Source organism: Solanum tuberosum, unplaced genomic scaffold (genome assembly GCF_000226075.1).
Source record: "Solanum tuberosum cultivar DM 1-3 516 R44 unplaced genomic scaffold, SolTub_3.0 scf00039, whole genome shotgun sequence".
NCBI classification, from domain to species: Eukaryota; Viridiplantae; Streptophyta; class Magnoliopsida; order Solanales; family Solanaceae; genus Solanum; species Solanum tuberosum.
Window position 1 is genome coordinate 628223 of NW_006238968.1, and position 66707 is coordinate 694929.

The 66707-nt window shown below is 29.9% G+C and overlaps 9 protein-coding genes and 1 long non-coding RNA gene across 10 annotated transcripts in view; 6 read left to right on the forward strand and 4 right to left on the reverse strand.

Moving 5' to 3' along the window:
- Positions 1-867, forward strand: part of LOC102601228 (G-type lectin S-receptor-like serine/threonine-protein kinase SD1-29) — a 7728-nt gene extending 6861 nt beyond the window's left edge. Inside the window, exons 13-15 of the mRNA XM_015306886.1 lie at positions 1-75; positions 178-328; positions 399-867. The exon at positions 1-75 is cut by the window's left edge and continues 163 nt beyond it. Coding sequence (XP_015162372.1) covers positions 1-75; positions 178-328; positions 399-701 — 529 coding nt within the window. The 3' untranslated portion in view covers positions 702-867. The remainder of the gene's footprint in view (positions 76-177; positions 329-398) is intronic.
- Positions 868-2295: 1428 nt separating this feature from the next.
- LOC102584239 (putative disease resistance RPP13-like protein 1) lies at positions 2296-6734 on the forward strand. The gene has a single exon (XM_015306932.1). It carries the CDS (start codon positions 2374-2376, stop codon positions 6538-6540), a length of 4167 nt encoding a protein of 1388 aa, XP_015162418.1. The 5' UTR covers positions 2296-2373; the 3' UTR covers positions 6541-6734.
- Positions 6735-13459: 6725 nt separating this feature from the next.
- On the forward strand, positions 13460-14298 carry LOC102601566 (receptor-like serine/threonine-protein kinase SD1-8). Its single transcript, XM_006343343.2, has one exon. The coding sequence runs from the start codon at positions 13501-13503 to the stop codon at positions 14296-14298; it is 798 nt and encodes a 265-aa protein (XP_006343405.1). The 5' UTR covers positions 13460-13500.
- A 219-nt stretch (positions 14299-14517) lies between these two features.
- LOC102601900 (receptor-like serine/threonine-protein kinase SD1-8) lies at positions 14518-22418 on the forward strand. Its single transcript, XM_015306933.1, has 8 exons — positions 14518-15331; positions 15693-16227; positions 19185-19361; positions 19708-19898; positions 20631-20841; positions 20919-21156; positions 21248-21398; positions 21645-22418. The coding sequence occupies exons 1-8, from the start codon at positions 14558-14560 to the stop codon at positions 21951-21953; spliced, it is 2586 nt and encodes an 861-aa protein (XP_015162419.1). The 5' UTR covers positions 14518-14557; the 3' UTR covers positions 21954-22418.
- A 1930-nt stretch (positions 22419-24348) lies between these two features.
- Positions 24349-29106, forward strand: LOC107059867 (G-type lectin S-receptor-like serine/threonine-protein kinase At1g11410). Its single transcript, XM_015306934.1, has 7 exons — positions 24349-25656; positions 26101-26229; positions 26334-26533; positions 26615-26825; positions 26917-27154; positions 27444-27591; positions 28620-29106. The coding sequence occupies exons 1-7, from the start codon at positions 24390-24392 to the stop codon at positions 28926-28928; spliced, it is 2502 nt and encodes an 833-aa protein (XP_015162420.1). The 5' UTR covers positions 24349-24389; the 3' UTR covers positions 28929-29106.
- Positions 29107-30024: 918 nt separating this feature from the next.
- On the reverse strand, positions 30025-33460 carry LOC102602236 (transcription factor bHLH112-like). Its single transcript, XM_006343345.2, has 7 exons — positions 33301-33460; positions 32403-32670; positions 32011-32127; positions 31415-31480; positions 30697-30762; positions 30554-30604; positions 30025-30344 (listed from the first exon to the last, which is right to left on the reverse strand). Exons 1-7 carry the CDS (start codon positions 33429-33431, stop codon positions 30204-30206), a joined length of 840 nt encoding a protein of 279 aa, XP_006343407.2. The 5' UTR covers positions 33432-33460; the 3' UTR covers positions 30025-30203.
- Positions 33461-41135: 7675 nt separating this feature from the next.
- LOC102584900 (pentatricopeptide repeat-containing protein At1g55890, mitochondrial-like) lies at positions 41136-44474 on the forward strand. Its single transcript, XM_006343214.2, has 2 exons — positions 41136-42375; positions 44361-44474. The coding sequence occupies exon 1, from the start codon at positions 41193-41195 to the stop codon at positions 42330-42332; it is 1140 nt and encodes a 379-aa protein (XP_006343276.1). The 5' UTR covers positions 41136-41192; the 3' UTR covers positions 42333-42375; positions 44361-44474.
- Positions 42927-46826, reverse strand: LOC102584577 (anthocyanidin reductase). Its single transcript, XM_006343213.2, has 6 exons — positions 46683-46826; positions 46185-46351; positions 45453-45653; positions 44350-44509; positions 43594-43807; positions 42927-43312 (listed from the first exon to the last, which is right to left on the reverse strand). Exons 1-6 carry the CDS (start codon positions 46810-46812, stop codon positions 43168-43170), a joined length of 1017 nt encoding a protein of 338 aa, XP_006343275.1. The 5' UTR covers positions 46813-46826; the 3' UTR covers positions 42927-43167.
- Positions 46827-57789: 10963 nt separating this feature from the next.
- LOC102585219 (ribonuclease 3-like) lies at positions 57790-58771 on the reverse strand. Its single transcript, XM_006343215.2, has 2 exons — positions 58493-58771; positions 57790-58265 (listed from the first exon to the last, which is right to left on the reverse strand). Exons 1-2 carry the CDS (start codon positions 58733-58735, stop codon positions 57795-57797), a joined length of 714 nt encoding a protein of 237 aa, XP_006343277.1. The 5' UTR covers positions 58736-58771; the 3' UTR covers positions 57790-57794.
- A 5957-nt stretch (positions 58772-64728) lies between these two features.
- On the reverse strand, positions 64729-65259 carry LOC107059861 (uncharacterized). Its single transcript, XR_001472982.1, has 2 exons — positions 65214-65259; positions 64729-65062 (listed from the first exon to the last, which is right to left on the reverse strand). It is a non-coding gene; the product is annotated as an uncharacterized lncRNA (long non-coding RNA).
- Between the last annotated feature and the right edge of the window lie 1448 nt (positions 65260-66707).

Consider the following 66707-nt stretch of genomic DNA (forward strand, 5'->3'; position numbering starts at 1 on the left):
TTCAGATTTTGGATTGGCTAGAACTTTTCAAGTAACTCAAGAGCTAGCAAACACTAACCGGATAGCAGGAACATTGTAAGTACCTCTACTCATTCTAACAAAATATTTTCAAAGTTCCTGCATTTTCTTTCGTCAAACAAGTTCATCATAATAGAAAATACCAACACGTTCTTGCAGCGGTTATATGTCACCAGAGTATGCAATGGGAGGACTATTTTCTGAGAAATCTGATGTCTACAGCTTTGGAGTATTGATACTAGAGATTGTCAGTGGAAAGAAAAACAACGGATTTTATGACCATGAAAATCATCTGAACCTTCTCAGTTATGTAAGTGCAAAATCAGCAGGATCTCTTGCCACTAGTTATTCACACAAACTTATAGTATAAATGATTTCAGGCATGGAAGCTACAGACCGAAAGCAAAGAATTAGACTTAATGGATAAATCAATTTCGGACTCAGATGCCTCTGCAACAGTGCTGAGATGCATACATATTGGCCTTCTTTGTGTCCAGGATCATGCTGTTGATAGGCCATCAATGCCGTCTGTTGTTCTTATGCTAAGTAGTGAGACAGATCTGCCTCTATCTAAGCAACCTACATTTATATTTCAAAGATGGTTGAATTCTGATACTCAATCGCAAATCAGTAAAGCTCAGTCTGTTAATGATATTACTGTCTCTGTGGCCGAAGGCCGATAATCAATTTAATGTTGCTGATCATGTGAAAACTGATGCAATAACTTTACTTACCGAATCTGTATAATAATGTGTACAGATAATAAAGCTGATTCTTAGTGTCTGAATATGTAGTTAGCTCATTCTCTTTATGGAATATATGAAACGACATTTTTTATGGTGCTTGATGAACCTCTTGTTTGGATTTGTTGTAACTCATTCTTTGTCTTGTTTGGTTTGATAATGAATTTCTGATGATTTTTGTCAGAAAATGAACCTTACAAAGTTACCATGTTTTGAATACCTAATCATTTTTCCAGAAGACTTTGGTCTTATTTGTTAAAAATGCCATAAAACAAGCATCAGACTCATTCATCATCTTTGTTAGAGTGAGTTTATAGTCCCACATTGGTTGGAGAATGGATTGACGGTCTGCCTATATGAATTTGGGCAATCTTAGCTTTAGGGGTTGAGTTCGGCCCAGGTATCATCTGAGGGGAGCCGAGCTAAAATGGGGTCGAATCGAGCTCTGCCCAGACCTACAAGTGCATAATTGAAGGAAAACTGGAGAAACATTGTTATTGCAATGTGAAAATATACAGTACTTACCAGGGGAGGGAGGATAGTTAATATTCCTTTGTCCCAATTTATGTGTCATCCTTTTTTTTTTTATCTGTCCCAAAAATAATGTCATACTTCCTTATTTAGAAACAATTTTACTTTAAAATTCCTATGACTTCGTTTTCGATCACATGTTTTACTACTCCCTCCGTCCCATATTATATGTCTCCCCTTTCTAAAAATAGCTGGACCACAATATATGTCATTTTATAAAATTTATGCATAAATTACCATTTTTTGCCCATTATACCCTTGATAGATTAATTAATTAATCTTGAAAATGTATTTGCTTTGACTAACCTAGGAAATCTACAAGTAATTAATTTTATTGGGAGAGTACTTCATTCATTAATTAACTACTTATTCTATATAATCTGATTTTAAAAAAAAATAACAACAAATAAATTAAAAATAAAAGATGAAAAAAATAATCTTGAAAGTTGAAGCTTCAACAAATTTTATCAAGGAAGATGACATTTCAAAAAGTTCAAAGGAAAATTTAAATCAATTTGAAGTAATGAAATTTGAATATTTTATGATGTCATGTTTGTTTTAAGAATTTATATATAAAAATATAAAAAAACATTTTACACAAAATATATAGGAAAATTGAGGTGGGAAAAACTTGATTTTTAATTTTTTTGGATCAATTGGTGAAAAATTTTGGCTCCAAAAATAAACTCTAAAATTTATATAGTCATCCAAATGCATTTATATTTTTGAAATCTAACATTTCATCATTTATTACAAAGTTATCATAAGTAAACATTAAATAAAAGCATAAAAGTAAAATTATCTTATTTCTTAATGCAAATACAAATAAAAAATGTGACATATAATATGGGACGAAGAAAGTAGTTTCTTTCTAAAACTCCGAACCAGTGACACATAAATGTTGGCAGCTAGTATGTCTCTTTCACTTAGTCCAGTGTAAAGTTGACTCACCAACTACTAATAAAAGTCTTTGCTGGATAACAAAGTTCATTCAATACCCTTTCTGAACACTAGCAGTTTCAAAATTTTCTCTTTACACAGTGTTTTAGCTTTCTCTAATTTCAATCTGATAAAGGTAACCATGGTTTGGTGGGAGGCAGTGTTATCTCCAGCTCTGCAGGTTCTTTTTGACAAATTAGCTTCAGGGGATATATTAAACATACTTAAAGTATGGAATGTTAATGAATTGTTACTTGACAAACTTAAGATTTCTTACTTCATCAATACAGCTGTTCTTGATGATGCAGAAGAGAAACAGTACCTCAATCCAGCAGTCGAAACTTGGATCGATATGCTCAGAGATGCTGTCTTTGAAGCTGAGGATACTCTTGATGAACTAGCTACTGAAGCCTTGAGATGCAAACTAGAGACAGATTCTCAGAAATTTTCTCAGCAGGTGCGTAATAGTTGGAACTTTATCAGTATGAAATCAAGAATAGAAGAGCTTATAACTAGACTAGAATATATTGCAAAACAAAAAGATGTTCTTGGTTTAGAAAGTAACAAAAAGTGTTGTTATGGAAAGATGTACAGAGGTACTCCAAGTACTCCTTTGTTACTTGGATCACATGTTTATGGAAGGTATACTGAAAAAGAGGAACTAATCGAGTTATTGGTTTCAGATTGTGATGATACAAATAGAGTTGCTCCATTTTGTGTTATTCCTCTTATTGGTATGGGAGGGATTGGGAAGACTACTCTTGCTCAGATTGTCTATAATGACAAGAGAATTTGTGAGGAGTTTGACGTAAAAGCGTGGGCTTGGGTGTCTGATGATTTCAGTGTAACAAGTATAACCAAGTCACTGCTTGAATCTGCTACTGCAAAACCCTTCGACACGAATAGTTTGGAAATTATTCAGAATGGTCTGAAGAATATGTTCAGCAAAAAGAGAATTTTGATTGTTTTGGATGATGTATGGAGTGAGAGCTGTGATGACTGGAATGAGCTTTTAATCCCTTTCTTCGAGGGAGATAAAAGAAGTAAAATAATCGTGACAACACGAAATGAAGGAGTTGCATCAATCACTGGAATGCTTGCACCTTACCGTTTGCAGGAAATGTCACATGATGATTGTTGGTCTTTGTTCTTGCATCATGCTTTTGGTGTTCGAGGCATGGACATGAATCCGAGACTGAAAGAAATTGGAGAAGAGATCGTGAAGAGGTGTAAAGGCTTGCCTTTAGCTATCAAGACTCTAGGAGGTATGTTGTCTTTGAAATTGGACATTACTTATTGGACTGAAGTCTTGAATAGCAATTTATGGGATTTGCCTTCCAAGAAATATTCTGTTCTACCATCTTTAAGATTGAGCTACCATCATCTTCCGCCAAATTTAAGGAGATGCTTTGCATACTGTTCAATATTCCCGAAAGGGTATGAGTTCAACAAGAAAGATCTAGTCTTGCTGTGGATGGCAGAAGGGTTCGTGCAGCCAATGGCGCAGATAACTATGGAGGAAGTGGGAAATGGAAATTTTACTGAACTGCAATCTAGGTGTTTTTTCCAAGAATCCTCGCAAAATAGATCTCTCTTTGTGATGCATGATCTAGTACATGATTTGGCACTTAGTGTTTCCAGGAGAACATGTATTCAGCTGGAGGAAAATTGGAAATGCAGATTTTATGAGAATTGCGAGAAGGCTCGCTATTTCTCATGCATTCGTAGTAAATACGATGTCTTCAGAAAATTTGAAATGCTTAGTGAAATGAAGCGTTTACGCACATTCTTACCTTTAGCATCATCAGAAGGAGCTGAATTTTGCTATTTAACAAAGAAGGTACTGTCTGATATTTTGCCTAAGCTAAGCTGCCTTCGGGTGTTATCTCTGAGCTATTATTGTGTCACTGAGATTCCGGAATCCATTGGATTCTTGAAACATCTTCGCTTCCTCAATTTTTCCTACACAGAAATTAAATACCTTCCTCAGTCAATCAGTGATCTTTACAATCTACAAACGTTGCTACTATGCAACTGTTATTATCTCATTGAGTTGCCTGCTGACATGGGGAAACTGCTCAATCTTCGCTACCTTGATGTTAGCGGAAGTGGTTTACAAAAGATCTCGCTTGGTCTGGACAAATTGGTGTGCCTCAGGACATTACCAGAGTTTGTTGTGGGTAGTAATGTTTCTAGTAATAGGACATTACCAGAGTTCACAGTAGATACTAATACCGGTGGTACATTCGATCAAAAAAGTAAAGGTTCTGGTATAGGTGCATTGGGTAACTTGTTGCACCTTGAGGGTTCACTTTCAATACTGAATTTGGAAAATGTGGATAACATTTGGGATGCGCACGGAGCTAGTTTGATCACTAAGAAGCACCTTCGCGAGTTATTGCTTCAATGGAGTGATAGTTTTGAGGACCCAGAGAAGGCTAGAATGGAAACTGATGTTCTTGAGCTGTTAAGACCCCATCAAAATATAGAGAAGGTTACCATCAAGGGATATAGTGGTACAAAACTCCCTACTTGGACAGCGAATCCTTCATTCCACAAGCTGGTTTCTTTGAGTTTAATCAATTGCAAAGGCTGTCGATTCCTACCATCACTTGGTCAGCTTCCTTCACTCAAAAATCTCATGGTTAAAGGACTAAGTAAGATAAAAAGCATCGGTGATGAGTTTTTCGGCTATACTTCAACCATATTGACCCCTTTTGCATCTTTAGAGACTCTATCCTTTACGGATATGTTGGAATGGGAAGATTGGTTACTTGGTTATGATGGAGATAGAAAAGCATTCTGTAATCTCTTGGAGCTTCACTTGGAGGAGTGTCCTAAACTGCGGGGAGAATTACCTGACGTCCTTCCTTGCCTAGTAAAGCTTGTGATTTGTGAGTGTAAGCAGTTGGATTCTTCTCTTCCGCGACTTCCACAGCTAAATGAGTTGGAACTAAGGAGTTGTCATGTTAGGTTGATTAGCAGCATGCATGAGGTGACAAAACTCACTTCATTACAACTGTCTAATCTTTCAAATGAATATGTACCTGAATGTTTCCTAGCATCTCTTCGGCATCTGGTAATTAGGCATTGTGACTTACTGGTGTCCCTTTTCGAGGAAGGGCAGAATCTGCCTCGCAGATTGGAGTATGTAGAACTGGAGAACTGTCATAATCTGCAGAAGTTACCATCGTTACTTCATACTTTAACATCCCTTGAAGTAGTTATAATCACAAATTGTCCAAGGCTGGAATCTTTTGCAAGGAAGATATTTCCTTCTAACTTAAAAGCCCTTGCCATTCAAGGATGCAGTTTGGAGTCTTTACCTGAAGCTATGATGAACAGTATCTCATCTCTCAAGTATTTGTCCATCAACGGGTGTTTAATGCTAGCTTCTTTTCCAAGAGGTAGTGAGTTGCTTCCAACCACATGTCAGCAGCTGAAAATCGAGAAATGCCCGAATCTGGAGTTTCTGCCTGAAGGGATGATGCACATCAGCAATACCTCTCTCCAAGTATTGGAGATTTTCGATTGTTCTTCTATATCATCGTTCCCGGGAGGCCAACTGCCAGACACTTTGAAAACACTCACAGTTTGGAACTGCTTCAATCTCGAGGCATTACCTGATATCAGAACCTCAACAATGCTTCTTGAATCTTTACGAGTTGGGAATTGTACAAGTCTGAAGCACTTACCTCATGGCTTGAACAAGCTGTTGAATCTTAGTTATTTTGAAGTTGATGGTTGCCATGGTATCAAATGCTTTCCTCTAGAAGGCCTTCCACAAAACCTTACAAAAGTACTAATCATCGACTGTGAGAATCTGACATTCCTTCCAAAGTGGATGCAGAATCTTACATCTCTTCAAGAACTTCAGCTATCGAATTGTCCACTAATCACATCTTTCACGGAGGGTGGTTTTCCCACTAGCCTTGTGTCTTTGGATGTCAAAGATTGTAAGAATCTTATGCCAATGTCTGAATGGGGATTGCACAGGCTTGCCTCTCTTAGAAGGCTGACAATTCATGGGATCAGTTCAAATCTTTCTTATTTTCCTCAATGGTTGCTTCCATCAACTCTAGAAACACTCAATATAGTTCAGTTATCCAATCTTGAATCTCTTTCTCCCTGGCTGCAAAATCTCACTTCACTCGAAAATCTCAAGGTCAAAGATTGTCGAAAGCTTCTTTCGTTACCAAAGGAAGACATGCCACCAATGCTTTCCTATCTTGAGATAAGTGAATGTCCCTTGAGTGAACAAAAGTGTGACTTGTCCAAGATTGATCATATCCCTTGCACTGTGATGTAGGATACAAGATGGATTCTGATATTTGGTTCCGTTTTATCTAGTTCACTTATACTAGATCTTATGGAGCCTGCTCATGTACAACATGATTCAGACCTGATTATAGAAAAGATTCTCTTTAAGTGAACCAACCTATCCTCTGTATAGGGCTCGAAAATTCAGTTTTTTGTTTACTGAAATCAAAGTTCAGCTTGAGTTCTTTCCTTATTTTTGTGTTCAGTTTTGGTGTATACTGGAGGGGGATCCAGAGTATGGTATGTGGGTTCACGGAAAATTAATAGCTTTAGTCTAGATCCTATATATATATGGTATGAAATTTACTAAATATTTGACTGTGAGCCGAATTATTATTGTATATTTACTTGAGGTCATTCCAGATATTCATAAACTTCAAATTTTGGAATTGCCGCTGGCTATACTAGTCTTTCTCTAAGCTCAATATTGAGTTAAATCACATAAATAGAAGATATCTTGAGTTGCATTTTGTGTTTATCATCCATCTCATCATGAACACACCATCGCCCTCTCCCTCATCATCATCGCCATGATGACTTTAAATTGTTTTCAATGTGGCTATCTTTGCAGGCATTTTCTGTCTGGATTGCAACTCATTTACAGAAACTAGTATCTGGACACGTGCTTTGCATGTGTATCCCATGACTTCAAACGTTTTGAAACAAATTCAATTTGTTATCTGCTTGTTTTCATGTTACACTTTTGAAACAAATTCCAGGCATGACATCTTTTGACTCAGAATAAGACACTAGATTTAATGTATAAAGCACTTTCGCGCTCATTTTCCCCTGCAATGGTGATGAGATGCATACATATTGGCCTGCTTTGTGTCCAGGACCACGCGGTGTATAGGCCATCAATGTCAGATGTTGTTCTTATGCTTAGCAGATGTTACTGTTTCGATAGCAGAAGGGAGATAACTGAAGCAGAAGCGCGATATATATCTGAAGTCTCAAAATACTATGAGTAGTAATTATGTAATGAGTTTCAAGCTTGTGTAAGCTAATCTATTCATCTAATAAGCTTCATAATACGCAGATAAACACCTTAACTTGGTCTCAACTAGCGACTAATTAACGCTCTAACTTTGAGAATGCATATCCTAGACACCTCAACTCGTTCACATTGTGTTTCATGGATATCTGACACTGACGTGACAAATAAATTTTGGAGGTGTCTTAGATGAACATTTTGTAAGTTGATTTGTCTTTGCTGTATCTATTAATAATGTGATTCAGTGTGAAAGAATTAATACCTGTATTGTTCAAAAAATGACTTTTGATTGACATGATACTAAATAGATTTTTAGACAGCAGAGATTTAGTTGAAGTCAAAAGAAATTGACAAGGACATTAGTCACTTTACAATTAATCTTCTTGAATTAAATGTTCATGTGTATCTCACTTCAATTTTCAAGAAAGTCTATGAGGTAGGTACCCTTTTACTCATTCCGTTTCAATTTGTTTGTCATATTTTAATTTTGCACGAATTTTGAATCTTGTGGTCTTAAACATGTTATATGGAAAATTTAAAATTAAGAGTATGTTGTCAAAAAACAAAAGAGACATTCTTTTTTAAACAGACTAAATAGAAAAGTAAGACAAACAAAATGAAAAAGAGGGAATAGTTATTATGTTTTCTACCATGAAACCCTATAGCTAGCTGTGTAGGCAGGGTTGGAGCTAGAAGGGTGGAAGGGGGTTCGGAGGAAATCTTTCGTCATAAAATATACATTGTATATAAAAGATAGAAGACTAGATATACATTTTAACTTTTGTCGTGAACTGATAGTTGAACACTTCAACTTGATACGAATATGTCTGATGAATACCTTAACTTTGAAAATGCACGTCTAGTTAAAAACTGGGCTGACTTTTGAAAAACAAGGCCACACAAACCTCACCAAATCAATGGATAATGAGTTGATGACCTCACTAAAAGAAAACAATTTTTGATAAATTAAGTGAAATAATTCATACCAAATATGAGAGTCTAAAATGTGGACTTGGTTCTTGGAATCAAACTCCTAAAAAAGAAACACTACCCCTTAAAATGAAAATATTTTGTGTTTCTAAAAAAAAAATCTAATTGGACAAACATATTCATGATTTGAAGTTTATGAATTCTGATCACGGTCTCAAGTTAATATAAAATAATAAATTAGGTTCATAATAACCTTTTTTCATAGATTTACTAATTTTCTTAATTTATATATACAAAGTCTTAAACAAAACTATTAAATTTGCGTGAACTTCTTTAAAAGGTGTTTGAGGTATGTACCTATACAACGTAGTTCTATTGGTTCATTTTATTAAAGTTATTGTAGGTAAAAAAGAAGAAAATAATTTTATAATTTTAATTATAAAAATATTTATCTAAACTACCCTTTGATAATTCACTAGCCAAAAGTGAGAGTAAATTCAATAAAATTAAAATAATTAACAAATGACTTTTTTTTCATTAATAAAACATCAAATATGTCAAACAAATTCAGTTGATCAAAAAACACTGCAGATATAATATCTAATTGTGAAATATTATTGTCAAAAGTAGCAACGTCTGCTCACACTAATTTAATTTTCGACTCTTTTTATAATATAGTCTATGCTCAATATATATTATATTTAAATAAATAGTCAATGATAAACATATTTTTGTCCCCTCCACTTTAAGCTAAACTTATGTCAAACAACTACTCTCAACCCTACCTCGATTTATTTGATATTTTTTATTTTTTAAAATTTAAATTATGTAAATTTTAACTGATATTTTATATTATATTTTTTTTATAAAAAAAACATAAGTTATAATTTTTGAATGTTTAAATTCAAATTTAAAATATTTAGTTGATTGTATTCAATTTAATTAACTTCAAAATTAGTTAAATTAACCTTTGGTTAAAGTGTTAGAAATAGTAATGGGGATTAGATCATAGGATTGAGAAGAAAAAGAGGAAAAGAAAATGCAGAATATATATGCTACTAACTATCTTCTCAGAATATGTTCATTTTTAAACTTCTCGTTCAATGATACGTTGGGTTTTTCTATCTTTATTTTCTAGAATATTGCTTTAATCTCGTTAAAAATAGAGTTGGCTAGCTATCGTTATATCTTTTATAGCCTCTGTAGAGTCCCAACGTAATATATAACAAACACATGAAATTCACTCATTTAATTTTGAAATTTCATTAATGGCATAGAGAAAAGTCCCAAAATAGTCCCTCATCTTTGGATTAAGACTCAAAACCATCCTTGAGTTTTTACATGGAGCATTAATATGTTTGCAATATTGGTGCACTTTTGTTCCTTCTCCAAAATTTTATCTATTTTTTAACATTGATTTTATCTATAATTTATGTATGGAATGTTCAATCGTTATTTTATATATTTAGTAGAAATAATAACTCCGTGTGGGAGAATGTGAGAAGAAAAACACCTTATTTTGTTTAGTAGAAATCGTATTGCAGGTAAAGTCGAGAGGTTCATCACAACGATTTCACGTGCAATAGTACATTTTTTTCTTTTCTTACAACGTCATATGTTAAAATGTTTTTAGCTTAGCTGCAGTAATATTTCTCCTGAACAGAACAATGTGTTCTTCTTCTCACCTCCTCTCACATAGAATTATTATTTCTACTAAATATATAAAAAGACGATTGGGCATTCCTTACATAAAATTGTGGACAAAATTAACTTTAAAAAATATGCAAAAGTTTAGGGGAGGACCAAAAGTGCACCAATATTACAAACATGAGGGACTATTAGTGCTCCATGTGAAAACTCAAGGATTACTTTGAGTCTTAACCCAAAGATGAGGGACTATTTTGGGCCTTTGCTCGAATAAATACAAGATAGTTTGTTTTAAGTGTAAGAATATTGGTGGTCCAAATGTTATAATCAGAGACGAACATATAATACTAGATATGGATATCAATGTATTTCGATGATTCTATATCTATATCAAAAAATATATTAGATATATACAAATTTTTAATTACATGACACTCAATGACTAAACTGACTCATAAGTTCGATTACAAATTTAGAATCATAAACTTCAAATTCCGGCTCATTCTTGGCACACATATAATACCACTATGACACGCTTGGAAAGAGAGTAATCGAATTGCATATGGTCTAATATCAAAGCAAAAAAAAAAAAAAAAAAAAAAAAAATAAATAAAAAAAAAAAAAAAAAAAAAAAAAACAGATCAATGAAGAAGACCAAGTCATGTTTGGCCCACAAGATTATTTTTTTTAAAAAATAAATTGTTTGGTTACCAAAACCATTAATTTTCTTCATAAATTAAAATAATTCCAAGAAATTTAAAAGAATAGAGATTATTTTCTGTTTCCATATCTAACGATACCAAACCAATAATTTATAGGCATAAATAAGCTACAAATTTTTGAATATTAAATTTATTTTAGTTTATCTTATTAAAATATCTCCATTTTTTAAATTTAAAATGTTCAATATATTCATCCTCCAACCACTATTAAGATATAAGAATTAGCATCAGATAAATTATATAGCTAAATATCAAAATTTCTCGCATACTAATTTTATTTAGTGACGGATTCACGATGAAATATCTAAAAATTTGTTAACTGAATTATTTAGCTGACAAATTTTCGATGAACTTCATAGCTCTACATATATACTTGTGTATACATGTGAACTATAATTCTCTTGGATTAATTTCTGGAAAAAATTTAATATATATGTAAAATTACTAATTATTACTCCAATGTATATTCTGCACACACAAAAAAACAATTCAAATGGTTTAGTTTATTAAAATGATTTATTTAGTAGCAAATTTAATATCATTTTGAAGCCTGCAAGGTCATGGATTTGGACCAAATTTCACCAATATTTTAAAAATGAGAAAAAGGAGAATTAATGTGAAAACTAGCACAGCCTGACACGGCATAGGAAATAAAAAATTATTTAGTGTCGAATATTCAAATTTGAGTTCGACTAATTTGACACAAACAAGAAAGTGATTCATTTCAAAAAAATAAAAAGTGAATTAATTTAATAATTAATCAAAATAAATATATAGCTTTTAATATTTTGTAAAAAAATTAACTATAGCAATATTGATAAAAGAAAATACTGCGTAAAATTAATTGAGTGACTTTTCTTCTATAAAATAAAACTGATTGATTTTTTAATATAATTATCATTAATTAAGTTATCAAGAACAAGCCACTAAAATGATGGTTTTAGGCTCCCAATGTTTTTATTTTATTCTGTGTGTGTATTCAACTTGAATGTTTTTTTACGAGAAAAATACTTTTTGGTAAGATTCTTTTCTTTATTCTAAGACTTTTAATTTAAAAATTAATAAATTATAAAATAAAATTTTAAAAAATATATTAAATAATCCGTGAAGGACGTGGGAATTATTTTTTCTATATTATATTTATATATATGCTTACTCTCGTTGACCTTTAAGTTTTAATTAGTTTGTTCATAAACTTTTGGACTACATGATTTATTTATTTTTCCCATGCACTAAATTACTTTCTTGTTTTTTCAATTTCTCATTTGGGTTCATATTTATTTTGGGGTTTAATTAATTTAGTCATTTAAATTCGTTTTGAGAAGTTTATTTTGAAGGTAAAGCTCTTCATATCAAAGAACTTTATATATATGACTCGAACTTAAAATATTTAATTAAGGATAAATGAATCTTTATTTATATCTACACGTTAATAGTTTCATCTCCTTTTTTTCGTTTTAGAAAATTAATGTATATAATTTAGATAGTATATGATTATAGTGTTGTTAAATATCAACTCTTCTTTCGAGATACCAGTAAGGGTGATCAAGTTGATTGAGCAGATGATCTTTCAAATTGAGAGTTTTAGATTCAAATCATTTTACATGCATGCTTTTTCAATCAAGGTCGTTCGGAGAGCTACCTTATATGCACACCTGAATAATAGCGAATACAGATTTTCTTCTAAAATAAATAAATAAATAAATATCAATTCTTTCTTAACTGATTTGATCTAACTTGGCCTACCCACTATAAATTGCAATGAGCCAATTTGACTTTGAAAAGTGGGGTCTAATATAAACCCCTCTCCTCCAAGTGGAGTTTAATTAAGTTAATCATAGATATATATTGCCTAAAATGTTTTTAAAGAAAATATATTTTAATAAACTAATTGTTATAATGATTTTGCACACAATGATTCATAAGCACCTTTATAATTTTAAAGATTATACTAACATCAATCGGCAAATTAAAATAAGTGATGTGGTCAGAATTATAATTTATAAGGGTTAGTTAATTGATATCTAATGCAAATTTGGACATTTATTTCTAACCATTTTTTGAGATAAAATTTGAATTTTTTTGACTTTATAACAAAGTGGACGAGTCACATTTTAAAAAAAATATATACATCTAGACACCTCAAATTTGGCCTCTGCTGAAAAGTTAACACTCCAATTTTGAATATGCACATCTAGATACTTTAAATTTGGTCTCAACTGACAAGTAAATCCTCCAATTTTGAATATACATATTTAGACACTTCAACTCGTTTTCATTATGTCAGCTGAACACTTCAACTTACAAAATAATCATCTAAACACCTCGAAAATTCACGTGTCTTGTCACCGCACCTAATGTCCACAAGACACAGTAAAAATAAGTTGAAGTGTTTAACCATCCATTAAAACCAAATTAAAATATCTAAATATATATGTATTACGCCTAATTAAAATAACGATATATATATATATATATATATATATATATATAAGAATCAAAACGTGGAGGCTTGTGGATTAGGTGTCAAAAAAAATAAATACTTATCTCCCTTTCCATTTTCCTAACAAACAATTTTTTTAAAAAATAAATCTTTATAGACAACAAGAAGTACTACTACATAAGCTAACAAATACCCCATTTTTTGAAGTCAACAATGACAAACATTAACACCAAAAAACACATTTTTCATCTATGTTCTTGCTTCTACTTTCTTCTAATTTCACAAATCCTCGCAATAGCAGCAACAACAACAGATAATACGATAACGATTACAAATCCCCTTACGATATCGAAAACTTTAGTCTCTCAACAAAAAAAATTCGAATTAGGATTTTTCACTCCTGGTGGTCCGAATTCAGACAAATGGTACGTCGGAATATGGTACAAAGAAATCAAAGAAACGACGATAGTTTGGGTTGCGAACAGAGAAAACCCCGTCACCAATTCATCGTCTCCCCCTGTGTTAAAAATAACACAAGATGGACGTCTTGTTATTGATAATAGAGATGGAAATTATACGTTGTCATTAAATTCCGCGAATAATAATACTACATTTATCGCTAAGTTATTGGATTCAGGTAATTTCGTCGTTCTAACAGAGAAAGACGAAATTATGGTGTGGCAGAGTTTTGATTATCCAACGGATACTCTGTTACCCGGGATGAAACTTGGGTGGGACTCGAAAACGGGGTTTAATCGGAATATAACGTCATGGAAATCGCCATTTGATCCTTCTCCGGGTAATTATACGTTTAAACTTGATGTTAATGGTTTGCCTGAAGCTTATTTGACAAACAGAGATACAATTTTCTATAGAAGTGGACCTTGGAATGGTGTTGGATTTAGTGGTGTACCAGAAATGAAGCCAACAGATATTATAGTTTTCGAGTTTCAGATGAATAAGGATGAAGTTTACTACACTTTTGAGGTATGTTCGTCTCTTCACGTATGAGTCTGATTCTTTTTTAGTAATGACAGGTAGCGTTATGTTGAGTCTCATGCTAGTGGTGGGATCGAGGCAATCTTCACTTCATGAACAAGTGTCGAAAGAATCAAAACGTGGAGGCTTGTGGATTAGGTGTCAAAAAAAATAAATACTTATCTCCCTTTCCATTTTCCTAACAAACAATTTTTTTAAAAAATAAATCTTTATAGACAACAAGAAGTACTACTACATAAGCTAACAAATACCCCATTTTTTGAAGTCAACAATGACAAACATTAACACCAAAAAACACATTTTTCATCTATGTTCTTGCTTCTACTTTCTTCTAATTTCACAAATCCTCGCAATAGCAGCAACAACAACAGATAATACGATAACGATTACAAATCCCCTTACGATATCGAAAACTTTAGTCTCTCAACAAAAAAAATTCGAATTAGGATTTTTCACTCCTGGTGGTCCGAATTCAGACAAATGGTACGTCGGAATATGGTACAAAGAAATCAAAGAAACGACGATAGTTTGGGTTGCGAACAGAGAAAACCCCGTCACCAATTCATCGTCTCCCCCTGTGTTAAAAATAACACAAGATGGACGTCTTGTTATTGATAATAGAGATGGAAATTATACGTTGTCATTAAATTCCGCGAATAATAATACTACATTTATCGCTAAGTTATTGGATTCAGGTAATTTCGTCGTTCTAACAGAGAAAGACGAAATTATGGTGTGGCAGAGTTTTGATTATCCAACGGATACTCTGTTACCCGGGATGAAACTTGGGTGGGACTCGAAAACGGGGTTTAATCGGAATATAACGTCATGGAAATCGCCATTTGATCCTTCTCCGGGTAATTATACGTTTAAACTTGATGTTAATGGTTTGCCTGAAGCTTATTTGACAAACAGAGATACAATTTTCTATAGAAGTGGACCTTGGAATGGTGTTGGATTTAGTGGTGTACCAGAAATGAAGCCAACAGATATTATAGTTTTCGAGTTTCAGATGAATAAGGATGAAGTTTACTACACTTTTGAGGTATGTTCGTCTCTTCACGTATGAGTCTGATTCTTTTTTAGTAATGACAGGTAGCGTTATGTTGAGTCTCATGCTAGTGGTGGGATCGAGGCAATCTTCACTTCATGAACAAGTGTCTATTTCTTATCATGGTATCAGAGTTAGACTTGTCTGTTCAATTCTTCGTTTATATGATGTTAGTGGGGTTAGGGGACTCTTTTGTCTTCTTATACGGTCTTGAGTAATCTTCACCTTATGAGGTAGTTTTTGGGGTTGAGTTATGTCTAACGTCTATTTTTTACATGACAGATTTATCTATGCTCTGATACCATGTTAATTTTGTAAAAACGTGTTTTTACTTACTTAATTATGTTTTTGTTAGGTGCTTGACAAGAAAATATGTTCGAGATTGTTAGTGAAGCATAACGGTTTTTTAGAGAGGTATACTTGGATTCCGACTAGTAACATTTGGAACAAATTCTGGTACGCCCCGAAGGACCAATGTGATTTATACGAAGAGTGTGGTGTTTCGGGAATTTGTAACGCGAATTTATCGCCGGTATGCAAATGTCTAGTAGGGTACAAGCCTAAAAATCAAGTGGCATGGGATTTAAGAGATGGATCAGATGGATGTATTAGATATCATGATTTGGATTGTGAAACTGATGTTTTTAACATATTGAAGAACATGAAATTGCCACAAAGTTCAAGTTCATTTGTTGATACTAAGATGAATTTGGAAGAATGTGAAAAAATGTGTAGGTACAACTGTTCATGCACGGCGTACACCACCGCAAACGTTACGGGTTCGGGTTCGGGTTGTGTCATTTGGACAAAGGAATTAGTCGATATGCGCCAATATTCGGCAGCAGAAGGTGGACAATTTCTCTACGTTAGAGCTGCTTCTTCTGACGCAGGTACATTTTTCATTTCAATCTGATGTTCGATATCTGTTTGAATTGTTATAGAAAATACGTTTTTTGTGGTAAAATAGTACTCCATTTCAAAATAATGAAAAGGTAATTTAATTTGCTTCTATAAAACTTGAATCTGAAACCTGTGGTTATTATGAAAAGAGTGCTTAATATCCTAGCGCTATTCTTAATTTAGTAGGAGAGAGTTGAGTCGAACTCAATTTAATGGAGTGGTTGAATGTTGGTAGAGATATATATGAAATTTTAATGTATTTGTTGGGTTGAATAATAATAATAATAATTGGTCTCATTTCATGAAGTTTGAACTACATATTTTTAAATGATAAAAAAATGGTCGTCTAGGCAATTTTTTACCCCTTTATTTTAGAAATTTGAAGTAATATCATGGATTGGACACGTGGAGATTCGCCACGTCACACTAGGTTGTTAGCACGCCCTTGTTGAGATTTTACAAAACTCTGAAACGATTGTGTAGATGATGAAGTTCAATATTTTATTTTAGGATATTCTGGAACAATTTTGTAGGTGATAAAGTTCGATATTTCTTTTTTAGGAGATTCTAGAACGATTGTATAGATAATGGAGTTCGGTATTTCATTTTTAGGAGATTCTAAAATGATTGTGTAGATGATAGAGTTCGATATTTCGTAATGAAAAAAAAATGCTTGTTTAAAATATCTTGTTAGTATATATTTAATGAGAGTAATTAATAGAAAAGTAGTTGGTGCTATACTTTGAAAAAACAAGAGGTTAGTACATATTATCATTACAATAAGCAAATTATAATTAATTAAAGTCCATTGACTCTTGACAAAGACTTGAAAACAGCCAACTATATATTCGAATATATATTATCTTGCATTATATTTTATTTGATATTGAGAGAGACAAAACATATTCTTTGTGGTAGGCACGTTTTAATTTTCACTTAATTTTCCTTTTTCTTTTTTTGAATTATTATGCATTGAAAAATTAAAGAAAAAAATGTAAACCAAAACATATGAAAAATACCCTCAAAAGTCCTAAATTAGTTAATTATATGGTTTATCTACTATTAGGTGTTTGAATTTTTTTTTCCTTTTTGATAAGATTGGGATGGTTAATTAGTTAGAAAATAATGCACCTACATCTCAAGCTTCTAGAATTAATTATTTTCCATTCAAAAGAAAATTCTACTAATAATACAAAGTTTTTATTCTCCCTTTGGTAAGTTAACTAAAACTGAGTTTCCTTTTTCTTTGTTATCTTATTCTTTCCTATGTATAAGCATGAGATCATATTTCAACTAGAATTTAAGTTAAGTTATATATACAAATAATATGGAAAAAAAATGCTAATAGTAACAGACATATGAATTAAAGGATAAATAAAAACACTCGATAATACACTAATAAAAAAGGTGAGTATAAAAGGTACATTTCTAACTTTATTAATTAGTTTGATGTGCACTTACAGCCTTACATGTTCACGTAAACTTAGTAGTTTTTATCCAGATTCTATAAATATATATATTAATAAATTCACTAAATATTTAGAGGGTCAGTAACCGATTTACATGAATTCAGTAGCTTTTATCCAAACCATCGTTTTCCTTCGGGTGAAGCTATAATAAGTCTGTAGGCAGGTTCGATAGAACTTAGTAGCTTTGACCTATAGTCTATATTTTTGCTTAAAAATCCACTAATCATGTATAAATTATTTATCAATAACTCAGCAAGCTATTTTTTCTAGAATTTATAATTCATAAACTTAAAATTTTAGCTCAGATTCTTATTATAAATATTCATAAACTTCAAATCTTGGATCCGATTCGTTATAAGTTAATGCTTACCTAAAAAAAGAAGGTGAGAAACGGGTTTAAAATTAAAACTTGGTCATAAAATGAACAAAGCGTGTGTAACCTTTTTAAATTTTGTATTTTGTATTGCTAACGCAAATTGTTGCGTGACATAATGAAAAATACATTAATTTTTTGCTGCTTTTATTGTTATATTTTCATGAGGATATCATATCTTTTTTTAATTATTATTTATTTTTTAAAATTTTGACAATAAATGGAAAAACTAAAATTAGTGGACAATTGGTCCTAAAAAGTTAGGTGTAAGTTCACACAAAAGATTCTTTTTGAAATGGATGAGAAGAAATCATTTTTTTGAACCCACTTTATATTCCAAAAATAGTCACTTGGCCGATTATTTTGACTTTGATTAATTTCAAATTTACATATAGTATGAGTTCTACTTTTAATTTTATTTTAACTTTGATTAATTTCAAATTTACATATAGTATGAGTTTTACTTTTAATTTTTCATAACGTTTACTTTCATATTATAAACATAAAAAATAAATACTTTTTGACAAGGACAGTCTTTGGGTCATTTGAATGGTGTACAAGTTACATTAAAATTATAATATTTAAAAATAACTAATGTATAATATTATTTAGTATATATGTATTTGACTTTACATTGGATAAATTAGTATCAACACTTATTTTCAATTTTAACCTTAGATTTTCTAAAGGACCTTGGAAGAAGAGTCTCAAGAAAGGGCATTTTGGTCATTTTTCGTATTTTATCTAGAGATTATTATCTGCATTAAAGGTTGTATAAAAATAATATCACAATTACGGTGTAACGACTAACCCCAAAATCAAACTTTCAATCACACGGAATAATATAATCTCACATTTCATCTCGGGATTGTTATCTATTATTCCAAATATCAAACGACTATAGGAATTACTAAGTTATGTAATGTGCACTAATGTTTTTGGATTCATGACAAAGGAAACTTGACCTTCCGTTCATTTGTATTTTTCGAGCAATTCACACCTAGTTCAAGTTACTCAATCGCGATAAAAAATAATTTTGTGACTTTACTGTTAAAAAAAAATACAACCTTTGATGGAAGACTCATTTTTATGTGTTAATTTTCAGCAAAAAGTGGAAATGTTGGATCTGAAGATGGTTCTGGCAAAACAAAAAGAATTGCTATGGCTACTGGAATTACAGCTGGTGTTGTTCTTGTTCTAATTGGAGTTGTAAGCATTTGCATTTTATCAAAGAGAAAAAAATTATTGGAAGGTCCAATAAGAAACAAAGCAGAACAAAGAGGTATGTTATTATAAGCCTATAATTTCGATTTCAGTATGGTATTCGATATTTACTTAAGGCATAATACATAAAGAATGCACATCTATAGACACCACGACTCCTTTACTGTGTCTTATGGACACCTGACGTTGTTGTGACACATAAATTTTGGAGATGTCTAGATGATCATTTTGTAAGTTGGAATGTACGTTCACTAGACATGATGGTGACGAGTTGAGGTGTCTAACTATACATTACTCAAAATTAGAGGGTTCAGTTGTCAGTTGAGGTCAAGTTAAGGTGTCTATCTATATATTATACAGTAACCATCTCATAATTCATATTTCTTACACTATTTTTGAACCAGGCTCTATTGAAAGAAGTCAAGATCTTCTAGTGAACACAGGCATTATTCCAAGTAAAAGAGAAATTTCTAGTGAAACAGTCGCGGACGAGTTTGAATTGCCATTATTTGATCTCAGTACCTTAGCTATGGCTACTGAAGATTTTTCTGATGCAAACAAGCTAGGCCAGGGCGGTTTTGGTTGTGTTTACAAGGTAAAGCTCATCTTGACGTTAAAAAAGCAAAAACTTATGTTGCTCGGATTGGTCAAAAATGTCATCATATCCATGTCAGATCCTCCAAAAATACATTACTTTGGAAGATGTAACACGGGTGTAGTGACATTTTTCGAGGATCATAGCAATACATCAAAAGTAGTACTTTTTTTCATTTACAAGTTAAAGCTGATCATATATCAGTAAAAAGAATATATGCTGCTCAGACAGGACAAAAATGTCGTTGCATGCACTCGTGTCAGATCCTCCAAAAATGCATCACTTTGGAGGATTGATCTAACAAGGGTGCAATGACATTTTTTGAGTATCTGAGCAATAATGAAAAACTAGTCCTTTTTTTTTTGCATTTACAATGTAAAACTCAACTAGATGTGAAAAAAACCTATGTTGTTCGGATTCTACAAAAATGTCATTGCACCCCTGATCTGACACGGGTGTTACAACATTTTTCAAGGATATGAGCAACATATGAAAAACTAGTTTTTGCCTTTACAAGGTAGACGTGAAAACAACCTATGTTGTTCGTATCCTACAAAAATATCATTACACCCTTGTCGGATCTCCAAGAAAATGCTTCATTTTTGGAGGATCTGACATGAGTGCAGTGACATTTTTCAAGATTCGAGCAACATTGGGAAAGACGGACTCTGTTTTATTGGAAAATGTGAAGACATTCAACAAAAGAACATCTTCTTTTTTTTTTATTATCAGGGAATAATAGATGAAGGTCAAGAAATAGCAGTGAAAAGGCTGTCAAAGAATTCAGGCCAAGGAGTAGAGGAATTCAAGAATGAGCTAAGATTAATTGCTAGACTTCAACACAGAAACCTCGTTCGCCTTCTTGGATGTTGCGTTGAGATGGAAGAGAAAATGTTGATATACGAATACATGGAAAATAAAAGCTTGGATTCAATCTTATTCAGTAAGTCGTTCTTATGATCAGTAACTATGTTTATGTGTGCTATTGGACTTCAAAATTAACAAATATACGCGTCTCAGATAAGCAGAAAAGCTCGCTGCTAGATTGGCAAAGACGATTCAACATTATCTGTGGGATTGCTCGGGGGCTTCTGTATCTTCATCAAGATTCAAGATTTCGGATTATCCACCGAGACCTCAAAGCAAGCAACATTCTCCTTGACAAGGAAATGATCCCGAAAATATCAGATTTTGGCATGGCACGGATTTTTGGAGGCGATGAGACCGAAGGAAATACAAAGAGAGTTGTTGGAACCTAGTAAGTAGAATCACATTATTCCTTATAAATCATTCATAAAAAACACTTCGAAAAGTGTTGGTAAATCGACGTTTTTTCTCTCTTAATGTAGCGGTTACATGTCTCCTGAATACGCGATGGATGGTCTATTCTCTGTTAAATCAGACGTTTTCAGCTTCGGAGTTTTAGTGTTGGAAATAGTAACAGGGAAGAAGAACAGAGGATTTTATTTTCAGAACAATGAAAGAAACCTTCTTGGCCATGTAAGTACACCAAAATTATCACAACTTAGTCATCATTTCTAACTAAGTCGGAACAGAATTTTGAGTTTATGCGTTCTGAATTCTAAAAAAATATAGCTAATTAGTAGGTTCTCGATAAATTATTTATGCATGTTAAGTAGATTTCATAACATAACTACAAGGTTTTTACTAAAGTTGCTACTGAGTTCTGTCGAACCTGTAACTTTCTCTCTAGTTCCGCCCCTAAATGTATAATCCGCTCTGCAGGCGTGGAAACTATGGAGAGAAGGAGGAGCCTCAGAACTACTCGATTCATCAGTTGGTGAATCATTTTCTCCGTGTGAAGTAATCAGATGCATACAGGTCGGGTTATTGTGTGTTCAGGAACAAGCAGAAGATAGACCGAACATGGCAACCGTTGTATTGATGTTAGGAAGTGAAACCGCAACAATGCCTCAGCCTAAACACCCTGGTTTTTGCCTCGGAAGGAGACCTGTTGATGAACACTCGGAAACTATTTACGAAGAAACTTTCACTGTGAATCAAGTTACGATTACCATGCTTGATCCCCGGTAGAGTTAAACGTTCAGACAGATCATAGGCTTGCCCGCTTCTACGTGACAGAATAGAAATAAAGGCAAATTCCACTGATGGGAGTGTGAACATAGAGATTTCACGACGAATGAATGCAATACATGGATGATGGATCCCTGCTGGCAAAAATGTATAGATAGTACATTAGTGTTTTTTCTCCACCCGACCATATCAGGAGGATCAATAGTGTTTTAACTTACCCTCCTATAGTACATTAGTACTACGAGTGGTTAGCAATTTTCTCTTTGTACACTTACCTTGATTTTTTTTACAAAAATAATGTTTTTTTTTGGGTAGTTAATTATAGAAATAGTCTTCTTTCTCATTTTATGAAATTGTGAAGTTCCAATATAGATAAGTCTTTTTTTTTTTAAAAAAAATGATCTTTTGCTATGTACATAATATAAACCTTGTTATATGAATAAAAAGATTGAAATGTTCCTTTAATATTTCTTGATCATAGATTTCAAAATTACATGTATATATAATGTCAACTTTTAACTACTTTTATGATTCAAATTATTGATATTGTTGAGTACTTTTTTGTTGCATACTGAATATGTATTATAACATTAGTAATTTAATACTTGCACTTTTTTTTAAGAATCTTGGCGATTTTTAAAGTAATATATGATTGAAGAGACATTAATTCGGAAGAAGAAAAACAAGAAGTTTAAAATAAAATAGAATACTGCAGCAAAGTGAGAGGTAAAACAAAACACAATAAATTTTAACTAAGGAAGACTCGATGAAGTCGCCCTACTCTATTTGTTATCCCGTAATTTTCTAGTGTTTACTTCTTTATATTTTAAAAGCCTTTGATGAAAAAAATCCTCCCTCCGCCACGAATAAATAGGACCCATTTGGCCATAGATTTTCCAAGTAATATTTGGAGAAAAATTTGCCAAATAGTGTTTGTCCATACAATTTGTCATTATTTGGCAAATATCCCAAATTCCCAAATACTTAGTTTTTCTATTATTTGGGTCAAATCTCATTATTTGGGATCTTTTAAAAATTGAAATTTTACACCAAACTTTTATCTTTTACAAAAACACCCTCTATAGTAGTTGTTTGCATTGTATTCCATAGTGTTTTACGTGAACACCAAAATAGTGATGAAATATTCAATGAATAAGAAAGTGATGATATGGTTGTTGATGAAAATGATGAACAATCGGCTCAAAGTAACAAAGTCATGTGCTTTGTTTACTTCACGATGTATGAAATGATGCTTGTTGCACTCACTCCAAACTACCACATTGCTCTAGTGTCATGGACACTACTTGTTATTTGTTGCAACGAAGATCCAATTGACTTGTAATACAAACTTATGGTTAGTTTTGATAGTTTTTAAAACTTATGGGTATAAATTCCAAACTATCACATTGCTCCAATGTCACGGACACTACTTGTTATTTGTTGCAACGAAGATCTAATTGACTTGTAATACAAACTTATGGTTAGTTTTGATAGTTTTAAAAACTTATGGGTGTAAATCATATTTTTCTAAAAAAGTGAAATATGTTTCCCAAATACTATGGCCAAACACATGGTGAAATTTCACTCAAATAATATTTGCCAAGAATATTTGGAAATCTATCGCCAAACTCTAGCTAAATTTTACATACACCATTATCAGCCCCATTAATATTGATTGTGATGTACTTCAAACTTGCCTCTCCATTTGATAACACGAACATTGATTTTCATCCACATTAGTTTGCTTGGGTAAAGAATGGACAAACAAACAAGGCTGAACTTTCTACTTCATAAAGATATGACACCTGAGTCTAACTCTTCAAAAACTAGCTCATGAGGGAAGGTTTGTCCAAATCCATATGAGGAAACCAATTTTTCAATTCTCTATCGGTATGGGACTTCTTAACACTCACCGCACGCCCACGCCTGAGGAGGAACACTTATTTTTTGGTCGTTGACAAGTAACAACAAAGAAAATATTATCTCTCAAATATTTATATATAACACAGAGTCATTTTTCTTCATTCTTACGTCTCGATCAACCAAATACACATTGAAAGCTTTAGCACCCCACGAGTCTCCTACGTTTAACAATTAATTACATACATAGAAAACAGACATAAGGTACAAAAAAACACTTAATTCACTATGTTGGGGTAGTTGTGCTTCATTAATTACAACAAACTTTTTTTTTACCTTTGTAGTACTACTTCAACTAGCTAGCTCAAAAGGTTATAATCATGAATTTCATGTAAACTCTATTTTTAAAAAGAAAATATATACTAAAGCTAGTTGCTGATTCAAGATTTGAATTCTACGAGTCTGAGTACGAGATTATCCATACTTTTTTAGTGGATTTTTTATTCATATATATATATATAGTATTCAAGCTAAAGCTATTGGGGTTCGATCCAACCATTACTTGTTTTAAACATCATGTTGAAGACAAAATTGTTTATGATAGTTTTACTAGTATTCATCTTATTTTATGTCCAATTTTGTACTTCCAATGATACAATTTCCTTTAACAAATCTCTAAAAGATGGAGATTTGTTAGTTTCTTCTGGAAAATTATTTGCTCTTGGTTTCTTCAGCCCTGGAAATTATTCCAACAATCGATACGTCGGAATTTGGTACTATAACATCCCTGAACTAACTGTCGTTTGGGTCGCTAATAGAGAGAACCCTGTAAATGGCACGTACGGGGTTCTCTCTATCGACCCAACAGGTAGTCTTGTAATACTAAATCGAAATACCAAAATATTCGCCTGGAAAACCAATATTTCCTCTGCTCAGCTATTGGATTCAGGGAATTTCGTGTTTTTTCGTGACATGAAAAAGGAAGTTATTGTATGGCAAAGCTTTGATCATCCTACAAATACTATACTTCCTGATATGAAATTTGGTATTGACAAGAAAACCGGTTTGAACCGGTCTCTAACGTCGTGGAAATCGATGAATGATCCTGGTTCAGGGGAGTATGTATACAAGATTGAGATAAATGGAATAGTACCTCAAGTTTTCCTGTATAAAAATTCTAACAGGATATGGCGAACCGGACCCTGGACCGGTCTAGGTTGGAGTGGTGTACCTGGAATGAGGCCTGGATTTATATTTAACAGCAAATATGTTGACAATGAAAGTGAAGTCTCTGTGCTATTCACTATGAAGGATCCTGTTATCTCGAGATTAGTACTGAACGAATCGGGGGTGATGAGTATATTGAACTGGCAAGAAGGCGCGAAGAAATGGGTACAATTTTGGTCCGCGCCTGAGGACTCGTGTGATGACTATGTACATTGTGGAAAATTTAGTAATTGCAACTTGTACAACTTGGGTGAATTTGAATGCAAGTGTCTTATTGGGTACGAGCCATGGGAAAACCGGTCATGGTACTTGAGAGACGGTTCACAAGGGTGTTTGAGGAAGGAGGACGAGAACGTGTGCAGAAATGGCGAGGGGTTTGCTAAATTGAGTAATGTGAAGGTCCCAGACACTTACAACGCGCGATTGAATAGGAGTATCGGGTTGCAGGAATGTGAGAAATTGTGTTTGAATAATTGTTCTTGCTCTGCTTATGCAAGTGCTAATGTTAGTATTGGGGGAATTGGATGCATCACTTGGTATGGTGAGTTGATAGACACAAGAGAATTTACAGATGGAGGACAAGATTTGTATATCAGAGTATCTGCATCTACTTTGGGTAAAATTTATATTGAGTTAATAGCGTGTGATCATCTTGTCTAAGAAGTACTTAACCGGTTAGAAAGATTAATACTTTTATTTACTTAATTATGTTCTTGTATCTCCCTGAGCCGAGGGTCTATCAAAAACAATCTTACTACCCTCACAAGGTAGAGATAAGGTCCACGTACACTCTGCCCCTTAGATCCCACCTGTGGGATTATACGGGGTGCTTTTTCTTTTGTTGTTGTTGTAATACGTCCTTTTGTGTGTGGGAATGACTATTGTCTGCTCTGGTACTAAGTTGAATTGTTTTAACATTTTGTTTAAGAGCTTAAGTACATAATAGTGTAAGTTTGCTCTAACAGGTTAAGTTTTTAGATAAGATGGTCACACACGTCAACCAGTTGTTAATGTTTTACGGTATTGTGTTACAAAAAGTTTTACATTTTTGTTCTTTCAGCTCAATTCTCGAAGAACAACAATGGTTATCACATGAAAAGAACCATAGCAATTGTGACAATCTGCATTGGTGCAATACTCATCGCGCTCTCGTTTGCTTGTTGTTTGGTAATAAGGAAAAGGAGAAGAGGTAAAGGGTACCCCTTAATTTCTTCGTGTGTTTACTACTTTATTGAATCCCCTTAGTGAAATCTTGGCTCCGCGACTTACAATAGTGAGTTACTTCATGTACAGATAAGGAGGACCAATTCACCAGTTTGAACACTTTGACAAGGAATTTAGCATCCTATGAGAACTCTTCAAGAGGTAATGAGATGGATGGAAGTGAACACGTCGATGTGTTAATCTTCGATCTAAGCACTATCATTTCTTCCACTGATGATTTCTCTGATGCTAACAAACTCGGAGAAGGAGGCTTTGGTAGCGTTTACAAGGTACCTCCCGATATTTTACCAATTTCTTACTCATTTGTTGAGCCAATTTTACTTGACAACAAGCTTACATTTTGATTTCAGGGCCAGCTAAACAATGGGCAAGAGATAGCGGTCAAAAGACTTTCGAAAAATTCAGGGCAAGGAGTGGAGGAATTCAAGAATGAAGTAACGTTAATCGCGAGAGTACAACACAGGAATCTTGTGAGGCTTTTAGGATGTTGCATACAAAGAGGAGAGAAAATGTTGATCTATGAATACTTGCCAAACAAAGGCTTGGACAGTTTCATCTTTGGTATATACATTTGCATATTGTGTTAAAATTTTAAAAAATAGGCATGTTACTGATGGATTGCTTATGTATGAATTTCGAATCGGTATTGCAGATAAAACTAAAGGGTCGCAGTTAGATTGGAGAAAACGATTTGAAATCATCGTTGGAATAGCACGAGGATTATCATACCTTCACCACGACTCACGAGTAAGAATCATACACAGGGATCTAAAAGCCAGCAATGTTTTACTAGATGCCTCAATGCACCCGAAAATATCAGATTTCGGAACTGCTAGGATATTTGGTGGTGACCAAATTGAAGCTAACACGAATCGAGTCGTTGGAACATAGTAAGCATCACTTTTATGTATGAACATATGTGTATTTTTCTCAAAGGCACTTAAACTTGTATAAAGTTGAACAAGTAGACACACTCGTCCTACATGATGATTCGCATAAGATACACTCGAACTGATTTGTATTATGCCATGTAAGACGCATATTATGTCATGTAGAACATGTGTGTCTACTTGTTCACACCTCATAGATGTCAGTTGAGGCTAAGTTAAATGACACGACGTTTATGTATTATGTCATATTAAAATTGTGGATGTTGACATAGCTATTGGTTCATTTCAGTGGTTATATGTCACCAGAATATGCAATGGAAGGGCATTTTTCAGTGAAATCTGATGTTTTCAGTTTTGGTGTTCTGTTGTTGGAGATCATTACTGGCAGGAAGAACACTACACATTATCAGGATCATTCATTAAATTTAGTTGGAAATGTAAGACATCTCTTCATCAAGAACTCACCTTTAGTTAAGAAGATGTATCTTGTTTTGCTCTAGCCCTTATACCATTGCTCTAGGGAAGGATATGTGGAAATGTTCATCTCTTCTTTTTTTTCTTATACGGTGGAGTCAGGGCTAGCTTCTGCATACTTTGACTATTACAATGTACCTGCTACCCTCCACCAACATAGGGATGGAAACAATGGCGGGAGCTACATGCATTGGAAGGGTATTCAAATTGAATCCCCTTCTTTAGGAAGCTATGATAGAAACTATTGGGTGTGTCTGAACAAAGTCCCACATGAAAAGTAAAAAAAAACTACTTTAAGATGTCGGATAATCTTAATGTTATGAAGTCTTCTGGAAAAAAACTATGCGGGTTTGGTCCAAGGGAACAATATCATGCCATGTTCAGAGTATCTTATTGGATTATTTTAGCCTAACAACTGATATCAGAGCCAGTGGTTTGGCAGGACAATTATTGAGATGGTAGAGTGATGGAGTGGGGTCCGACTTGGTGCCTTTGACCATCTATGGGCCGATTTACTATCTTTACCTGTAGCCTTAGAGATGCTTACACAAAAAGAAGCTAGTGGCCGTTCGTGACCATAAATACTCTATTGATATGGTGGCACGCAGTGGAATCTCCAGATAAGCCTATAAAGTGATAGGTCATGTGGAACTCAATTTAAGGAGAAGACTGTTGAGTGTACGTAAACAAAGTCTCACATGAAAAAATAAAAAAAATATAACTTATAAGGTATTGGATACTCTTAATATTGTGAGGCCTTTTGAGAAAACCGTTGGGGTTTTGTCCGCAAACTGACAATATCACATCATGTTAAAAGTATCTTTGAGTTATTTTAGCCCAATAGAAACACATTCTTTCGTCAAACATATATGAAATTTTGGACCCCCTTAACCCCATACACGACATTTTTGTATTTTCCTTGAATCCCCTAATTGAAAATTTTGATTCCGCCACTGACCAGAAATGTTAACTTTGCTCTCCCTTTTTTCAGGTATGGGATTCATGGAATGATGACAAAGCTATAGATGTTGTTGATCCCTCATTAGGGGATTGGTATGAAAGTAGTGAAGTTTTGAGATGCATCCAAATTGGACTATTATGTGTACAATCATATGCAAATGAAAGACCAATGATGTCTCAAGTTGTCTTCATGCTTTGCAATGAAACAAAATTGTCTAATCCTGGACAACCTGGTTTTGTGTTCAGATCAAGAAATTCTTCTTCACTTCCTTATTCATCATCAGCTAGTATTGGAAATTCTGTAAATGACATTTCTATTACTGCACAACATGCTCGCTAAGTGTGTGTCAGATCCTTCAAAAGTAGTACCATATATTTTTGTGGATCTGACATGGGTTCATCAACATTTTTGAAGAGCACTGAGCCATATGGTCATTAGGTAATTTATACTTGATCTATTTATTGATTTAGTTTAAGATTTTTTACATTTATCAATGATGTATTTTAACGTGTTATAACAGGTAACGTATCTTTTTTTTTTTGGTTAATTACTAATCCTACTTTTTATTAATAATTAGTTATTATTAATGACTTAATAATGTGTGTCGGATCTTTCAAAAGTAGTACCATACATTTTTGTGGATCTGACATGGGTGCATGTTAACGTTTTTGAAGAGCGCTGAGCCATATGATCATTAGGTAATTTATACTTGATCTATTTATTGATTTAGTTTAAGAATTTTTACATTATCAGTGTATTTTAATATGTTATACCAGGTATCGTATCTTTTCTTAGTCATACTTTTTTATGAATAATTACTTATAATTAATGACTTAATAATGTAAATATTCTTTTATATTGTAAGTATATATTAAGTAATTATTACCTAACATATTTCCTATGAATAAAAAGGTTTACTATGACACCTATCAACCAATCAAATTCAAATGTCACATAAAGATCATAAAAAAGTGATAGCAAGAGATGCTAATAATCAATAAAAGTTTTCAACTGTTTTTGTTTTCTTCCATACCTAGTGACTTGTTTGGTATGTACTTATTTTGGTTCACTTCAATTGATCAATAACCACTTGTTTTCCTTTCACTTTTTCCGTTGACTTCCTTTTCTCCACTTAGGTAGTTTGTTCGGTATCCACATTGAGGTATAATTAAATTTGAAATTCATTTAGGAATTTAACTAAATTCAGATCCAAGCATTGTAGGGCCCAATTTTGAGAATGGTGCTTTCAACAAGATTTTTTTAATTCTCAAAGACTCAAAGTTGAGACCTCTGATTAAAAGTGGAGGAATTTTAATCATTCAATCACAATCCATATCGATAATATTGCGATGTTTATTCCTTATTCTTATCCACAAGATCACTTAATTAGTTAAAATAACTTTGTTTGATCAATTAATTATACATAATTTCTTAAGCTTCGCCTCGTTCGTGTTTATATGATCAAGATGAGGTAGGGTAAGTGGAAGGTACATGTTCAACAGAATCCAATAATAACATCAATCTAAACTTTGTATTTGACTTAATTAAGATATTCATTTAATATGTACACAGATCGAAACTCATTGATTTCAAATTCTGAATCTGCCTCGAAGTCTATCTGAATGTTCTTCCCAATGTTGGTGTCCAAAATTCCATAGTAGTCTCAGCTGCTAATGGGAAAGTACTTGATATTGGTACTAAACATAGTCCTTTGCTCCTTAATCCTTGTTTTAATCCTTCTTGTAATTCCTTAACCTATCATAGTTTAATTTAAAAAAATGAGAGTTCAACAATCTATAGTCTCAAACACAATATAAAAAATATTAATATAATCACATCATTTAAAAAGTAATTTCATTTGTAATAAATATATCGTAACATGCTATAACATGGTGATATAAAAATAACAGGACGTACGTTCAAAAAAATTATTTGTATAAAAAAGAATTATATTGATCCCCTACCTGTTGATGTTGAGTGGGTGGTCCATTTTTCATATATCGATTGCTAAATACCTGAAAAAATCAAATATTAATTCATCATATTTAATTTTTATAGGTAAGTTTTATATTAATTTTGTGGAGTTGTAATTAAAAAAAAAACATACATTGACTTGACCATGAAGAAAATTGATGTATTCGATTGCTTCTTGGAGAACCGAAGCTGTATCAGTCTGAGACAATAAATTGTGAATTCAATTAGTAAAACTATAAAAAGATTTATTAAAATCTTGAAGAATTAATAAATTGATATCGTTAAAGAAAGTGACTTTCTGAAATAATAACTATTTCGATTTGTTTCTCTTTACATATGATCCTTATTAAAAAATGGTGTTTCTTAATATTTGACATTACACCAAAATCAATACATAAATGTCATTATTCTTTCTATTTTACCCTTAAGAAAGTATGTATTTGACCAACATGAGAAAACTAAGTAAGTAATGAATTTATGTTCACTGCCACTGGTCAAATTAATTAATCAAAATAAATTAATTTATAATTATTTATTAAAAAATTGACTTCAAGAAAGCACTAAATAATGATATAATAGTAAACTTATCTAGTTTTTTAAGGGGTGAAACCTAAAATAATGACAACTAATAACTAAATAGAAACGGAGGGGTATTAATTTAGTGGGCATCTAAAAATTAAAGTTTTTTTTATACACTAAGAAAAGCATGATATTTTAATATGATTTAACCAACTGATTTACATATAAAAATAATATAAATCAAAGTATAAAAACTATCGAGAAAAAATCTTTTCCTAATCAAAACTCTCTAAAATAATTTTAAAAAAGTAATTTAAAAAAAAAGTATTTACCTTTCCAAAAGGTGAAACCAATTGCTGGAGGGCAGTTATTCGGTCACCCATTTTCTCTTTTCTCACCTAATAATAAAAAAATTAATAAACAAAGCTCAAAATTCATTTTATATGACATTATTTTCTTAATTCATTCAGAAAAGAATATCCCAATATAATTCTTTTATAGACATATAAAAATTATGAAATATATAAAATTAGAAATCATCTTTTTATGTTGGAATCAATGGTGGAGCTAGATTTTTTTTCATTAAAAGGATTTAGAATATAAAAAGGTATAAACACAGAGAAGTCAAGAGAATTGAACATTTAGTATATATATAAATAAAAAATAATTTTCATTTTGTATATATGTATATACAATTTTTAAAATAAAAGTGTAATTAATTTAATTGGCAGTGAAGAGGGTTTAGATTAACCCTTAATGCTCCTCTAGCTCCACGCTCGTTTAAGACCATAAGTTTCATGATTTTATAGTTACACAATCAAGTTATGATATATTTAAGGTTACAAATTTTGAGCTTCTTTAAAAATATCACACCAAGCCAGTTAAACTATATCGTATAAATTAAAACGAATGAATTATATTTGCATACCTTAAAAGTTGGCAAAGGTGATGGTGTCTCAATTCTCTGCCGTTTGAATGTTTGTTCATTTGTGTTATTTTTGGTAATTGAGCTTAATTTGGACTCTCCAATTATTTCAATATCAGACTGAAAAAAATTGTACCAATAGATTAAAATAAAATAAAAGGAAAAATCCTAAATATGTTATTGAATTTTGAAAAAAAAAGAGGCTTATTTATGTCTGCATTTAAAAGTTTGACTCGTCTATGTTATTTTTGTTTGAGAATAGGCTCATCCAATATGCCATTATGAGTTAACTGAAAACTAATTTATCCATGTGGCAAACGATGATTTGATCACATCATCAAAGTTCGATGACATATTTAAATCCATCAAAAAGTATATATATGTGATGCACTTACCTTAGGCAAAGAAGGTACAAAATCATTCATTTTTTGTCTATCATTTATGGATGATGATGGATAATTGAATGGCTGTTCTTCATGAAGATCAGTACTAGCAAACAATGTTTGAAGCAAATCTGAATAGTAATTAGTGAAATCTTGATTCATAATTGGTTTAATTAAGGAATTATCTTCACTAATTATGCTGCAAATGTTCCTCTTCAATTCATTATGATGAGGACAATTCTGTCTTGAATTGAGATTTTCTTGTAGCATGGAATCATTGCTGCAAAATTCCAAGGAAAAAAAAGGATGGAATATATAAGAAAACTTTACCAATAATATACTCACTACTATACGTTGTTATTGTATTAAAAATAGACGTACATTTTTATTTGTTCAAATTGGAAAATTAAGAAATACGCAATGAAAAAGGAAACTATTCTCTCTCGTTCCATTTTAAGTGGTCTTGTTTGACTAGGTACGAGTTTAAAGAAAGAACCAAAGACTTTTGAAATAAGTGATTAAAATAAGTCATAAATATTTGTGAAACTGTATATAAATGATCTCATTAATGATAAAATGAGAATTTCAAAGTCAAATTATACTTAAATATAGAAAAGTTATTCTTTTTTGAAAAAGTCAAAATGAAAAATGTGTCATGTAAATTAGAACAGGTTAGTGATAACTTCTAAACTACCATTAATCCACCCCCAATTTAATTTTAAATTTTCATTTTTTGTCCTTAATAATAAGATGATTTAGACTAATACAACTATCTATTGCTTAATTTTATAGACCACAAGCTTCAAAACTCGTTATGTCTTTCTTAAACCTCGAACTCAATCAAACACTGACACATAAATCGAGATGAAGAGAATAACCCAAAAATTGATGAAAAACAGGATTTACTTACAGTGAGTGATTCCAATCTGGTGAAGAAGAATTTCCATTAATACCCAAGTTATGATTTTTGGGTAATTCTTGAAAAACCATAGAGTCATCAGAACTAGAATAATAATCATCATTATTGGACCTATTTTTCATGTCCAAAAATTGATCATCATTTGGCCATGCAAAATTATATTGTCCAATAATTGGATCAAGAATTGAAGATCCACAATTAGTTGATGATGATAAACTAAAAATATTTTTTGTTGAATTAATCCACAAGCTTTCTCCATAGACTCCATCTTGAAAAAATTCATCAGCCATAATTAATCAACTTTATAATTGCTATTAATACCTTCTCTATTCTTCTTGAAAATTTCTAAGATTCTTTTTGGTTTGATTTGGTTTTACTTGAAATTCTCAAGTCATAGTTGTATTTATACACACATATAGATATATGTTTGAGGTGGGGTGGGTGGGTGAGTGATGGGAGGGGGTGGGGGAAAGTATTGGAATTTGGTTGACATTATTCAAAGAAAAATGATTAGACAAAGCAATTAAAGGAGTTAGGAGATAAGCATATTTAATTATGCTAAATAAAAATTAAAAGGTATTTTGGATTGAATTCTCTTACTATTATTTTATATTATTATTGTTTGACCTGTTATTTTAGATATGTATGTACCCTTTGTTCTTCTTTTTTCTAGTTAAGTGTTATTGTAACAGCCCAGTCTGCTAGTGATATTATCATCTTTAGTTCTAGGCATGTACCGTCTTAAAATGTGTTACTAATGTGTAAGACTTTCTTATTTATATATCCGATATCTCTTTAGTGTTTTATCGATATGAGACTTGTTATTTTAAGTTGGAGCATCACGGTTATCACTCTATCTAATTTGATTTGATATGATATAGTAGCTTCTTTTTAAATTTGTTTTAAAGATAATAGTAATATATTTTTTTCAGATTTGTGTATGATTCAACTTTTGATTTATGATTTTATTTTTGACAACGCTATTGTTAATTATATGTTTATCGTCCGTTTTGAAATTAACAATTTTAAAATTCATTTTTTTTCTTTTGAATTTTGTATGTGGTTATAAGTTTATGTGACAAAGGGCAGTTTGTGTACTTGCTATTTTTATACCATAATTACAGGGCTCGGAATGTTATTATTTATGATTGAGTTGCGAAAATTTCTGAATAGGTGAAATTATGAATTTTATTCGTTAATATCGCACATAAGAAAATTAAAGTCAAAATTTTGACGACTTGTAATCTGATAATTAAAGTATTTTTTTTCTTTCTTTTTTGTATTAATTAATCTATTTGAATTGATGGAGTAGTAAAGGATTTGAATGAAGCAGTTGACCAACTGATACATGCAAACAAAAGTCAACACAGCTGAAGTTTTAGTTGTCACCACAATTTTTTGGAACTAGTATGACCAGCTTAGATTTGGAATTTAATTTGTATGAATTCAATCTTTAAGATTTTTAGCATTGGATTCGTTATATTTTGAAAGTTATAGATATATATTTACTATATATTACAAAATTTCATAAATTGTACTTCATATCGATAGTACTGAGTTCAGATGAACCTGATACCATTACTCTGCATCCGCCTCTAGTGACTAGTACTATTGTCAATTTGTTGAGTTCAGCAATTTATATCTTACTAACATTGGTCGTAGGGTGTGATATTTGAAACACCTTAATCTTTAATCAGATGTCTCTCGTGTGAGTTTTTGAAAATGAAAAAAATCATGTTGAGAGTGTCATTCTTAGAAAATCCGAGCCTTTGGAAATGATAAAAATCATGTTGAGCGTGCCGCCACCAAAAAGTGAGCCTTGCAATGTTTCGAATTCAAATATAATAATTGAATGATTTAATACTTAATAATTTAATAAATTTGAACGAATTCACATTCAAAGAGATTAAAAGTGTAAATACAAGTTGATTGGAATGTTAAAATATGTACAATGACCTAAATTAATTTAATAATTTCCCTAAGTTCTTTCTTTCTTGCCGCCTATTAATAAGTTATTAATTCTAATAGGATTAAGTCCAAGTTGTGTCAACCATAAATTAGATTAAATATTCCATTGTCCTCTATGGTATAATTAATTAATAATTAATATTAATACCTTTGTAGGTTAGGTCATTTCCATGGATCACATTTTTTTCTACTTAAAATGGAAGGACATTGACCACTAAGTAATACTCGTCCGTTCCATATTAGTTGTTCACGTTAAATAATTATTCTAAGTTATTTGTTAATTTATTAAATTAAGATGAAATTAATTACATTACCTATTTTATCATTACAAGTTATTCTTTTTGAGAGTTTAAACAAGTTAACAAAGAAATTTCTTAAAGGATAAATTAGTAAAATTAGTCTTTTTATTTAAGATTTCTTAAAAAAACGTGTAAAGAAGAAAGTGGACAATCAATATGAAACATAGAATAATCAAGAGTCATCACCACCAATCAAGCGATCACGAATCATAACACACTCTACACATCACCTACCTCCAATATTATTATTGTAAATCACCCGATGAAGGCAACTCTTAATATCACACCCTACAAAGTATGATGGAATGAATAAGATTACGATACTATCAAAACTTTCAAATGTAAACTCTTAAAATGGATAAATTCTTAAAAAGGAAACGCTTACTCTTTAAATGAATATTCATATATCAATAAATATATATTAATCAGATAAATAAATTTTAAATATCAGATAATTATATTATTTTCATAAATATATATCAAAGTTAGGGAGAACAGTCAAAAGAGTTGGTCGTGTTGACTTGATGACGATATTCAATTTCAACTCCACTTTGCCATTCGTCAATGAACCATATTTTCACGTTTCTAATTTCTTTATTTTCTTTCTCCGTTTTAATTTTTATCTAATTTAACGATATAATCTTTTATTTTTTATTTTCTTAAAAAAAATAGATTTTTATACTCTTAAATAAAAAATACGCAGAATGTATTAAGATATTTTTCGTTTTTTAATCTTAAATATATCACGTAGTATATTATGCATTAAAAAAATTCATAAAAATAAGATAAATAAATTAAAATAATAATCTCTCCGTCTCTATATTATATGGTAATTTTAACTTGACCATAATCTTTAAAAAATTCACTCACCCTCAGAAAGTAAGAAGTGTTTCATTAAATTAATTTTAATTAAATATTACTAATGATTTCTCAATTATGTGAAAACTCACTGATCTAAATTATATATAGCTTACAAAATTATTTATGTTTAAATATTTCTATTAAAGGGAATTAGTTGACTCCCGTCCATTACTCCTTGGATTTTCTTATTATCATTCTTATTGCCATTTTGTGCATTGTGGATTATTCTACCCAAATAAGATTTTAAAATAAGTCCAATTAAAAAAAATTAAAAGAAGAAATATAAGAAAACAAATAGGAATTTGTTATTATCTTAATAATAAATTTTAAGTCAAATGTTGGACAAACTATTTCAGACAAAATGACTTTTTCTTCCAATTATGAAACAGAATCGGCACTCTAAAAATATAATATAATATAATATAAAATAAATTACGATTTCAATATATCAAATATAAATCTAAAGAGTATATGGAAAAAAAAAAGTATCAATAGTGCATGCTAGCCACTCTTTGGATATGTAATTAAAAAATAATCAATATTATTGTGGAGTTTCACTAGTGAAAATTAAACCTTCACGATCATAATTATTTTTCAATTATCGAAATTGAAAAGTGACAATTGATGAGTTTTTTTTCAGGGGATAGGACATAAAAATACACCTAAACTATGATAAGATTGTTAATTTCACAATTAAATTAGGCAAGAATTGTATTATTCCAAAACTTTTTTTTTATAATATATATTATTTATCTCCCTGTATTATACAAGAATCTTATCACCTCACGTAAGTGAACAAAAAGTCCAACTTTAAGGTCAACTTAAAATCGTGATAGTGCTTATGTCATGATTTAAGACTTGTTTTATTTCAACACACCTAATTTGTTTGTGTAAAGAATGTCATTAAATATTAATGGCCCCAAAGCCCTATAATTAAATTTTAAAATATTAGAAAAGAACAATTGTAGACCAGACATTTACCAAAAACATCAACTTATCATAAACCCCTATTCTTGTCTCAACTCTCTTATACTTTAAATTTATTGGATAATGTTTATCCTTAATTAAAAATATATATCAATAAGAAATTTGATTAATCCCATAATCAATTTTTAAATCAATTCTTCTCATATTAGAAATATATTATTATTGTACTGTATTTCAGTTGTGACAAATAAGATAAGAGCATGGTGTTTTCCAATGTACAATCCATTAATTGGTTTATTGCATATGATAATAATGCTCTATCTTTTTTTGTATTTAGGTATGCTATAAAAAATATATATTTGCAGTTTAAAATTTTATTCCTTTAATTTGTTTATGTTGGAATACTAGTGATGTATAGTCCAAAAAAAAAAGGGAATACGATCTAGCACAATTAAAAAGTTATTATTTTTTAATTAAATTTTTTCAAGAAAAAATATATTCAGTGGCTATTTCTACATATATTTTAATTGAACCAGTGAGAAAAAAAATACTAATAATAATATTTTCACGTGTAAAAATTAGAAAGCTTTCTGGTATTTCAGTAAAAATATGTTTCTCACCATGTGTTTTCCTATTGAGTTAGTGCCTTGGTTCTACGAAAAATGGGCGAAAATTATATTTTATAACACAATTTTTCATTGATTCATGGTAGAAAAAATCTTTATTTCTAGTAGTGTGGTGACTGTGAGTCTGCTGAGCGATCAACTTTTTTTTTTTTCAAAACATAAGTTCCAAATATGAAAAAGTGAGTTTGAGCCATTTTTTTCAAGTGAAAAATCTTTTTCATTCACAAAATTACGTTTTTTTAAAACAAAATCAAATATATGTCTTAAAATATATATTTCTAAATTTATTTACTTTGAATATTATTTTTTAAAATATATATTTTATGTCCAAACGGCTACCTAGTTTCTTACAATACTTTTGGTGGTTAAAGATTGTTGTTTTGAGCATAGTCCTAAAATTAATATATTTGGATGCTACTTATTTGGATTATTGCTTTAGTCAAACAATAAGATGATTTTTTTCTTGGTGAAAAGATTTATATATATATATATATTGTTTGGATTAATGCACTAATTAGTCAAATAATAAGGTGATCAAATCCCTTAATAAGAAAAAGGTCAACGTTATTACTTCCAAGAAGTACATGCCAAATAATTAACTTCCAAAATGGAAGTTAGAACTGCTCTTTATAATATTTTTTATTCAATATTTCTAGATGACCACAAAAGAAAATAAAAATAAAATTAACAAAGAATATTGGATAATTTGTAAGGAAAAAAAAAACCCTACAATACCATGTCATATTTTTGTAACCAAGGCCTGCCCATAAAGACTTTATATTAAGACCTAATTATTTTTATTTGATGTCTGATATTTATATTAAAGAGTTGAATAAATTTAAATTCGCGTATTGAATTTGGAGACGTTAGATTAATGGTTAACCGTGCAGGAATAGATATGACAATTAAGTGGAACTTTTGCAGTTATACAAGCACTACATCATTTCAAGAAAGTGAAACCATTGGGCTATAATAGCTTGTTGTGTTAAGGGTGTTCAAAATATATTATTTAATTATTTGTGTATCATTTTACTTGTATATACAATATTTTTTCCCGACAAAGGGCATCCACCATGTGGCTACACCACTGGTTCCGATATGATTTGGTTGAATTCTTTTTTTAAAAATATTTGAAGTTGAAGTTACAAAAGGTTATTCGAAAGTTGAGCAATTATGTTTGAACATAAATTTACTCGGAAAAAGAGGTACTTCTTCTGTCTCAGTTTGGATGACACAATTTGAAGTACGAAAGTTAAATTATTTAATTTTTCACATAAATTTAAATATTAAATTTTTAAATTTTTTAAAATAAAATTTATGCTAGTATGAGAAAATTCATCGTCAATGCATGACGTTTGGGCAAAATTTCAACTCTTAATTTATTCAGTACTCAGAAGTCACATAAATGGAAAAGATATGGAAATTAAGTTGAATTGTTGCAGTAGTTATGTTCCCTTTTTTAACAAATTTTTAAGTTGTAAGTTTTTTTTTACGTTCTCCGTTACATCTTTCATATTAAATATTTGTATTGAAGTTTGATTATTTTGAACTTGTGCCACATAGGGTTCTGTCCAAGGGAATCTCTCCCTACCAAAAAATTGTCTTATACCGTGTAAAAGAATTATGTTAAAGAATGTCTGGTTACTATTATCGTTATTGGGGATCTTTATAAAATTATATGTTTTTTAAAGTTTGTAATCGCAAAGATTTACTTATAAAAAGAACATGGAAATATGCGACTTATCAATGCAGCGCCTTAAGATATATCGATATTTTATTATGAACTATAATTTGTGATCTTTTGGTAAGACTCTATAAGAATTGGAGAAATTTTGATAGTTTTCATAACTTGTGGGGTTTTCACGTTTCATGTTAGTGAGAAAAAACAACTTGAAAAATTCAAATTGCATGTCCTAGTAATAACTTCAATTTCAAATCAATATGATTCCAAATCAATTGTCCAATTGAGGCCTTAATATGTATATTCATCATCCTTAAGTTTGCTATTACATTTCACTTATACATTTGAACTATCATCTGTTCCAATTGCGAATATAAATCACTTCACCTGACTTTTATAGTATAAAATTCTTCTTATAACTAGACGTAGTGAGACCTGAAAGAAGCGTTAAAAATTGAAGGGAAAAAAAGAACAAAAAGTGCAATTATCTTCTCCTCACGACATTAGTTACTGCATAATATTATTGGTTCACTTCGTCACAGTCTCAATTACATGAACACTAATGTTTATATTAGATAATTTCAATTCAAAGTTTTGAATTTTTTTAACAAGCATTTACTTGGTAGTTAGGTTAACACACAAAATATATGTCTCCTTTAATATACATACTTATCTATTTCAGTTGGAGCCTGAGCCAAGGGTCTTTCGGAAATAACATTTTTATCCTCACGAGGTAGGAATACGATTTGCGTACACTCCACCCTTCCTAAACCCCACTAATGAATAATATACTAGGTATGTTGTTGTTTGTTGTATTTCAATTGGAATGATGCTAATGTGTATGAGTTATACAAGTGACATATTTTAAGTGGTTAACTTATATATATGACACATTTGAAATTAAAATATTCTCAAATTAAGAACAACATATCAAGTGTAATCCTACAAATGGGGTTTGGAGAGAGAGCAGAGTGTACATAACCTTACCTTTATCTCGTAAAGATAGAGGTGATATTTTCAAAAGACTCTTAGCTTTAAAAAAGACTTGTCAAACAATTTACAAAAAGGGATACGCGGCAATCACAACAAGAGTCCGACCCCAAAATAGATAATTTTTGGACGCCACAGATCAAAAGAGACACTCCCTAAAAACACATACCAAAAAGTGAGTCTCTTTTGGTTTGTATTTTTTATAGAGCGAGTCCCTTTTGATCTGTAGCGTCCAAAATATATCCATTTTGAGGTCGGATTCATCACAACAACACATTAACACGAAACGGAAAGTTACACAATAAATCGGGAAAAGAATAGTCTCAATACAATAATTGACACACAAAAACACCAATTAAAGCCGAAATTGAAGACCAAGTGAAAGTATCTATAACGTATTTTAGATCACAAGTTTTAATTACTATTTCATTTGTCCTTATTTTTTAATTTACTACTTTACATTTTAAACATCTATTTGCATTAAAACCCTCCATAAACCCTACTCAGTACACTCTACCCTTTTCTCACTCAATGGCCTCTTTAAGCAGAGTGATCCGCCGGACTTTCTCCACGGCTGAAGCCTCAGTATCTCCGATCAGAACAATCTCCGACGACTTATACAAAGAGAGGAACCTCAAGAGACTCGTTGAGAAATTCAAACAGTATTCAGATGTCACAAGATTCCGCACAAAAACCGGCATTTACGAATCTACAGTTCATCGATTAGCCTCTGCAAAACGGTACAAATGGATCGAAGAAATCCTCGAACACCAAAAACAATACCGACCCGACATCTCCAAAGAGAGTTTCGCGGCAAGGCTGGTTAGTTTGTATGGAAAATCTGGGTTATTTGAGAATGCCCAGAAAGTGTTTGATGAAATGCCTGAGAGAAATTGTAAGCAGAGTGTGAAATCTGTTAATGCCCTTTTAGGGGCTTGTGTTAATTCGCAGAAATATGATAAACTTGAAGGTTTGTTTGAGGAATTGCTGGAGAAGTTGAAGGTGAAGCCGGATGTTGTCACGTATAATATAATGATTAAGGGGTTGTGTGACAAAGGGGAGTTGGATAAAGCAGCTGCCTTTGTTGATGAGATTGAGAAGAATGGGTTAAAGCCTGATTTGGTTACGTTTAATACGATTCTTGGGGTGTTTTACTCGAATGGTAAGTTTGATGATGGCGAAAAGATGTGGAAGCTAATGGTTAGCAAGAATGTTGTTCCGGATATTAGAAGTTACAATGCTAAGCTTGTTGGACTGATGAATGAGAACAAAGTTTCAGAGGCTGCCAAGCTTGTTGGCGAATTGGGAAGTTTTGAGTTAAAGCCTGATGTGTTTACTTATGGTGCGTTGATTAGAGGATTTTGTAAAATGAGTAATTTGGAGGAAGCTAAAAAGTGGTATGAAGAACTTGTGAAGAGCAGTTCTGCTCCAAACAAGGTGATATTTGCTAGTGTCATTTCATCTGCGTGCGAAAAGGGTGATTTTGATTGGGCTCTTGAGTTGTGCAAAGAGGTTTTTAAAAGAAAGTGTAATGTTGATGCAAAGTTGTTGCAAAGAGTGGTCGATGGGTTGGTGAGCTCGTCTAGGATTCGAGAAGCTAAGGAGGTTGTGCATTTGGGCAAGTCAAATGACTACCATCTTTATAAGCTCAATCTACCTTCAGATGATTAAAGACTACCAGTTGATTTGCTTAGCATTTTAGATGCTGAATTTGGTACGTTAACCTTGTGTACGAACTTAATTTGATGCTAGTTTCAACTTTCATGACTGTTAGCAATAAGATGTATTCTTGTTTTGGATGTTAAATGAATTTATACTTTGCTCAGCCTTTTATGCGTGAGTTTTCGGTCGACTTAATGACTTCACTTGATGTTGGTTTAATGGTCTTGTGGTATAAGGTTCCCAACTAAAACATACCCTCTCTAGTACTTTTTAGGCTTTTGTATAGAAATCTTAGTTCTATTTCAACAAGTTGAGTGAAAGATAACTCCAATCGCAAAACCAAATTTCAGATTTAATAGCATTATCATTTGTTTTAATAACATACTAGAAAAGGAGAAAAATAATCTGTAATAGAGAAGAAGAGATCAATAAGTAGCAGAAAGGAGCAACAACAAGACCGGAAACGATATATCTACAGTCCCTAAGAAGTAGGAAAGAGAAGTGTCTCCAGTCTCCCTATGAATTCCCTCATTTGCACATGACTTCTAAGTATGGCCTTTAAGGAATATGAACAAGGAAGACAGAGAGCATAAAGGCTGGCACTCAACGTCAGAACTTTTTTAATATGAAGGAAAACAGAATTCAGTTCTAAGCATGAGTAGGCATATGTGTTCGAATACAAAGCTTCGACAATAAAGCTATTTCTTGATGATAGAACACCAAAATAGAGTTATTTTATTTATTAAATGTTGCTTCTTCTGTATTACATTAAATCTTGTTTATTCAAAACAAATATTGACAGAATAGTGCTGCTCTTTGCCACAAAGTTTCATCAGTAAACTGTTTAGATCTTCAATAACCCCTTATCTTTAAAACAAGCAGCACACTGATCATAAATCTCTTCAATCCCATACTTAAAACTGAATCCCTCTTTGATGAGTTTTTCTGACGAGATGATCAACTTGGCTTTAGATGGGAATTCTCCGAAACTGCAATCAGATACAAAGATTATATATGTCTGTAACCAAAGGGAACAGTTGGATAGTTGAGGTGTTTATTCAATATTTCTAGTTTCACACCCCAACTATCAGCTGTTTAGGTAGGAAAAAGGAACAGTTCAATAGTTGAGGTCTGTTTTAATACATATATGGTGATAGTTCAGGTAGGAAAATGGAACAACTGATGGTTAGGATGTGAAACTCGAGAAAAGACGATAGTTCAGGTGTGAGTTTGACCATTTACTCTATTTGATATCTGTGACATTACTTACTCAGTAGGAACATATAGAGTTGGATATCTTTTCTTCAAGAAACTTGCAAGCTCTGGTACACTGGTGTTGACTGCAGAGCAAATGTACCTTCCAGAAGCTGATTCTTTCTCAGCAACAAAAATATGGGCTCGACAAACATCCTCTACATGTGTAATAGAAATTGAACCTGATAACATCTGCATCCCCTTCAAGTTACTTATAAGATATTCATCCCCTGTCAAAATATTTGCAAAGATAAGATTAAATTCTTTCAATTTCTCCCTCCGTACCAATTTATGTGGGTTTTTTTTGATTGGGCGTTGTGTTTAAGAAAGAAAGAAGACTTTTGAAACTTGTAGTATTAAACAAGCCTTAATAGCACCTCAGGCTGTGTCTGTTTGAGAGCCATGCGGTCTTAGGTTCAGTCAGCCTTGACAAAACACTAGTTGATTTCTTTTCCCATCTGTCAACCTAGGACAAGGTCACTCGATACTTGTGATAGTGGGAGTTAGCGCTTAACAAGTATCATGTGGTATTAGTCGAGGTCTGCATAAACTGACCTGAACTCTACGGTTATAACAAAAAGAACTAGTCTTAAACATGTGTTTGATCATAAATCATATCACTAAAGGTAAAATGAGAATTTTAAAGTTGTATCGTTTCTAAATATAAAGGTAATATTTTTTTTACACAAATGTAAAAAGGGGTGTCACATAAATTGGGACAGAAGGAATATGATATTCATGTGCAAGTTTTTAATGATGTTATTACTCTGACCTGTGATTAAGGACATGGCAAGATCAACACTGCTTGGAGTTTCTGGAGTAAAGTAAGGACCAAACATGAGAGATGGAATTATAGTGATAAGTTTAATGTTGTTTTCCTCAGCAAATTTCCAAGCTTCTTTTTCAGCTAATGTTTTTGAGACAGGGTACCCCTGCATAGTATTAAAAAACATTTTTTAGAATTGTAAACCATATTGTTAAAAGAAGAAGAAATAATTAAGTAAATAAAAATATGTTCTTTTAACAACTTTAACCTTTTAGTTGTGGTAACACAATTGAATATGGTACAAAGTGTCTATTTATTATCACGACTCAGACAGTGTCAATCTATTCTCTTTTTTCAAAAAATAAAGCGACATTTTGTTCCACTCCTTTCATTTATACTTTAAATGTGTCCACTCGTCCAGCCTTCTTCACGATTTTTTTTTCTTTTTGACAAAGATAACAAGTTTGTATATGAATCTTCAGCACTAAGGCTGGGATCTCAAAAATTTACATCATAGAGCTACATACAACTGAGTAGGCTCAGCAATCCAAAAAAAGAAAACCTATCTGTAGGTCCTATCTCATCTTAAAAGAATCCTAAGATGTCTATAATTGCTATAGGATCATCTATATATTCCGAACTACACCAATAACAAAAAGTGATAATGCAATTCATTTTAATCCTATGCCAAGGACTACTGATACTTTCATAACATCTAGAATTTCTCTCCTTCCAAACGGTCCACCATATCACTGCGAGACAATTTTCTATCTGTGCTACCATTCCCTTCATAGTTCTAGCTTACTGGAACCTGACCTGCCCTTTTAGGCATAGTCCACCTATGCTTTTGAAACTAGCAAACGGGTTCCATAATTGGCTAACCACTTTACAGTGTAAAAACAACAGATGGTTAATTTTGCAAAGTTAACCACTTCTAGAAGGGTGTCTGCTACTATCTTGAGCTTAAATTTTGTTCATTCATTATCAAAAAGACTTTTTTATATTATCGACCAATACTAAATCTATGTATCTTTTTAAATAATATAGTGACACAATTCAAATATATAAAAAATTATATTAAAATATGGATAATTATAATGAGAAATTACCCAAGTAGGTGGTTTTGTTGAAGTCAAGAACTCAACATCTGTCCAATTAGACTCATCCATGACTATGCCTGTGCCACTAAGTTGGTTGATTGTCACAGCAGCAGCTGATGAAGTCAATACAACACTTTTAACTGTTTTTGATCTGACACATGCTTTTAGGACATTCACAACTCCTTGTATTGCTGGATTTATCATATCATTCTGCAAATAAAGAGAATATAATCGAGGCGGATTCAGGATTTAAAGTCAATAAATTTAAAGTGAGAATTATGATATATGTGTGCACCCAAATGATAGCGATTGTGGATTTTCCTTGTCATCAGAAGAAAAAAATGATTTCATTATGTGTACATTCTATCTGATCTAATTTATGTAACATAGTTTGAATTAAGATAATAAAGGCGGACATAGAAGTTCAGACAAGAATTTGGTTGAGCCCAACAAGTTTTGTTCAAATAGTATACTTTTCGTTGGATAGTCACTGAATATGTCGAACATATTATTAAATTTAGAACTCAATTATTAGCAAATGAAATCCTGACTCTGCCTGCCTCTGTTTGAAGGATTTTAAGAAAGAAATGGAAATTTTTGAAACTTAAGGTCTTAAAGATGCAATATCGATTTTGTGTGGTTATAAAACTTGTGACTTTACACATGTCGTAACAATTGTATAATTATTAAAACTGATTATTAAACGTAAAATGAGAAGTGTAAAGTTAATTATATATATACCTCTGGATCTTGAGAAGCAAAATTAATTGGTGTTGCAACATGGAAGACAATGTCACATCCATTTATAGGGATATCAAAACTTGTTTCATCTGTTAAGTCAGCTTGAAATATTCTCAATTTTCCCAACTCATGTAATGCTAATAGGTGAGAAATCTTCTTATGATTCCCTAATAAAAAAAATCAGAAAGCAAACATCAGAATTCTCCGATTTAATAGAGACGTCCTACGAGGTACCCACTACTCAGAGTATTCTTTCAAAAGGAAAAAGATGTGTCTGTCAAGTTCGGTTCTTCTTAGTTGGGTTGGGTCGGATATACCTTGCCTCAAGTGATGCTACAAACACTTCTTTGTCAAATATTTTTTAGAAGATAATAGATAGATAAGAACCAATATGAAAATATAATGTCATGAATACCACTTGTCATTAATAATAATTTATTTATTTCTTCATTTTTTTTTTATCAAATATTAATATCGCTTACGAAAAATTCTGTGTACCAGGGTCCCGGACAGTTGTATTAACAGTGTAGCCTTTCTCAAGCAAAAGCTTAACAAGCAAAGATGCCATAAATCCAGTGCCACCAATTACACAAGCTGATTTCAATCCAATTTTTGGAATTCCTTCCATGGAATAATCTTTTAAAAATCTAAAAAATTATAAGACTAATGAAACCTTATAGAGAAAAATAATGTGAATATTCAAAACATTAAAATATAGTTTAGTGTCAAATGAAAGTATGTTTGTGTCTTTATATTTGGATTTATATCACTAAGACCATTAGGTTATACATGAAGTAGATAGGCACATGGAGTTACCAAATTGTCAAACTTCCAAGTTCAAAAGCAAAGTCTATAGAACCAAAAAAAGGGAAGTTATAAATTTGACCGCTCTATCAAAAATATTTATAGTTGCTATCAATATATAATCAAATTGTTTCATTTTTTCTACTCAGGTAGAAAAAGAAACAATAGATAGTTAAAGTGTGCTGATTTCCAAATGTATGAAACGAAAAATAAACCTACGAAAGGCAATTAACTTTCAAGATCTAAGTAAAAGATAAATATTAGAGCAAAAGATTGCAAAACACAGCTCAGCCAAGATTTTAACCCATATAGACAAATTAATCATAGTAATCATAAGACACAACTCAAAGTATATTACGATACAGAGGTAAATGATTAAAAAGTATAAAAATTCCTAAAATTCATAAGAGTGGTTTCCCTAAATAAACTACGTTAAACAACAACCAAAACAAAATCAAATTAGAAAAGTGGGAAGGGCAAATCTAGTAAAGAGAAACCAAGAGACAATTGAAGCTACCAACTAATTCTTATTTTTTGAGATACTGTTTTCATCGTATATTTTTCTAGTGAGCTGGTTCAATGAAAAATTCATCATATTCTATAACATAAATCACGATTAGAAAAATTAATCACTTGGAAAGAGTTTTTTCTTTTTTGAAAATTTTACTCATTTCTTTAGAAAGCCTTTACGATGTCATCGTTCCTCTCGCTAACATAATTAGAAATTGTCGATCGTCAAACTTTTAATTAAATGATCAAATAAATATTATTTTTTTAACATGTTTATTAATTTTAAGTCATTGATATAATAATGAAGAGAGAGCCAAATCTATACCCACCATATAATAATAATTTAATTATTATTTCTTTTGAACATATGTAACATATAAAAACTAAAATGTGGAAAGGAAGATTTTGGTATTACTGACACAAATACTATTTTAAAGTTTAGAGCAACTAATAAAGTTGTTCCCTTGATACATACAAAGTTTTATCTCTCTAATATATACATAATTAATCATATTGTTATAACATAAAATATATACATCAGTATAATCTCTTATCAGTTGGAGATAACAAGCTTATATCACACATCTCATATGTTGTGTAATTAGATGATCTTATCCCTCCTTATATTAAATAGACAATCAGATTATCAATCATCATTTTATCTACCTTAGCTTTTTGGTTGGCTTTAAGTATAGATTAACGTTGAATACAATACTCATGTTCCCTCCATTCATACCTCCACAACCACTCATCGATACATTTAACTTATATCTTTGGCTAAATAATTTGAAAACGGTCCCTTAAAGTTGGCTCGTCTTTCATCTTTAAAAGATAATAACATTTATAAGATTATTAAAATATATATGTACTTTTTAAAAAATAGTACATTATACTCTATCATATCGTGATGATATTAAAGAGTTGAACGTAGTCAATTTTTAAAAAGTACATTTTATATATATAAAATCTTATAATTGTCATTTGTCATTATTTTTTGAAAATAAAACACGAGTCAACTTTGAGGGATCGCCTCCGAATTATTTGGCCAAATATACAAGTTGGTCGTATGAATAAGTGATTGTGGAAGCGTGAATAGAAGAAACATGGGTATTGTACTAAGCATGTACTCAACGCTAATCAATACTTTAAGGTAACTGAAATGGTAGATAACATGACGATTGATAATCTAATTACCTATTTAATAAAAGAAGGAATAAGGCCATCCAATTACACAAGATGTGTGATATAAGACTTGCTATTTCTAAATTGGTAGGAGATTATACTAATGTATATATCTCATGTTATAACAATATGACTAACTATATACATATTAAAGAGATAAAACTTTGTTAGTTGTCTTATACTTATTTTGTGGGAGTAATACCAAAATCTTCCTCCTCACATTTTAGTTTTATTTAGTTTTTATATATATCAAAAGAAATAATAATAAAATTTTTATTATTATTATTATTATATGGTGTGTATAGATTTTGGTTCTCTTTTTTCATTATTCTTCTTTTCAAAGTATACTAATGGTTTAAAATTAGTAAACATGCGTATTGTTAAGAAAATGATATTTATTTGATCATTTAATTAAAAGTAGATAATCGATAATCTCTAATGAACGAGGAAATCGTAAATTGAGATGCAAAAAAATAAAATAAAATAGATAGCACATACATTAGCAATCAGAAATAAAAGTTTTTTCTAATCATGACTTCATGAAAATTTTATGTTATAAAATATGAAGAATTTTTAGAATGACTTACCATTCTTTGTCAAACCTATATTAAATTTAAGACCTCTTATGGAATACTTTTTAATCACATTTTTCTATGTATCATTGTGTCTTATGACTTACATGATTAAATTTATTTTTCGTTTCATACATTTAAAATTCATGTTTTATATGTTCTAAACATTCAACTAGAATTCATTCATTCTTCTATTCCATTGCTTAAAAAACGTAGTGTATATTACTATTTTGGTTAGCTTTTTAAAGCAAACTATTTGCATTGATACTTATTCTAACATATTATAAATTGCAACTATTTGCATATATATATATATATATATATATATATATATATAACACGAGATACACATAGACAGATTTGAGAAAATTGTGAAAAAGATGAGAATATAATATATACCGTCTTAAGCAGCCCAAAATCTCCAACCTTTGCGTCCAAATGTTCATCATTGCCTACATGCAGGGGCTAGCTGGAGAGAAGAAAATTACAACTTAACAAATAACGACAAAACAAATATTATAATCTTATTATAATGATTGCCTTTTTTCTCCTCATTTTGTCTTTGTTATTTAATAAGCATATTTTACTTTTTCTTTATAATACTAAAAGCCTAGTCTTCAATTTGCTGGTGCATGAGATTATAAAACGACAAAAAATGATACGATCTATTTAGAAATAATATAATACAATATAAGAATATATTATGAAATAATATGTAATAACCATATGATTCAAATAAATTATAATTATTTAAAAAAATAAGTAATTATTTATAAAAATATATTTTTTTTTTACTTAATTATGTTTTCAGCCGGTGAGAATGAAATGGAGGTCTTAAATAAACATGGTGAGGACATGGCAAATTTTACTAGAAGAAGTTGATGAGTTATAATTAAGGAGCAGCAAAGAGAATAAGGCTACAATGGGGAAAGAAGAGGGGACAAGAACATAATAGTAATGAAAGTAATTTGGAATTAAATAGAGTGAAGGAAATTGTAGGTGAGATGTGATTTGGGTGTGTTGTGACTTGTCATCAAATAAGTGTGAATAAAAGTAGGTGAGATATTACAACTTCATGATTCACATAAAAATTCATAAAAATAAATACAATAATATCAGTTCATATTGATTCAAATATTATATTTATGAGATCTATAAGACTTAAGAAATTATATTTTTTTAAAAAGAGAAAAACATTTATATGAAAAAAATATGAAGTAGAAGAACCCAGAATCAAATTCCAAACGAAATAAATTCAAATGGGTTTGGGTTAGGTGAAATGAAGAAGGGGTTTATGAAATGAGATTTGGGTCAGGTTACAATTGAAATAAAAAATTGAATAGAAAAGGCTAGAATTGAAATAAATTTGATAGAAGAGGGTTACAATTGAAATAAAAAATTGAATAGTAAAAGCTAGAATTCAAATAAATTACTATATATTAGAAGAGTCTAGGATTTACTACCATTGTTCCAATTAAATCATTACAAATGTCCAATACTTACTATATAAAATATACAAGTGGGCCCCACCTCCTTCCACTTAAATAATATTTTTCAACCTTATCATGGTAAAAGTTGAATTCATTATCCTTTTCATTTAATTTTATATGATATTATTTTTTCCTATAAAATCATTATATATGTTTTAATAATTTAAATTTCAAAAACATTATAATTTAACTTTAAAGATTTTATTTTATCAAAATCTTGTACATTGAAATATATAGTTATGAATTTAAAATATTTTTAAAATCATATAAAAATTTCAATAACTTCTCAAATTCCATAATATAACACTTAAATACTACATATTATATATTAATTACTACACTATAAATGACTTAAATACTCCATATTATCTATTACAATAATTAACAATTATTTGACACTTTAAATTCTATCAATGCCATATAAATTAGGATAAAAAACCTAACATATAATATTTAAATATATTTAAAAATAATATAAGTAATACTATACATTACAATAATTAACAGCTTAATTATTTAAAACTTATATAAAAAATTTAATTGACTCTCTAAATTCTATTGGTACCACATAAAATAGATTATATAATAAACATATATTGTTTGAAATTGACAAAAAAGAAACAATAAATTACAAGAATTAATAAACAAAAATTCCACTCCAAAAAACCTATCAATTAACAACATATATTGTTTGAAATTGACGAAAAAGAAACAATAAATCACAATAATTAATAAAAAAATAGTCCACTCCAAAAAATCTATCAATTAACAACATATATTGTTTGAAATTGACGAAAAAGAAACAATAAATTACAATAATTAATAAAAAAATAGTCCACTCCAAAAAATCTATCAATTAACAACATATATTGTTTGAAATTGACGAAAAAGAAACTATAAATTACAATAATTAACAAAATAAATCTCTCGACTCCAACAAATCTATCAATTAATGCCACATAAATTGGGACATGGCAAATAACATATATTATTAAAAAATTAGGTTCAAAATGTACTATAAAATACAATAATTAACAACTTAATATATTAAAGAGACATAAAAAAGGGTTAATATTTAAAATTCTGCATGTGCCACATAAATTAGAACAAATAGAGTAATAAATATTACTTTCAAAATTATGTTAAAAAAAAGTACTACAAATCACAATAGCTAACAATTTAAAATATTTTTAAAATCATATAAAAATTTCAATAACTTCTCAAATTCCATAATATAACACTTAAATACTACATATTATATATTAATTATACTATACTATAAATGACTTAAATACTCCATATTATCTATTACAATAATTAACAATTATTTGACACTTTAAATTCTATCAATGCCATATAAATTAGGATAAAAAACCTAACATATAATATTTAAATATATTTAAAAATAATATAAGTAATACTATACATTACAATAATTAACAGCTTAATTATTTAAAACTTATATAAAAAATTTAATTGACTCTCTAAATTCTATTGGTACCACATAAAATGGATTATATGATAAACATATATTGTTTGAAATTGACGAAAAAGAAACTATAAATTACAATAATTAACAAAATAAATCTCTCGACTCCAACAAATCTATCAATTAATGCCACATAAATTGGGACATGGCAAATAACATATATTATTAAAAAATTAGGTTCAAAATGTACTATAAAATACAATAATTAACAACTTAATATATTAAAGAGACATATAAAAAATGGTTAATATTTGAAATTCTGCATGTGCCACATAAATTAGAACAAATAGAGTAATAAATATTACTTTCAAAATTATGTTAAAAAAAAGTACTACAAATCACAATAGCTAACAATTTAAAATATTTTTAAAATCATATAAAAATTTCAATAACTTCTCAAATTCCATAATATAACACTTAAATACTACATATTATATATTAATTATACTATACTATAAATGACTTAAATACTCCATATTATCTATTACAATAATTAACAATTATTTGACACTTTAAATTCTATCAATGCCATATAAATTAGGATAAAAAACCTAACATATAATATTTAAATATATTTAAAAATAATATAAGTAATACTATACATTACAATAATTAACAGCTTAATTATTTAAAACTTATATAAAAAATTTAATTGACTCTCTAAATTCTATTGGTACCACATAAAATGGATTATATGATAAACATATATTGTTTGAAATTGACGAAAAAGAAACTATAAATTACAATAATTAACAAAATAAATCTCTCGACTCCAACAAATCTATCAATTAATGCCACATAAATTGGGACATGGCAAATAACATATATTATTAAAAAATTAGGTTCAAAATGTACTATAAAATACAATAATTAACAACTTAATATATTAAAGAGACATATAAAAAATGGTTAATATTTGAAATTCTGCATGTGCCACATAAATTAGAACAAATAGAGTAATAAATATTACTTTCAAAATTATGTTAAAAAAAAGTACTACAAATCACAATAGCTAACAATTTAAAATATTTTTAAAATCATATAAAAATTTCAATAACTTCTCAAATTCCATAATATAACACTTAAATACTACATATTATATATTAATTATACTATACTATAAATGACTTAAATACTCCATATTATCTATTACAATAATTAACAATTATTTGACACTTTAAATTCTATCAATGCCATATAAATTAGGATAAAAAACCTAACATATAATATTTAAATATATTTAAAAATAATATAAGTAATACTATACATTACAATAATTTTGATAGAAGAGTTCACTTATTATTATTATTATTATTATTTTAATCAAGGCTATATTAACTTTATAATTTTTATAACTTTATATTTGAGATTATTATTGAAAGGAGCAACTTCATTTGAAAACTTGCTGACATGTGAAACATTCAACACAATCGGTTTTTGGGCCTATTTTTGGGCTTACTTATTGGTAAAACTAATTAATTAGACATATTTAATTACTATATATACATACTTTATCTATAGTTTAAAAATAGGGAAAATACATAAAAAAAACCCCTGAACTTGTCCGGAGAATTTACTTTAGTACTGTAATTTTACGGGTAATTATTTACCCCCCTTAACTCATTTCAAGTGAATTTAATATCCCCTCAGAAGTCTAGAACCACAACTGTAAAGGTAGGTGTGCTACACGCACCTCCACGTGTTAAAAATTATTTTACGCATTTTAAAAAAATAAAAAACCACCCACCCAAACCTTCATCATCCCTCACATTCCACCACCGTAGATTTCACAGTGCACCACCATTCACCAACTACTCCTCGCTTTGTTCCTCCTTTACCGCCGCCATCAAATTCACAACATTTTCACCACTACCTACACCATTATCACAACCATCAACTCCACAATACCCATCACCGATAATAATATCACCAGCCGCCGTCAACTGTACAATACTCATCACCAACAGTTGTATCGCCTCCATCACTGTTAATTTCATATTTCTTAACACCATCACCATTGAAATCAACTCCAAAATACCACGCCATCGCTGTCAATTTCAAAATACATCAATACCCATCACAAACATCAATGATGTCAACAGAATTTTGCCGCAATAAACGTCTGAAAACAAATTTATAAAAAAAATTGAAGAATAGTGAGAGAAGAATGAAATGGTGGCGAAAATGAAAACGCGTGCAGGTAATTAGATCCGCCACAAACACCAAATCGAAATGAATATGGATGGTTTTACCCAATACCTATCATCAACTCCACAATACCCACCACAAACACCATCGGTACGAACAATTTTATTTCCTCAACTGAACACCCGCCTCAGAGTGTTAAGGTATAGTACTTCCGCTTTCTTTAACCACGCAATAAACATCTCCGACCAGCTTTTTGTCCTTTCCAAGGAAATCAAAATGCTTTTTTTTTCACTTTTTATTCTAGTGGAATCAGAGAGGTGGGGGTGGGGATGGAGGAAGAGGAATGGAGAAATGGTTGATTTCATGGTGGCATACGGTGGCTTTGTGAACAAGATGAAAGGTGGAGAGAGAGAAAAATGAAAAAATTAATGAAATTGAAATTTGGTCAGCTTTTTAATTACTTTTTCCCCTTTTCACGCGAGTTTGGGAGAGTGATCACACTTTCCTTGTCATATCATCAATTAAGGAGGTATTAAATTCACTTGAAATGAGTTAAAGGGGGTAAATAATTACCCGTAAAGTTACAGTACTAAAGTAAGTTCTGCGGACAAGTTCAGGGGGGTTTTTATGTATTTTCCCTTAAAAATATTAGTCATAATATCATTTTTTAATAATTATACCATATATTTTAAAAAATTAAATCAGATACATAAATTTCTTAAATATGATATTGAATAATTGTCTCTCTTAATTAAAGATACTTCAACAATTCAACCTCCCTCAATCTCCTCCCCCAACAATATCTCTCCACGTTCTCCACCATTTTTTCTCTCTTCATCCTTTTGAACACACAGTTTCTTTAGAATATCTATCAAAAATGATTTTCATTCATTCTCTCAACACATAAATGAGAATTACTCCTATTCAAACATCAGTTGTTCTGTTATGTATTTTTATGTAATATTGTATTTGATGTAATATTTTTATGTATTTGATCTTTATGTTATTGTATCTAAGCTTTCGATGTCTTGTATCTTCTTTCTATTAATATATCTAAGTGATTAATGTCTTGAATCTGATTTTTTTGTTTATGTATCCGATATGTATATGAATCTGGCTAGTGTAAAAACAACTTCACAATCACAGTTTTGAAATTAAATAAAAATGGCTATTGTGAAAAAATAGATATCAAGATTCTCAAAAGTTATTAACAGTGTTGAATTACTCTATTGATTGAGCAAATCAGTTATAATCATTTAATTCAAACACTTTAATATATGTATCTAAACTGAGTAATTAGGATCTAAACTAGTAAAATTTAGGGCAAACTACATAAATTCCACTAGATTAGGTCTTAATTACTAAGATTCCTGATAGTTTCAAATATTACTTCCTCTACCATATTTCGTATTGAGGATACATGAGTCTGAATCCATGAGATACATGTATCTGCCGAATTTTAAAATCGGGATACATATTCTATTTAAATTTATTTATTTAAATTAATTGGTTGTAACTGATTTCCTTAATTAGAGGAGTAATTGAGGATTTTCAAAATATATAGACAATTAATTCTGAAAATTTAAATTAATCAAATCCCTTAAAATAAGATGAAAATCAAGAGTGTATTTATGTCTAATTAATTTCATTTTATTATTCTTTGAAATAATAAATTCATTAATATTATTAATAAAAGATAAAAACATGTAGATCTTGTTAATGTAATTTGATTAATTTCAAACTATTACTATTAATATAATAAATTCATTAATTTGATGTATCTATTATCAATATATGATGTATCCAACAAACTAAACACTTAGATACATAAGTGTCATACAAGTACATTCATATGTATCATAAAAAGTATCTAGTATTAATTTCATGTATTTGTTATATGTATCTATTTATTTGATCTAGTAATAATTTCATGTATCTTTTATATGTATCTAGTATTAATTTGATGTATCAAATTTCAATTGCATATGTTATATCCAAAAACATGTATCTCGAATACATAGTAGTATCTAAATATGTAATATACAAAAAGAAGAAGAATAGACATCTAATTATGTGTATCTAAATTTCATACTTTATATCCAAAAACATGTATCTCGAATACATAATAAGCATATACATTTAATTATATGTATCTAAATATATATGGAAAGTAACTGAAACACGAACAAATCACGACTCTAGAGTATCTGTCATATCATTAATATCTGAAATTTAATGGTGGATACATATACATGTTCGGATACCCCATTACTAAAAATATAACTCAAATCTTAATTAAGATTACTACTTATTGGACACACATATTTCAAGGGCTATATCAAAGTAATATTGGTACTACCACATCCATGTGACAGTAACTAGAGAAAGCCTTAGAAGAACACCAACAAACAAAAACTCTCTACAATACTCCGCTTGATCCTTTTGCGCTGTCGACTAACATAATCAAAACTAAGATTCATTTCTTAAGAAGACAAACAATCAAGACCCACTTTGAATTGAAAGCGTTCTCTGTAACAATTACTTTTTTGATTTCGTTATAAATGAACAATACAAAATAATATTTGGGTTTAGGAGAATTTGTCGGCCATGATGATGATATCTTGAGAAGAAGAGAGTAGATCTATTGTTGGAATGAAATTGTACGGTGAAATTTTTGAATCAGAAAGGAGCAGACATAATTGAGTGATAAATATGGGCGCGGAGAATTAAGAGATAGTGGTTGATTTGGAGTGAAAGAGTTAATTAAGCAGATAATTAATCAATCCTAATTTTAAGGGATGTGGGTATCTAATTATATCTTCAATAATCTATTAATATATGGTATAAATACTAAAAGTGATAATATATGTAATTGTTTAAAAGTAAAGGTAATATTAGTATATATAGTAGTAATGTATGTCTAATAAGGTAGTTTCTATGTAGTTTAGGGCAATTTTCTTATATGTATATAATCTCCTTTGTTTTATATAGTTTTAAAAAGTAGACAATATATTTTAAATTTTTTATTGATTAACGATTGGAAAAAACATTTATTTTTGTGATATCCAATTTAATTTATTTTTTATTTGCAACTCAATATTTGCTAATATTTTAACTGTCTTACGGAACAATTAATTAGTCACATGGAAATAATTTCTTAATTTTTTTTTGTATTCATTCTTTGGAAAGCCCTTTTCCATCGATCGTAGTAAATGATCAAATAAATATCAATACATCTAATTTTAAGCCATCGATATACTTTGAAAAGAAAGAGAATGAAGAGTCTATACGCACCATATAATAATAATTTTATTACTATTTCTTTAGAATATATAAAATACATAAAAACACCATATAATAATAATAATTTTACTATTTTTTTTTTTTTGAATATATGGAATAGTATACATAAAAACTAAAAGGTGGGAAGGAAGATTTTGGTATCACTTCCACAAATATTATTTTGAAGGATGGGGCAACTAACAAAGTTGTTCACACTTGGATCCACACAAAGTCTTATCTTCATAATATTTACATGGTTAGTCATATTGATATAACATGAGATATATACATCAATATGATCTCCTACTAATTTGGAGATAGCAAACCTTATATCACGCATCTCATATGATGTGTGATTTGATGGTTTTATGTCTCCTTTTATTAAATAGTCAATTAGATTATTATTGTGATCCATCTTCTTTAGCATCATCATGTTATCTATCTTTTTGGCTGCTTCGAAATATTCAGTAATGTTGAGTGCATACTGAGTACAATACCCACATTCACTCCATTGGCGCTTCCACAACCACTCATCGGTATGGCCTTCTATTATATTTGGCCAAATAATTCTGAGACGATCCCTCAATATTGGTTTATTATTCATCTTTAATTTGCAAAAAAAAAAAAGACAAACGATAATTATAAGATTACTTGAAACCACATATATATATAATATATATACTACAATATACTAGTAACAAAACAAGAAAAGAAAAAAATTAAAACACTTAAACACACTAGTCATTTCCAGTAAAATAACAATTATTCTCTAATTAACTGTAATCATATTTAAAAAATTGTGTATTATGAGTTTTAAAAAATAACACTTACGAGAGTGTCTACTTTCAGGTCTTCTATTGCAATTGTAGGAGGACTAGACCATCCTGATTTCCTCGCAGGTCGGAGAGTTTCGATAATAAACTGATAATGTGGAATACCAGTTTTGCAACTTCGCACTTGGCAAATGGTAGGAGGCCATACTAATACATATTGCATATGATTAAATAGTTGGCTTTCCACTTTACAGTAAATCATAGTACTAACTAATATAAAAATTAAATAACGAGTTTCCATATTAACTATTTGGATTAACTTCCCTAATTTGATTCCTAGAAGAATAAAGATTGCAAAAACTTTTTGTTCCTATTTCTAAAGGGAAAATTGATGCTTTTATAACAAGAGAGAAACAATTTCATCTTTTTGTGTGATGAAATTAATTAGGTGAAACATGCTTTTAGTGTGATGAAATTAGGTGAAACATGCTTTTTTTAAATACTATCAAATTAGGTATTTTTTTTTTTTTAAAAAAGTTAAATTATTTGTTTTTCAAGTCTTGATTTTCAAACACTATCATATACGTAACTAAACCTTCTTCTTGCCTCTTCTCTTGTGATGTCAGGACAAGAAAAACACGATTTCTTGGACTTCATCATAGATATGTTTTAGAGGACTTTTCATTTTCATATTTATAAAGAAAGCTTAATTAAACACCTTAATTCAATCACATTTATAAATTATTTTTAAATTTTTTGACTTAAGAATTCTATTCTGTGTTGAAATTGATTAAATGTAAATTAGTCGTTTTATTCCACCTATTTTTGGGCTTACTTTTTTATATGTATATATAATCTCTCTTTATATATGTTGTACACTTTATATGCAAAATCTATTTATAATACACAATAATTTATTTTTTTATATACATTTATTATTAAATAAAGTATGTGGATTATTTTTTATACAAATTAAAAAATTACTGTCCAATATAAATAAGGATTCTTTTTTATCGTTTTTACTTTTACGTTTTAGAATACTCTTATACTGCATAATTTTTTCTATACCACTTTAAGAATCCTTGTTCAAATAAATTAGGTAACTGTTTTGCCTTTTTTTCTTGACATTATCTCCTATACAAATACAAACCCCTAAACAAAGATAGGAAAAACTAATCACATTAACTTAATATAATTAAATAATAATTGAAAAAATAAAAACAAAATTTTAAGTACCATTCTTACCAAAACCGGTTACATCTTAATCGGAAATCGGAAAATAAGAGACAAACACGAAATTACTTAGTAATTATGCTTTTTTATTTTTTTTTGAGAATTCCCAATTTGTTGGAACTATATTGAATATAAATATTATTTTTTAAATTAAATTTGGGATCCTTTTATGTGATAACTCAGGAAAAAAGGAAATACACACTCACTTGGGCCTACAAAACACTTCCCATTAGATTTGGGTTTCCTAAAACATTTACTCCCACTTAGTAATTATGATAACTTCGTACTGCGCTACTTTTACTTTTTATATTTTATATTTAAATAAAATTCTAATTGGTTTAAAACAATTAAATTACCAAATCTAAATTAGTCTAAAATTAAACTTAAAGTTAAAACCACCCTTATTTAGGAGTTTATTTCATACATATTCAGGAAACTTTTCCATTATTTTAGATATAGTCAATATTAAGTTGTCCATATTTTAGTAGTGTCCTCGTATAATTAGGACTCGTGATTTTTTTATTTTTTTTTTGTTTTGTTTTAGGATACCTTAATAAACAAAATATTTTATCAACTTAGAGATGATTTGGCCAATTATTTTAGGGTTTATATTATAGTTAGTACTTAATAACATTAAGAAAATAGTATAGTAATTGAAGGAAAATAGTGAAAAGGTGATTTTGTCTAAAGCAAAGTCTTTTAATAAAGGGCAAAAAGTTCAAAAACAATTAAAATAGTTTAGTAATCCTTACTAGATTAAGAATCAAATTAAGGAATTTAATCTGTTTCAAATATTTATATATACAAGGATATTCATAAAGTGGAATAACGAGACTCGTCTTAGTTTTTTCTTTTTTTTTTTGTTGAGAATTCAGAATTGTTATATTAATTTATGGCTATTGAGGTTTTAGCAGAGGAGTTTCTAGTGACGTTGCCAGTGAAGTCGTTGTTGCGATTCAAATACGTGTGCCGAGACGTGGTATAAAATTATCAAAAGCCCTATATTCATTAGAGAACACTTCAATTATCATCGTAGTAACAAGGTCCATAAAATCATGGTTTATGACCACAATGCCCCTAATTCCACTCATCCCATCACTCTAATTAATTTCAGAGTATGGGGCACTTGAATACCTACCCCGTGAACCGAGGGTGAGAGGTATGACTTACCTTTTAGGTTCGGTATATTTATCCTTTAGAGGGCTTTTCAATTCATATTTATAAAGAAAGCTTAGTAAAACTTAAAACACCTTAGTTCACTCATATTAAGATTAACTTTTTAAAAAAAAAATTAATCTAAGAGTTTCATTCTGTGTTGAAATTGATTAATGTAAATTAAACTCTCCATCTGAATATCTTTGTTTTATAGACTTTAAAAAAGTAGACAGTATATTTTTATCTTTGTTTTATAGATTTTAAAAAAGTAGACAATATATTTTAAATTTTTCATTGATTCACCATTGCAAAATAATATATTTTATGTGCTATACATATTTATTTATTTTTGCAGCTCAATTTGCTAATATTTTAACCGAGTCTTGTGGAACAATTAATTAGTCACGTGGAGAGAATTAATTTTTTTTTTTGAAAACTTTACTCATTCCTTGAAAAGCCTTATTGTCGATCGTCTATTTTTAACAGGCGGCTCAACGTTATCGGAGGCCTAAAGAGAAATCTTAATTAGAGGCCTAAAATCTAAATAAACTTCACATGCATTTATTTAAAATTTACTTTTCTTACATTTTTAAATACAAAGTATTACTTTATATTTTTTTTATATGTAAATGATTTATTCGATTTCTTTTTCAATTATTACTTTTAAATAAGATTTTATCAATTCAACGTTAAAAAATATTATTTTACTCGGACAATCGTTATATGAATTGTTAACATAGTTCTACAAGTAATAAGTTGACAAATTTCAAATAAATATAAGAGTTAGAACCATATCTTTGCTGAAGTTGATAATTTGGTTACCCCACATTTTACCATGGTTGTTGTAATGCTTGAAAATCTAAGAAGAAATGGAAAAAAGAATTTACAATTCACTTGTCACACTTTTCGACTATTAATTGAATATTTTTGACAAAATATTACTCTAACTTATCAACAATTTAAAGAAGAAAGTGTAAAAGGAGTTAAAAAGAATAAAATAATATGAGTATTAGTGGAGAGAAGTGTAAGAAAATAAACAAAATTTTCTTGATTTCTTCTATTTGAATGGGGTTGAAGAGAATAAAATAATAATTTTAAATATATACTTTTTATCATAAATAATTAATATTTTTTCTATAAAAAATTAACACATAATTTATTCTTGGTAAAAATTTGAGGCCCCCTAAAATTGGGGGCCTAAGGCCAATGCCTTATTTAAGTATGCATAGAGCCGGCCCTGATTTTTAATTAAACAATCAAATTAATATAATTTTCTTTGACGATACGCATGATTACTACAAATTAATATAATTTTCATTAACGATACACATGATTACTAGAGAGAGGCAAATCTAATACACATCATAATAGGAGTGTACAAAATCGAACCGAAAATCGAGTCAAACCGCAAATTGAGTCAATCAGAAAAAAAACCCGACTAGTAATTTGGTTTGACTTGATTTGGTTTTGAAAAAAAAATCCGACTATATTTGGGTTGGTTTGGTTTTAACTAAAAAAAAATCAACCCGAGACCAAACCAACCCGACATTATATATATATTTTAAAATTTTATTTTATATATAAAAATATTTACTTTGATATAATTTTTAAATATTTCTTATACTTTTTCATAGTTTTTATCTTTTAATATATTATTTTTAAGTTTGAAACTTTAGAATTATGAATGGGCCAATAAAGATTATAGTCCACAGATGTTGGTAATTACCTTATAATAAAGCTTAAATCAAAATCAAATTAATACTAATGCAAAAAGAAAATCAATTCAACACTAAGAATGACAATAATATTGAATATTTGTTCTTTAGTTTTACATTGGTTTAGACAATTAAATACATAATCTAATTTTAATTTCCTTTAATATTTAGTCATGTAACTAATACTTATTAAACTTAATTTTAGCATGATTTAGTACTTTTAAATTATGATCATTTTCATTATGTACTTGTTAATTTGCAATATTTGTTGTACGAGATTTCATTATTATTATTTTTGTTGGATATTTTAGTGTCATTAATCATATCATATTGTGTTATATTTTTAAGAAACATCTTAGATAGTTGTATTTTGGTAGGACTAAAGAAATATTTGAAGTACAAGTAAATTATATGTTTGTATGAATACTTTACCGGAAAAATTTGAAATAACCCGAAAAATCCAAAAAAATCCAAAAAAACCCAAGTTTTATTGGGTTGGTTTGGTTTATAAATTTAAAATTTCAACACAAATGATTTGATTTGATATTTGAAAAATCCGAACCAACCCGGCCATGTACACCCCTACATCATATAATAATAATTTTACTATTATTTCTTTTGAATATATGGATAACAAAAATTATCAAGAGCCCTACATTTCAATGTGTGTTGGTGAAGTCGTTGTTGCAATTCCAATGTGTGTGTGACACGTTTATCGCCGTAACAAGGCTCATAATCAGAAGGGGCACTTAAAGTTGCTTTGCACATAATCAAATAAAATATTTACAATAAATTTTATCAATTCTTAATGAACAAGCAGTAACAATTAAAATTAAAATTTTACCGGAAATAATTTAAATAACTAATAAAGTTGAAGAATGAGAGAGACTTGAATTTTTAAGAGATTTTTAAGTTAAAAAAAACAAACGTACTCAATATTTTCTGCTGCTTGAAATTTCAAATATGGCCAAATAGTATGAAGATGATTTTGGGTTGCTATTTATCTTTGCAAACCATAACAAATTACAATTATCAACTTAGTAAAAGTAAATAATAATTGAAAAAAATAAAAATAATAATGGAAGGAAAATGGTGGAAAATGATTTTGTCTAAAGCAGAATCTTTTAACGAAGGATAAAAAGTTCAAACAACAAATTTAGGACCTTCGTGCTTTAATATAATATTGATATTATTACCTTATATATAGTTCAGATATAAAACACGAAAAATCTAATGTTTTAATTTAATTATATTATATTTTACTATTAACTCTTAAAATTATTATTGTATATTTTTTCAACATGGCATCACAGAGACCTCAAATCTATCATCTTTTTTTTTTGTGTATATTTTTCATTGCTCCTCCAAATTCTATTTTGCACCAAATTTAAAAAGTATTGAACAATTTTTTTTTCTAGGGTATGGCAAGTGATGGCTAGAAAAAGTACCAGTAGACAGACATCTTGGAAGAATCCAATAAATGTGATCAACGAGAATTAATTATTGATGACTGGCAAATTGATAAAACAATAATAGTCACATCATACAAGTATTATGGTAAAACTAAAATATATCACAAATTCTTTAAAAATGTGAGCAGACGTATATTAAATTCTATTAAGTTAATTCATTTTTAGAAGATCCGATATAAATATGTAACGTTTAGAAGAATTTGAACAATAAACTTAAAGAACTTCTTCTACAGCTGGTCAAAAAGGGAAACTTTTTACTTAACTTTTCCCTTTAAATTAATTCTTCCTCTAATTTTAGCCGGTTAATGACATGATCCAATAATTACAGTAAAAGTGTGTTAAACATTTTAGTTTTATTTAAGTTGAAAATATATGAAATAAATAAGAGTTAATTAATGGTAAAAAGCATACATTTGAATTTTATTTTATTTTTTACGAGTTTCACGTCTAAATTATCAGTTATTTCCTTTTTTTAATTGAACTATCATAATTTATGTATCAAAACACACCTCAAATTTGATTATATCAACAATTAGTTGTTCCTTTTTCGTTTATGAACTATCATCATCTACCCAACTAGGCGTGTTTGAATATAAAAATAGAGTAACTGATATTAAAAGTGTGAAACTCATATAAAAAAAAAGGCTATATATTTTTTACTATCATCACAATAAATAATGAATTGCATATAGGATGAATACAAGAGACCAATACATATATTTATAAGTTGTAACCTATATATATTTCAATATGTAGTTTTCCAATATATGGAAAACTTATAAGGTTACATATTTATTTTTCTTACACAAACTTGGAAACACGATAAGAGTATTTCATCAGTAATAGTGCACTTGTGTTATACACATTGAGAAAACAAATTCGCAAATGTAACACAATTTGAACAAATAAAACCTTCTTGACATTCACTACGGGTGTTGCAACGTTTCCCGCAAGTACTAGTATCAAATAATTTCCCTTTCATCTCTGCAACATTAACGGGTAAGTCTCGTAATGCCATCACTTGCATCTTATTCGGAGCCCAAGACAGATTAACTACACATTGTAAATATAACAAAGATTAGTCTAATAATTTAGTTAGACATCATTATCCTTATATACGTATAATTATACGACAATATCATGTCTAAGTATTTAAACAGATTAAAAAAGAAAGTAAAACACATGAATCTATAGAATTTAGAACCTGAAATTGCAACAAAGAGAGCAATAAAGAGAAATGCTTGCTTAAATGAGGCCATCTTAATTAATTTGTAAAATATATCTACAAGAAGACTCTATTTATAGGCCTAAATTAGCCAGTATTGAGACTTGTGAAAAAAATGACAAAATGGTTACTTAAATATATTTTTGAACAGAATTGTCCTTTATGTTTGCAAAAGAGAGCATATTTGGTCTATGTCAAATATTTAATAATTCTGATTATCAGATTATGTGAGAAGAGTGAATTAAAAAATTAAGGATTTAACGGGAACTACTAAAAAAAAAATGAAATTAGCTACGAAGGGTGTACTTGATATGATTTTTTTTAAAAAAAAATCTATTTTTAAATAGGGTTTGTGGTGAATTTTTGTTGTTTAGCTACATAATTTTTCATCGTTAATTCCTATTGATCTTTTTAGTACTGAACTCACATTTAGAGATGTAGGTTTTTACCGTTAATCTAAAATAACTGATATTTTTTTTATTATACAGTTAAATTAAATTTATAATACATTAGCAATATATAGTTAGAATTTTTCGTAAGAAATATTTTTAAATATACCCCTACATCATATAGAATTGCTCACATTAATCATCTGTTACACTTTTAATCCATCCAAATACATGTTATATCAAACCATATAGTATTTTTTTAACTATTAATAACACAGTTTCAACACGAAACGAATGGACTCCATGTGTCCAAAATGTTTCATCCATATTTTACCTTTTTTGTAATTGTATCACCACTAATACTCAAAGCAATGTTAGTTCTTTCTTCATAAGTCATAATTGTTAGGAGTAGTTTTCTTTGAAAAAGACATCTTTCTTGAGTCTCTTTTTGAATGTTTAGGTACAAAATATGTAAAAGTATCAGAAAAGAAATTAAAATTTAACCTATTAATATGGCTAAAAAATACTTATTTTTATTTATTGGATTTAAAAAAAATTTAACATTTTATTTTTATTTTAAGATGTCCCTAAAATTAACATTTGACTAGGGAGGGCTTGTGTTAAAAATGTCCCTAATGAATCATGTCCAATTATTTGAGTATAAATTCAGCGCAATTGCAATTGTCTATGTTGAAAACCTTTTTCCGTTTCATATTAGATGGATATTTTATAAAACTATTTATTTCATATTACTTGATTACTTCTTAAATTAGGATAACATTAATTATTATTTTTCCATTTTCCCCCGTAATTAATATGGCTTTGAAAGTTCAAATAAATTTTGAAGATCCAAAATTTCTTTTTTCAAGAGGCTAATTAAAATGAACAAAGGACAAAATAAGTAAAGTTAATTAGTCGATTAATGATTTCTTAAATTCTTAATAATAGTGTAAAATAGGAAGTGTATCTAATATGGAATGGAGTTATACAATAATACATATGATTTCATAATAAATCAGATGACAAAAAAATTTAAATATATATATATATATATATAGAGAGAGAGAGAGAGAGAGAGTCTCAG

Bases quoted from the DNA above. Each gene is read 5' to 3' on its own strand.
- LOC102584239 (XM_015306932.1), top strand. From the start codon at position 2,374: ATGGTTTGGTGGGAGGCAGTGTTATCTCCAGCTCTGCAGGTTCTTTTT.
- LOC102601566 (XM_006343343.2), top strand. From the start codon at position 13,501: ATGACAAACATTAACACCAAAAAACACATTTTTCATCTATGTTCTTGC.
- LOC102601900 (XM_015306933.1), top strand. From the start codon at position 14,558: ATGACAAACATTAACACCAAAAAACACATTTTTCATCTATGTTCTTGC. The intron at 19,899-20,630 runs GTAAAGCTCATC...TTTTATTATCAG, and splicing joins GTTTTGGTTGTGTTTACAAG to GGAATAATAGATGAAGGTCA. The intron at 20,842-20,918 runs GTAAGTCGTTCT...TACGCGTCTCAG, and splicing joins CTTGGATTCAATCTTATTCA to ATAAGCAGAAAAGCTCGCTG.
- LOC107059867 (XM_015306934.1), top strand. From the start codon at position 24,390: ATGTTGAAGACAAAATTGTTTATGATAGTTTTACTAGTATTCATCTTA. The intron at 27,155-27,443 runs GTAAGCATCACT...GGTTCATTTCAG, and splicing joins AATCGAGTCGTTGGAACATA to TGGTTATATGTCACCAGAAT. The intron at 27,592-28,619 runs GTAAGACATCTC...CCCTTTTTTCAG, and splicing joins CATTAAATTTAGTTGGAAAT to GTATGGGATTCATGGAATGA.
- LOC102602236 (XM_006343345.2), bottom strand. From the start codon at position 33,431: ATGAAAAATAGGTCCAATAATGATGATTATTATTCTAGTTCTGATGAC. The intron at 32,128-32,402 runs GTAAGTGCATCA...AATTTTTTTCAG, and splicing joins TTGTACCTTCTTTGCCTAAG to TCTGATATTGAAATAATTGG. The intron at 30,605-30,696 runs GTATGTTTTTTT...TGATTTTTTCAG, and splicing joins TTCTTCATGGTCAAGTCAAT to GTATTTAGCAATCGATATAT.
- LOC102584900 (XM_006343214.2), top strand. From the start codon at position 41,193: ATGGCCTCTTTAAGCAGAGTGATCCGCCGGACTTTCTCCACGGCTGAA.
- LOC102584577 (XM_006343213.2), bottom strand. From the start codon at position 46,812: ATGGAAGGAATTCCAAAAATTGGATTGAAATCAGCTTGTGTAATTGGT. The intron at 44,510-45,452 runs GTAATTTCTCAT...AATACTATGCAG, and splicing joins CAACAAAACCACCTACTTGG to GGGTACCCTGTCTCAAAAAC. The intron at 43,313-43,593 runs GTAAGTAATGTC...ATCTGATTGCAG, and splicing joins ACTCTATATGTTCCTACTGA to TTTCGGAGAATTCCCATCTA.
- LOC102585219 (XM_006343215.2), bottom strand. From the start codon at position 58,735: ATGGAAACTCGTTATTTAATTTTTATATTAGTTAGTACTATGATTTAC. The intron at 58,266-58,492 runs GTAAGTGTTATT...TGCAAATTAAAG, and splicing joins ACCTGAAAGTAGACACTCTC to ATGAATAATAAACCAATATT.